Consider the following 63322-nt stretch of genomic DNA (forward strand, 5'->3'; position numbering starts at 1 on the left):
GAGCATTTTTCATGCAGGATCACATTTGTTATTGGCTCTTTGGCAATCCAGGACTGAGTATCAAAAAATATTGTGGTTTTCAGGGACTGTGTGTGTACAAAAAAACACACACTGGCATGGTTGCAGCTATAGTGGGGGATCTGAAAGACTCAGAATCGCAGAAAATCTGGCCAAAAGGGTCCTCTGGAGGTCATCCAGCCAAACTTCTCAGTCAGAGTGGGATTATCTCCACTGCTCCATCATCCATACCTTCATCTACCTGATCTCTGAACACTTCTAAAGGTGGAGATCCCACAGCCTCTCCCAGAGTACAGAACAGGCAACCTGATCCAGTGCTGCTCTATCCTCCATGTGAAAGAATTTTGCTCTTCAAAACAAAACCAGAATTTCCCAAGCCTCAATCTACTGCCCCATGTATGTAATAGCACAGTTGTATTTTTTGTAGGCAGCATTTGTAATAGTGGAGGCAATGGCCAAGGTATAGGGAAAAATAATCAAAACCACTTTGATAATTTAGTATTAAGGAAGTTTACATTTTTAATGTCAACATAAAAGAGATTTTTTTTTTTTGAGGGAGCTTGGGCTATTTCGTCTCTATAATACTTATCAAGCAAACAGTTAGAAAAATAACTTATGTTATAATTTTCTAATAAACTTCCAGTGCTTGTTAGTCTTCATCCAGTATCCATTTTACATTGATACAGATTTCTTGAAGGTGCAAAAATTGCAGTTATCTCATATCAAACTGAGTTTTTATCACTAAGGTTCTTCTGATAGTAAAGGGTTTTTCCATCACTGTCTTTAGAAACACTTTTGAGGTCTCCATCTGGAAAGATCAAGATGTTCTTCAGGAGTATATGAGTTATTGTTTTGTGTGTCTTGGATTTAATGAGATTTTGTATCTCATTACACAGGAAACAGAAGTTGGATGCAGCACACACATGAAAGCAGCACAAATGGTGTGTAATGTTATGCTCATAATTCAGAGAAAATGAAAAGCCATGCATGTTTTCTAGTTACCACATAAACAGCAGATTCAGTTGCTATTGGCCATGAACCAGTAGATTAATGGTCAACCAGAAGACATTGTTTGATGACATCCATAGTGTTTTGCTCCTTTGCTAGGCACTATTGTTAAAAGTGAAATGAAAAAAAAAAAACCGATCAGAAGCCCTTAGTGTACCCACACCTTTTAAAATGATGTTTGTGTCTCTTCAGCTGTCTCAAAGCCCAGGTTGCTTCTTCCCTCTTCACCATAAGGGTTCACCTCTCCATGATTTGATCCTGCTTCACCTCTGCTTTCTCTTGCTCTCCTGTAATGAAAATCCATTTTATATTAGAAGGTCCCTGTTCTGTTACAAGTCCTTCTGGATACCCAGAATCCCTGACTGTAAATAATACTGTGGTTAACTGAAAATATTTATATAAAAGAAATCGAGTTAGGTTTAAGAAGAACTGTAGCAAATCTGCTATGTTCTTAGTAAACCTGTTAGTGGAGGGACATAGAAAACCAACCAAGCTATACTTGTTAATGCAGTAATATTTAAGTAAAATGTCATTACTGTACAGCCTACAATCAGATTAAAGAAAACTGCAGGTGCATGTGAATGGTGAATGTGGGCAACTGCTGTTGGAGAAGGCACCATGTTCCTAGCGGGATATCCCCTCCTCCCTGGCAGAAGCCTGGCCACCCTGCAGCTCCCTGTGGCCAAAGCATTGGTTAAACTGATGGTGATGAGGAAATTGCTTTAAGCTGCCAGAGCTGTCCTGTACTGAGAGACAGGGAGATGAACCTTTAGCTATCACTGTTGATGGGAAAGGGATAACAGGGTTTAATTCCTTAACTTGCTTCAGGTAAACTGAAGCCTAATCTGTAAAAAATCCTGTTTATTCAATTATAGGGATATCTTCCAGTAGTCATGACCACAATATCAAAAATTTTACTCACTTTTTGCGATCTCTCTGCCCAATGATGATCAAGGCAATAACTCCAATGACAATCAGACTAATGACCACCCCAAACACAATTAACCAGATGGTTACTGGTGGTTCATAAGGGGCAGCCAGGGTTGGAAGTATTCCCACAAACTCCAGCGTACTATCATCGAGTCTGAAAGCCTCATTCATTCGTCCTCGAGACATCCTGAATGCAAGTTCAAAGAGTTTCACACATTTATTGAAAGGAAAGGAACAGTTTTCAGTTTTTTATAAATCTTCAGCATGGCAAGCTTCCCCTGAACATCTCAGTTAAAAGGCTGCAGAGGAAGTACTGCTAAACCCATTTTTCTTCTGGTATGTGAGTAACAGCCATAGAAACTTAAACCCTTAACCTATTGAACCTTAACTGACGTGTTCAGACACTGTATGGACTCTTAAACTCAGTCTTAACATAAATGAACCTGCTGATCTCCTTCTCTCTTTGTATTTTGCCCTTCATTCTCTTTACCATTTCTTGTCTATTGAAAAGTTTCTCATTTATACCACATAAAACCACAGCTTTGACATCTTACCTGTTTCCCTCCTACAATCTCACACAATTTTGATTAGTGTGTTTCTCATGGCCCTGAAACCCCTTTCCCTGGTGTATCATCTGTGCCTTGTTTTTCCTTAAACTTCCACATCTGCTACTGAGTGCTAACCCAAGTTACTTTCACAGCCATATTGTTCTCCCTTAGCTCACCAATGTATCTCACTGCTTCTTCAACCCCATCTCAGGTTGATGCTGCTTTTAGATTTGTGCCCTCTTCATTTCCCACTGCACATTACCCATGATCTTCTGCAGAGTTGCAGCTTTACTTATCATTTTTATAGCAATGACTTACAGTGGTGCCATACCATGCTATAAAAGAGCTGTTCATTGACCTGTAAATGGGAACTAGCTCCTGCTCTGACCTCCTCTATCTAATCAAATACATCTGGCTGTCTTTCTAGTACACCATTATTCTAAAGTCCTTGTTAACAATAATTCTTGCACTGACTTTTCAATAAGTGGAGGAAGAGCACACGTGTGCATGCACACATCATTACTGTATTCTGTATTTCAGGATATAAAATAGCTCCTGGTAAAGTTTGAGCAATTAGTTTGGCTGGCAAGGTCTGATGCAAATGAGATGTGTTTGGCAATGCCCTGGAGCATTTTACTTTGGCTGTTGCCCAAGATACCATCTGATAGATGGACTATTTTCTTTCTGTCATAATAGTTTTCATCCTAGTATCTCTCATCCCACTATTTTCATTTTAACTGCAGAATTTACTTTCTTGTCACTGCTTCTGCCTCAGCTGACTTAAGCACTGCTTTCCCTTCCAACCTCCCATCTGGTTGGTTGGTTAGTTGGTTGCTTGCTTTTTTTTTCCCAGAAAGCAAAATCTCACCTGATGGCGTTTTCCACGTCAGCTTTGGGCACAATATCACTGATATTACCTGGCATGCTGACAGCAATGTAGAAGGAGATCCTTCGTGTCTCTTCCCCAACATGAATGTCTGTAATACTGAAGGAGAAACAGAAGAAAAAGGTTCTTTTCATTGTTGAGATGATATTAACTTTAAATTCGAGCCAGTGAACAGTTGTGTTTGATTGACATTGCCAGAGGTTTAGTTTACACTGGGGGCACAGTGAAATCAGCTGGGAAGTGAAATCTATTTTTTTGCCAGAATCCCTTTTTCTATGTCCTAATTTGTAACTTGAGCTGGAGAGAGTCTCCCTCATACCTAAGTCTTGGTGTAATTTTCCATAGCACATAATCACTTGCAGAACAGAGAGTGTTTGGGGTTGATCTCATAAATGAGGTGATGTATGAAGTACAAAGTGGAAAAAAAATAGCTTTCTTCCTTATTTTTCTAGAGTAGATTCTAGATATTACATGACTGTTGTTCTATAAAGTAATAACTTATAGCTTTAATAGATAGCTTCTGAACATTATTGAAGATGTTTAATCAAAAGGGTTGTTTTTCTCACCAAAATCACTTTCAAGTGAAATATTTTATGTTTGTAACTGAACCTAGATAAGATTAGTAAGTCTGTATCAAATTCTAGTGCTTTATAATTAACATGTTTATCTTTCCTTAGCCCCAAACCTTTTGGATATTCAGTATGATACACATACATTGTGTAGAAATGTTTATTTCTAATCAGTCTGCCTTCCCTGATATTTCTATATATGTGCTTGGCACAAATTGCAAAGGTTCATCTCCATCACTGATAAGCTGCAGGAGACAAAGCCTTCTTTCCTAACTTTAGCACATTATTCCTAAACTTCAGGCTCTTGAGGGGAAAGATCTCACATACCCAAGCTGTCATCTCGCCTTTTACGAACAAAGTTTGACATTGTTTCTGTCACCTTACATTTGACAGGAGGCACAGTTAATCCCACCAGTTCATGCCATTAGCTGAGCAGAAGCAGTGCAGGCACAGCTGGCACAATTAGGCAAGCCACTCACTCGAAGGCAGCTTTCTGTTTCTTCACCTCTGCAAAGTATTTCCTCATGGCGTAGGCAACAGATGACTTGAACAAGAAGAGCTCACTTTCATCCCATTCATACTGCAGAGACAGCACAAGAGAAATTCCTCAGAGAGGGCAAGAAATCAGGGACATTAAGAAATCCTTCTACAAAGAAATAGGAACTGTAATGCTTGGCATGCACATCAGTATTATTTATTTATTTGTGCCATGATAGCACATCAGAAACCAACCCAAACCCTTTAGACCTGTTAATCTGGGCACTGTGCAGGAGAATCACCAAGGGGGCATCCCTGCTGCCAGACATCATGCTGTCTTTCTGCAATCTCTGGCACCTTTATATGGGACTGCTGAAGATGCTGCAGTCCCAGCACACCTCCCTGCCTTACAGGGAGAAAAGGCATCAGCAAGGTTATTCCTACTAAATATAGTACATTCTCTTTGAATTTTCAAGATTTCATGATTTAGATTCTTGTTTTAATCACATAGTTTTATTTGCAGAGCTATTCTGTTAAGGAGGAGAACCTTTGTGGCACAGTGAAAGTGGCTAATTTATTTGCTTGATGAGCTCAGATTTTTGTTTGTGGTTTGTTTTGTTAAAAAATTCTTTGCATCAGTGCATCTGCAGCAAGTACATATTTGGGGTTTCTCCCCCTGGAGAACAGATAGGTGATATAAAAAAAATAATATATTGCCTGTGTGCAGGCTTCTCCTGGCCTGCCTTATGAGTTCAAAGTTATTTGCAGTGGAAGACAAAAACAGCTTCTCTGGAGCAGGAACCAAGAGCTGTACAGGGGGCAAAAAACACCACAGGAGGTGATAAAGCAGCGTGGTCTGTTGTGAAATAGCATGTGTGCACAAAGGGAAAATCCCCAGCTGAACTCTGTGGCAATATCTTTTTATTCTACTCAGGCATAGATTTGATTGTGTTTATGGTACCTGGGCAGGAAGGCCCATAAATGCTGTAAGGTAGCATTGTTCAGGAAGGTATGGTAGAAGGCAGCTCTGTTTTAACAGGCCTTATAAAAACCTAGCTGCATTTTTCAGATGTGTCCACCTCCTGACATTTTAATGAGAGAGATGTTTAAATATCTGTGAGGAAGACAGGGATAGACAGGGAGAAACTGTTTAGCTGGGTCTGTTGCAATAGCACAAGGAGTAATGGTTTTGGACTAAAAGATGGTTGATTTACATTAGTTACTAGGAAGAAATTCTTTACAGTGGTGAGGCATTGATACAGGTTGCCCTGAGAGGTGGTGGAGACTCAGTTTCTAGAAACATTCAAGGTCAGGCTGGGTGAGGCTTACAGCAACTTGATCTGGCTGAAGATGTCCTTTCTCATTGCAGTTGGGTTGGGCTAGCTGATCTTTAAAGGTCCCTCACACCCTGAACAGTCCTGATTCTACTAATAAGGGATAGGAAAGGGCAGAAAGAGCACACTGATGTCAGTCCATTCAGGACCAGGTCCCGGGGAAGGCACAGGTACCCAAAGCCATAGCAATCAGAGCAGTCTCCAGGGAATTTGGAGGGCAGGGGCTGTGCCAGTCCTGGCTGTTTCCACCAGGAAAAGCTGAGGCTGAGTTCCCTTTGGGAGGCAAATGCCCCCAGCTTTCCCCTGCTGGCACAGCCCTGCACTGAAGCTCCTCTTCTTGTTACTGCTGCTGTCTCCAGCAGCTGGCACTGTTCACTATCACAGCTAAGAGGCTATTGTTGGGGTTTCTCAAATTTCTATTTATGCCCAACATCTTTAGGCTTGCAGGGCCAGTTTTTATTATTATTATTATTATTATTTTTACCAGGATCTAATTGAGCTTGATTCCTCTACTGATGCTTTCTGTACTTAGCATGTTAACTTTTTAATAATTTATTAATTTCTCTAACTTATACTTTGTCTTTTTCAGTCTAATGTATTCTAATTGCCACTGTGCCTCTCAATTGCCTTTATAAATACTCTTACTGGCTGTGTGGATGGGAAGTACCTGGCTGGCTTCTGATCTGAGTTTGAGTTGTGACTACCCACAGGGCTTCCCAGGCATCCCAGGCACCCACCCCACACTGTGCCTTACAGAAGCTGCTTTGCTTTCAGAGAGAAATGAACTCTGCCAGGCACCTCTGCTCTGTTACAGTGTGATCCCATATGTGATTTGAAAGACAGTGTAAGTGTGGCCTCTGATTCAAAAAGGAATTTTCATTGTCAAATACATCTAAATGCCTGCAGGCTGACAGCTCTCCATTTTCTGACACTGTCTTGTGTGACAGCCCTTTGCAATGTGATCACACATATGGCATTGACCTGGTAGAGAATTTTGAATTAATGTTTGGAGAGGGGTCTGGTTTTCAAGTGGCAGTCAGGGGCTGGCACTGCTGGAACAGTTTACTTTAAATGTGACAGTCCCCAAGGCATTCAGTGGGGATCTTGCAGCAGTTTCCCTTGTGCAGGCACTTCCACAAAGCCCCAGCTGAAGCAAAGCTGTGGATGTTTCAGCCTCATCAGCTGCACCGGTGATCCAGCAATGCTGCGGCTGCAGCTCTAATCTCATCAGCCTGAAAACAATTAGCAGGGTAATTGTGGCAGTGCACGCTCTGGTACAGCTGGCATTGAGCCCATCCCAGAGTCTGGATGCTTAATTTGCCAGAAATGGGGACTATTGAAACATCCCTGCTGGGGCTGAGTCACAGCCTGTGCGAGCTGCAGCTGCCCCAGCATAGCTGTACCTGAGCCCCAGAGCAGGAATCCTTCCCTGCCTGAGCCCCAGAGCAGGAATCTTTCCCTGCCTGCTCTCTCCAGAGCCAGCCAGCACAAACGCAAACCTGTTTGCTGGCATATTCAGACTGCTTTGTGCTGTTAGGTCAGGGCAAAGCAACTCAAAATACACCTTAAACAAACAATTGCCCACAGCTTCTGTGCCCTGTGAGCCGTGCAAAGCACCCAAAACACATTGCTCTGAGTAGCTGGGCTGAGATTCTGCCTGAGATTCCCCCTGCCATTCTCTGTACCATTACCTGCTGCTGCCATGCCAGCATTCAGCCGTGTCCCTGGGGGCTCAGCAAAAGCCACATTTGTGGGGAGGCAGAAAGCAACCAAACAGAAAAGGTTTCTTGCAAGTCGGTGATGTGAACTGGTTTTGAGAGGAAAATGTATGGCTTGCTCTTCAGAGCTTGGGAACCTACTGTCCATACAGTAATTCAAATTAAGTAATCTGTATGAGATTGTTTTACAGCTGCTCAATTGCACAACAAAAGACTATGATGGCTAAAGGCAGGCATAAAAATGATATTAAGCTAAACATTAACCATAATGACTAATAAACGTGTTGTAATATGGAACCTTTTTATGCTGTTGATATCAGTTTTGAATTGTATCTAACTCGACTAGGCAGTCTAGGAAGCAATAAAACTCCAGTGGGGCTTGCGTGTGAGAGAGTGATAGAAGCAAGAGCATCAATTCATGAAAAATGGGCCTGTGGTTTGTGTCCTTGCTGGTGCAATAGGCTCCAACGTGCAGGTCTAAATGGCCTGCCTGATGACATACTCATTCTTGGAAAATTACTAATGTCCTACAAGGTGAAAATGGCTATTAACAGGAATGAAGTGTCTGCGCTTAAACCTTCCACACTGCCTCCATGAGATTAGCATAAAGAGGAAGAGTTAGAATAAGGAGTGAATTTGCAGCCTGGGTTAAGCAGATGGGCTAAGCCAACGCTCTGTTTAAAATCGTAAAAGCCATCTTCGGCTTTGATGAGATTTTTCTCATTGCTGTAATACATTTTATTGGACCAGCTGGTATAATTGGGCAAAGCAGACAAGCTCTTGGGAATGAAAGCCCTTCGCCTCATCTGAAACAGAAGCAGCTGCACTGCACTGTCCCCTGCAATCTCAAGAACAAAGCCGTCTCTGCATCAAGGTTGGAGGGCAGGGAGGCAGCTGAGCATATCAGGGCCTGGAAATATTACTGTAAACAGCCAAACAGAAATCTATGGAGAAATGCTAACAGATGTGTTTTAGTTTGAAATCAAGAGCGTTTAAGGACAGAGAGTGGGATCCACCAGCCTGCTTTTAAATGTGAAGTTAGCTGCTCTAATGACTTCTGAAGGCAGCCACCATAGCCACACGATAATGCCAATTAGAAGAAATTAGGTAGAAGCTTTAAGTGGAGACATCAGCAAATCTGGGGAAAATATTTATGTACACAGGTTCCTCAATGTTAGCCCTCCAGGCCTGTTCTGGAGGAGGAGGAAAATCATTATTGGTATCTACACAGAATAACTCACCTAGCTGAGATGGCTTTCCTAAAATGGGTAGGCTCACTCAGAAATTCCTCCACTAATTTTAGAGTCAGCCTTGACCACAAACTTAGGCAAGACACCTTATATGTGATAACCCTCCAGCTGAGCTGATGCCACCCTTCAGACACAAAGATCAGCCATCCCCTGACTCATTTTCTGAGCCATTACCACAAGACCTGTGTTGCCCAAGCAATAAGGAGGGTGCCACAGCACAGACACACTCACCGCCTGGTCCCCCAGAGCTGACTTCAGGCTGATGCGCACTTTGATGGCATTGCTAGAATCTGGTTTAGAAAGAAACAAGGGCCATGTTAGAGCTGCTGCAACAGAAAGTCTGCTCCTGGGAAATGCTGAGGTAGCTAAAGCTTCCTTTCAGGTTCCTTTGCTCCCCTTGGAGAGCTTGGTGGGTTTGATTTTGTTTCCCTTCAGTCACCTGTACTGCAAACACACTCATCTGAGCTGTCAGTTCCCAAGTCTGGTTTTGTAGCAGATAGAAGGAAAATTCCTCTCTTCCATCACTGGGAATGAGCAGCTTAGATGCAGATGCTGGTGCCTGATAAGGTGAATCCCTCTATCAGACACTGGCACAGGGCTGTAAGAGTTACAATGCTTTCTAGTGTCAGCAATGATTACACAAATACAACCTGTCTGGCCCATCACTCAGTGTCACAATAAGCTGAAAAATGCATTTTCCTACAGTCTCCTCCTTTTCCTCCCTCAGAGCTCCCCTCTTTGACTGACACAAGTCAGCAAAACCATAGCAGTAATTTTTTTTTTTTTTGTACTGGTTTGCCCTACACCTAGCTCCCTGGACAAGTGGCTCCCAGCTCTGCAATACAGGCACACTGCTCTCAGGAAAGTGCCACACAAGACCAAGCTTCTGAATCTTTCTTTCTTCTGTAAAGCCATCCTACACTCCGAGTGCTGCCATCCTGAAAAAAAGACAGCTCAATTTCTAAGAGCTGGGTGGGGCTCTGACAAACACACATGCTGACTCCTTCAGCTCTGGCCATGAGGAAGCCAGTCGGTTTTCCTGTGAGTAAAACTTACAGCTCAGTGTTTATTTCCCATAACCCTGCTTTTTTAGGGAGAATAGCATCCAACAGCTACAGGAGAGAGGCACTTTGCTACCCCAGGGTTGTGAAGAATAACTTGTGTCCTTAAATCACCCACAAGCCATACATACATGGTGTCCAGTCTGTTTTCCAGCCAACGAATCTGCCAGAATTGTTTTTTTTCAGCCACTCATATAAAGGTTCAAAGTAGTGGAGCAAGGGAGATGCATTCATGTATTTCTCTCCTGTTGCACTTTCCAGTGCTTGAGTCCAGGGTTTGGATCTCCCTAGTTCCAGCAATTGTCTGTATATGTGGAATGAGAAGTAATATGTTATTGCCATGTTCCATCTAGATGAGAAAAACACTCTGTGATCAGTATAAAGGTGTTCTTCTTTGCTTCTGAATTCACTCCTTTCTCCCACTATCCCTATTAATAAAAATATTTTATTCCCACAAACAAGTAATTATTTGATGTTTAGAACCTTAAACATCAAATAAAATCTTTGATGTTTAGAACCTTAGTGTACATAAATTTAGTCAACTTGTCAAAATGAATTGAGCAGGTATAGGCTTAATTTCCAAGCTAGGATTATTCTTGATACAACCTCATTTTCTCCAGAAGCTTTGTTACACTCTGATTTATTACATGTGAGAAATCTGCTTTGTTACCTGAGTTTCTGCCCAGCTTCAGTGGAGTTGGTAATGTCACATTTGTGAAGAGGCCCAGTATGGTTGGCTGCCTTGCAAAGTGCCTCCTGGAACTGGAACTGATAGATGGTGCGGGTGTAATACCTACAGGAAGGGCAAGGAGAAGGGAGGCACAGGTTTTATTAGCTGTCTGTCAAGGAAACCTGCAAGCCTTTGGCCTTTGGAAAGCTCTGCTGCATCAGCTGTCACTCCTGCTTGGGAGACTGCACGGCAGGGACACAGGCCAGCTGATATTTACAGGCTAGGCTGACTCAAATCTAGCAAAATGACAAGATCAGGTGGACTAGAAGAGTCCCAAATCTGTCTGTTGCCACATAAATCAGAAGAGAGTAAAGCTTTTAAAGTCCAGCTATCTGCTCTGAGCCCTCTAAAATGAGGTGGCTGGGACACAGCGGACATCCAGGGCTGCATGTTCATGGCCCAAATGACATGGGGCACAGTGATCCCCCAGGAGGCAAACACCTCAATCAGAAGTGCTCCTGCTGGTTTGATGGCAGCATGAAACTTTCCTGTTCAGCAAGAAGGTCAGCAGCCTCCTCACTGCTCAGAGATTATTATGGAACAACCCCTGATGTGCAGAGAAACACTCCCATTGAAATCGGCAACCTTCAGTCTGGGCTTTAAACAAAATAAAACTGGATCCTGAGACTATCCAGCAGATGTTTTAGGTAGCTGGGGCTTGCTCTGTAGCCAAAACTTAAGTCATGAATGAAACTGCAGTACCTTATGAAGGAGTAATCATTGGCCACGTGAAACAGCGCGGCAGGGTCGCAGTAGGTCTCATCATGAGGGACTGGCTCCACAACACCAACTATGGCTCTCCTGGAGATGAAGGAATAACACAGGGCTTCTGTTATAGACAATAAGCAAAAGTAATCTGACTCAGCTCTCCTTCTCTTTTGTCTGATACAATGGACACCTCTCGCTTGCAGACAGAAGAATTTCATACAGTTCCCAGTAACCCCAAGCGAGTTCTGCGCCACAGCTGGGGACCACAGAGAGGAAGCTGTTTGGAAACTCATAATGCAAGGAAGGGATTTGCATGATGGCAGGGTGTGCAGGGATCAATTAGTGGTGTGAAATAATCTGCAAGACATGAGATTCACACAAACACCTCATGCCCTGGGCCATCCCAAGTCTAGAGACCTGTATTTCGTTCCTGGCAAGGGCATGCAGAGACTAGGCAGCCCAAAAGGTTGATGGCCTCCTGTGCCACCGTGCTGAAGATAAGATTTCTCTTTATTTTCCTCTCCTGAGACTGCGTTTCCTGAGAAACAAACCCATGCCTTGAGTTCTGGAAATGGTAATAAGCTTCCATGGAAATATTTTTATAAACCTGTATTTCAAGCAGAGAGTTTTGCAGTGCCACTGCAACAGATGTGATAAGCTTCCCTAAACAATTTGTCATTTTCTATTTCTCTGACATCTCTGCTACTTTTGAATACATTGAAGCTGATTGATTTTTACAGTGGGTCAGGAGGCTTGCATATATCAACTTTTATTATAGATTCTGTTTGCTGATGGAGGCTTGCTGTTCATGTTCGTGTTAGAGTTCAGGCTCCATTTTCAGCATCGGGCTTGTTTGGTTTCTTTGCATTTTTCTGCCCTCATATTAAAACCAACCTGGGAAATTACAAACTCCAGTCTGAATCCCATTTATTTTTAATCTTGTGTTCCAAGGTGCTGAAAATAGACTGATTGATGGGCACAATCTGAAAAGGCACCTCTGCCTGTTACTTGCCAAGGGAACTGTATTTTCTGTACCAAGAAAGGTGGTATCTTAGTACACAAGGAAGGAAAGATTCAGTCTGAAATCTTTCAGACAATTTGCCTCCAAAAGCTCTACACAGTGGGAAGGAAACACAAAGCAGAGAAGTGTGCTCAGATCCTTGGTGGATTGAGATCTGCATGCTTCTCTGGCTGGCAAGTTCAATGACCCTCACTTTCCACTTGTCCTTAAGGATGTGGGGAGCAAACCAGAGCACAGTGAGACCAATGAGACTTAGAGAAGGGCTGTACTTTAGCTGTGAAGATGTCTTGGGGAATGTGTCAGGGAGACAGCAGTGTTGATCTGGAACAGGCCATGCAAAGGCCATGGGCTGTCTTTTTAGGAAGCTGACATGAAATATTATGAGACATTGTCTGTACCACAGCTGGGTATTTCTGTCTAGCACTCTGTTGGTATTTACCGAAAAACCCAGAGACACAGATCCCTATGGGGGCACAAACACCTCAGTATGTTAACTAGGGTTAAGTTAGCAGGTTCATATGAAAAAAATCCCCTTTGTTTCTCAAACTTACTTCATCTCCCACCATCGTTTGGTCCATTCCTGCTTTGTAATCTCACCCCTAAACACCATCCACCTCCACTTCTCCAGCATGTAAGTAAAAGGCATTGTTCCAACAATGGTTAGTGCTTGTTTGAGCAGAAAGTTGATTTCAGTTTCTGAAGAGAGAAGCAGTTAAGGTAATGGTTATGGTAGCAATTACTATCTGATTGGATGGCTAAAGTTGTTTCCTTTAATAGCTAATGCATACATCTTGTTTGAATTACAGATTTTCACTAAAGAAAAAGTGGAAGGAAGAATACTACTAAAAAAAACATAAGATAATTTTACACTGTTTTGTCTCTTTCCCACAAACTCATAAATAACCTAGTCCTTTTAGATTTACATTTAGTTACCCATCACTGAGAACCTCTCCAGTCTCTGAGGAATTCTGAGCTGAAGACATCTCAAAATGTATAAAATGTGCATCTTCATCCATCTAAGGCAGTGCTCAGAAGCCAGATGAACTGCATTATAATGAGGGCCTACCTATGTTGTCACTCAATATTCACTTAAGTGGGAGATGTAAATCTCAAGGTTTCAGTTTCATTTGAACTGCTAAATACATATCTTAATAGAGATATGTATGGATTCATGCAACAGAGATTGAAAAAAGTTTTGGAGACTAATCTAAATGAACCAAGTAGATTTAAGGATGAGTTGTTCAGTACTGAAGGTGAAGCTAGCTGAAAGTAACGCGTAAGCATGACTTGACAGTGATTTGGGAAAAACAGTATTTCTGGTAAATTGGAGGAGTAAGATTTTTCAGAAGCCCGTCAGTTTATTCCTGAGTTTGCAGGCACAATCTTCTGCTACAAAATAAGGACAGGAAGTGCTTTCACATAAATGCATCATATTTATGCATTTATTTACCTTCATCATCCTGGAAAGTTGGCTCTAGGAGACCAAGAGATTTCAAGTGCAGAGGCGTGGCTGCAGAGAGGGACATAATTTCCCCGACGGCTTCGTGGAAGCCCTCGTTGGCGCCGTTCCTCAGCAGGTAGGGCTGCCCCGCGTAGGCCATGTCGTACTCAATGTGCCCCATCTCGTGGTGCGCCGTCAGCAAGTCATCCATGCTCACCTTGGTGCACATCTTGATCCTAGACACCAGAATAAAGGGCCTGTGCTGAGAGAGGGAGTGGCCCAGAGAAAGGCTGTCTGAGCCCTGTGTGCCGCAGCCACGAGGCAAAGCCCCTCCAGAGCTTGCAAATGGAAAACCTGGGCAGCTACATCCTGGTGTGCAGTGCAGATCCTCCTGCTACAGCAATACTTCATGGGGAACTCAGCTAAACACCTTCAGCCACCTTGAAATTGTCCAGGGAGTAAGAGAAAACTGCTGTTTTGTGAGAACAGCTGTTCCCTAAAACCTGGCAATAAACTCCCTGTGTGTGTGGGAGTGAGTAACCACCACCAGTCTCAGTGAGACAGTAATGTATAAAACCCTGTGTGTTGGTCACTCCTGCTACTTCATCCTCATGCAGGATTTACCATTTACTAAAGGAATGTCTTCCAAACAGGGTTTCTTTTCACCTTCCCCAGACTGCTGAGGTGGGACACTGATGTGTTTCACTAAGGCTCTGCTGTGCACCAGCTTCTTTCCCTGGGTAACTGTGCAGACTGCAAGAGGGGTCAGAATTTCTGTGAGAAGTATTCATTGTGTGGAAACTTGCTGTCCCACTTTTTTCCCAAGTATGGAAGAGACTGATGGATTTTTATGAAACTCAATAACTCTGCCAAAGATAGACAGTGGACTCTCAGGAGATTTTCCCTTGCTACCCAGGGACCCGCTGCCATTGCTGCAAAATGTGCAGTTGTCCATAAATCTCACTGGTATCCACCTGCATTTCAGCTTATCCCTTAAACCCTAGAACATAGCCATTATTTCTCTAATTCATAAAAATATTAGTCACTTCTCAGCTAAAATTTGAGAGTAGATCTTGAGTAGATCTATGAGTAAGTTTGAGTAGATCTTCACAGGAAAAATTATACAGAAAGGTTTACAGTCCCACAGGATCCCTGCTCTCTTGTCTTCTTTCCCCCTCTTTCCAGCAAGAAAAAAAAGTAAAGGAGAAATTATAACTTAAGACAGCATGGTGAACCTTCAGTGAAAATATCTTTGCTCTAGGAGGCAGTACAAGAAGGGGTCATTGCAATTCCAGTACCTGTAATCATTTTTGCCCAGGTCCCATGCTGTAGGATGGCAGACAACCTTCCTGCCATCGGTCGGCTCTGTGAGCATGGAGTTATTCCAGAAGCCCTCAGTCATGTTAAAAAGGCCAACAGAAGCAAAGAAGGCCTCAGCAGATTTGAATATTTTAATTGCATCCCATTTCTGAAAGAGACAATGCCACCATTAACCTCTGCTTCTGCATGTAGCCTGTTTCCCAATGCTCTGCTTGATGCAGGGCAGCTGACTTCACACATTCCCAGGAGCTTCACACCTGCCCCTGGCCTATTGAGAGTAAGTCAGGAGTGTCTGCCTTTGGCACTTCTGTGAATTCTGCTGGGAACTGGAATTAAGTGTTTTCCCTGCAAACAAAATAGGTTTTTCTGCACTCAGAGGTTCAGCAGATAGCACCTGATCCAGACCAAAGAAGCTCTCAATAAAAGATTAAGTAAGATAAAAAATGCATTCCGGTATGTCAGATCTGTGATCCAACCCTTCAGTCACTTCAGTCAACCTGGGGACAACACATTTGAGAAAGTGGAGCTACATTCCCAGCAGATGAGCATGAGAGACTTCAGCCAGAACCAGAAAACCTGGCAAATGTATCGATGGGAGTTGCTTATCAGATAGAAACTGCATGGTTATGTTCAGGATAATTTTGCCACTCAGCAGTTTTATTGTTCTACCCAGCAGGAGCTCTGCATTTACTGAAATGAGCTCTCACAGAGACCTGGGTGGCAAACAGCTCATTTGGATGAAAATCCTAAATGGGGCACACCCACCCACAAGGATGAGTCCACCCACTGCTCAAAGGCTTTGTAAATAATGCTTCCCTTCTTGCAGTGGTACTCCAACAGACACATATTTATGACTACAAGTGGGTCAGTAGTGTAAAACAGAGGTGAGATTAATGCAGACCTGTGCAAACTGCTAAGGAATCAAATTCAACTATTCCTTCTCTTACCAACATAACATTTCCATGGAGTGTTGCCTACAAGAGGAGAGTAGATTTCAGATTAATAATTGCATTTCAGAATTCAGATTCCATCTAGTTCCATCAAATTCCCTTTAGTTTAAAAAAGGAGTAAGGCTTTGGCAAGACTACAGGGAATTATCTTCACCCATGTTCTTGGTCTGGTAAAGGTGGTGTCACAGCTGTTAGCCCTACAGATCTCAAACACAGACCTTATGCTGCTATGCAGCTATCAGAAGATAACAGGCAGCATTGCAGTTTCTCTATCAGTATCCAAATAAACAAGACTGACAAAAATAAAACAAACTGTGATATACAAACTCTTTGATTATGGTAATGACTGGCAAAGGTCATATTTGATACCAGCCCACTCCAGGAGTCCTGAAATATTTATAGGTACAAAATATATCTCTTAATGGATAAGAGTCTCTGAGGAAAATAGACTTGGAGACAAGATTAAGGGGGTCAAAGAGGGTGGAGGAAAACAGAGAACAGCCAAGGGTACAGTGAAAAATGCATAAATGCTTAAAAGTTAAAAGCAAAAAAGCAATGCAAAAAGCAACACTTTGTTGGCAGTGTGTCTGCCTGAGGGCAGCCATGGATTTCTAGAGAGCAGCTGATATGTGGTACATAATTTTTATACCTTCTAGATTTGTTACATAATGCATGTTGCATGAAGGCATGTCTTACCTTTTCAACCATGGCAGAAGTTACATCAATGTTTGGTTTGGCTGGATAGGGAACAGTCAAGGCATACAGACTTGTCCAGAATCTACCCCACATATCACCTTCAGAAAAAGAGAGAAACAAAGAAATTCTTTAAATGATTTATTATGTATTGCTCAAAGGTGCCAGACAGGTCTATAAATTGTGCAGTATCAAAAATAGGGACTCCTATTTATCTAAGCAGGCCTGATCCAGATGTGAAAGTGAGCAGTTCTGGAAGGTCGTGCATAGGATAAACTCAGATCAAGGATCCTTTTATTACCCAATATCAGCAATTCTTGGATAATATGGTTTCAGGACTGATGACATTCCTAAAGGTGTATGAAAACTGAACATCTATTTTTTTGGTCCACATGATTGTTGTGCCACGTTCAGGCACACAACACTTATGGCAGCTTAATGCTGCATGATTTGAAACCAAGTTATGAAATGTCAGATCTTAGAGTAAAATCTGAAAGGAAAAACAAGTCTCTCTGAAACTCTCATTTCTAAAGAAGAGAAGTGCTGCAGAGGGGAGGGAAATGTCCCAGCCAAGTGCTAGAGTTTGGTGCTATGTGAGCTTTGCCAAGGATGAGAATACCTGCCCTCCCTTCCTGCCACTGCTGCTAAGTACTTGTGTCATCTCTGCTAGGAATTTATCCATTTCTCCTCTACCCTTCTTTTATCTGTAGCCTTTTTGTTAATATCTTGATTAAACAGATTGTTCTCCACCCATGTGCCCTGTAGGTGACAGTCCTGTGTATAAAGTCAGAGTTTCATGCCATGGATGTGCTGACATACCCAGCAAGTGAGCAGGGAGTCCTCCTGTGGAGCTGATGAGCTGGGGGCCGTACACTTGCCCCAGCTTGTGTCTCACATAGGCATGCAGCTGCTCGTACAGAGGTTTTATCTGGAGGCAGAGGAGGAAAAGGAAACCATTTTTATTTTGCACTTTGCTCTATTCCGCTCATTGCTCTTAAACAGAGAGCCTTGAAGCTCCCTCTGACAAAAAGCCCCTGGCAGGTAACTGCACCCAAACCTGCAGCTTAGCTTTGCCCCCTGCCTCAGAGCTCAGGCACTGAATCCAGATTCCAGCCACAGAAGTCCTGCTCAGGTATGAGGGAGGGAGCATTGCTAACTTTCGAGCTGGAGTATCAAGGATGCCATTCACCCCATGGAGCTGCAGAGCTCCCTCTTTCCCTGCCTTTGGGGACCAAGCTGGTCCTTGAACAGACACAGAGGTAGAAAAGTCATGTGTGTCTCCTCACATCTGTTTCTGTTAAACCCACGTAGACTGAGATCAGCCAGTTTAAAGCAGGTTCCATCTTCATTCATAACATCAGCACATGAGCCCATCATTTCAAAACACGACCCTGCGACCCAGATGAGAGCTCTTCCTGCCTCTACCTGCTCAAATGTCTTCTCCACATCTTCAATCAGCTGGTCACGGCTGTATTTGTAATTTTCTGGAGACTTTGCTTCATAATTTGCTCTCCAGTAGTCTCCATAGTCAGAATAACCTGTAAAGCATGGATGCATCACATGAGGACACCACAAGTGGCACTGCTTAGGTCTGCAGGAGAAGTGTAGCTCCCTGTGGATCCCATGCAGACCTGCAGCCTTCCTCCAGAGCAAAACAGCAAAATTCTAGATAGTTTGGGTTTAGCAGAGAGGAAAAAGCCTCCCTGAGGGTCTCCCTCATGAACATGCAGGTGTGGGAGACTTCCAAGAAATTCAGAAATTGATGTCATGGTTATCTGCTAGTTAGGGTCATTCAGTCCAGAGATGGAGGTCAAAGGAAATCAGGAATCCTGACTGGAGCTCCTGGGCTATGAGGGACAGCAGCCTCTGCTCAGGCTAGATGCTAACAGGTTCTCACAGAAGGCATAAACTGGTGGACATGGAATATGGGCCCCCTCTTCCAGAAACTAAACCACCAGGACAGATGCAGACACCAGCAGTGAAATTCAGCTCCCAGTTCCACTGCATCTTCCAGTCCACCCAGCTCCACCAATCCTGGAGTAAAAATGGCTCCTAACTGAAGACTTTTCCTTAGTGGTACAGAGGAAGGCCATTGTGACCATTTCTTAATGTTTGGCTTTTTTCCCTGTCTCACTATTTGTGCCATATTTTCCTACCCAGCTCCAGCCTGACAGATTTTGCAAAACAAGGAGGATGGGAAAGCAGGTGATGCAGCTGCAGTCTGGCCAAGAGACAGATGATGTGGCTACTTCAGAAGCTACCTTAGAAGACCCCAAAAGAAAATTGGAAGGCAGCTGCTACTGTTCATTGAAAAGAGTTCCATATGATTTGTGTGGAGATCTCAGACTGGAAGCACAGTTCCCTTAATACAAAATCCTTTTTGAACACCCAGCTGCACCTGCTGTCCCGGGCCTACCAAATCTGATCATTCCAGCTAGGGAATAATGCTTACAAATGTACCAATGACTGTGGCTGCTGCAAGAAGGTCAAGGCCCATATGAAAGAGATGTTGCCAAAACTCAGCAACACTCAGAAGCTGTTTAAATGGAGTGTGCTCGTCCATAAATCACAAATGGTGCAGTTCTGGGTGCTATGTAATGAGGGGCAATGATGTATTATGGCCTTTGGGAAAAGTGCCAACCAGGAAGGGTGCCAGCTTGCCCAAAAAGGTGCCTCTTGTTCCAGGCTGGGAAGAAACCTCTGAACTGGCCAATGGCAGTTGTCTGCATTGCCTCTTACTTTGAGACATGCACACCAAGAGAAAATTATGTGCAAATCATGTATGTGTTCTGAATTCCTGGGAAAATTGGGTAAGACTGCAGTGTATTTACTAGGTTCTGGAAGACAGAAGGGAAAAAAACAAACAAAAAGAAAACAAAAATTGACTTACCATTAAGCCTTGCAACCTCATTTTCAAGTTCAACATACTCTTCATATAATGGTCTCATCATTCTGCCAACATCAGCTCTCCAGCCTTCCCAGGCCCACAGTCTCTCATTATAATCAGTGCTGTCAGCCATAATAGCATCCAGACCTGTCACAACAAAAAAGTAGGTGCTAGGCTTAGAAAAAGCAGAATTTTTCTTTCATAACAGGCAAACAAACCAAAGTGAAATAAATTCATGAACAGAGAAGAAAACACTTTGTACTAGATATACTGAAAGATCCCATTATTTCACTGCATCCTTTCCTAATTTAAGGTTTCCCCCTTGTCTTTAAGAAGCAGGGAGCACCTCCATAGTCTCCTAGACTCATAGTCTCTCAAATGCTCTCTCCACATTAGCTTCCCTTAAGTTGGTAGAATTCTCAGGACTGGCCTCAATGCAGCATTAAGTCCTACATGACTGAAGGCAGGGAATAAAAGTAGCTTTTCTATAATATAGGCAAACCCCAGGTGACAGGCAGGCTGCCAAACAAGCTGAGCAGCCCTCCCTAATTTTATTTTTTTTTGCTACAATCAGGAGACAGTATGTCTCGTGGGCAGAAGGTCCAGTGGAGGTGCCTGAACTGCAAGGTGCAATTAAATTATAACTAAGCTTCAGATAGCAGGAAGTATCTGTTGAAATTACAGTCTGTTCTTTTGCAGTCAGGATCCACTCTTTGGCTTTCCCTTTCTGCACCCTCAGGTGAAGAACACAGTAGGGGCAGTGGCTGGTGTCATACCTGGCTCCAGCACCAAGCACTCCGATGGATTGTTGATTTTACAGACGGTCCCGGTGCTGTAGATGGTACTCATTGTATTTAGCACAGTGCTCAGCTGCAAGTTAGATGCAAGACAGCCTGTTAGAAACCCACTCTGTGCAAAATAACAGCCAATTATGCTAATTCCTTAAAAGCTAGAATCAACACTTTACCCACCAGCTTAACATTTAAGCATATGTTTGAGCTCAGGAGAGATTAATGAAAGAATTTGCCTAAATACATTACTGAACCAGATCTAGCTGGAAAAGACAGATAATCTCCCAAATATATAACCTACAGGTTCCTAATATCCAGTCAGACAGAGCTCTGGATTCAGTGAGCACTGACTGTCACGAGAGAGCTGTCCATACAGAGCAGCAATAAAGAAATTAAGTTTATCAATGTGCTTCCCTAAGCATGAACACACATAAACTTTGCAGGGAGGTTGTGGCTTTGAGTGGCAGCACAAAGGGCCCCTTTGGCAGGTGCTGCCAGGCTGACTGTTGCCTGTGGGTTTTCCCATCACACTGACTGCATGGATCTGCTTGAACTCCATCACAGAGAAGCCATGGCTCACGTCTTGGGCCAGCTGAAGGCCAAAATGCGCCTGAAATCATTCAGCTGTATCTCAGAACCTATGCTACGTGGCTTTGTTTTAAATATTTTTTAATGTTTCCACATCTTCATGCCTCAAGGATAATATGTACCATTTTTATCTTTCCCTTTAGGACAAGTTCTCACTTAGAGCTTTAAATCAGAACTCTGAAGAGCTATCAGTGGGAAGGGTAATTAGCGAGTACCTCTAACTTCACCTCTGCCAGCATTAAAATCAATCAGTGCCCAGGCAAATTTTTGTCTCAGTGAAGAATACTTGGATATTCCTATAGAACCCCATCAGGATGTATAAAAAAAGTCACTTTTCAAACATGAATCAACAACTTCAGCCCCAGAGGCTATTATCTAGGAAATTCTAAACGTCTAAACAGGGAGGGTACTGAAGAACATATGTCCTCAACAGAGACATTACCATTGCACTGTTGTGATCCAAAATAGATATTTGTTTGTATGAACAGCCAGCATTCCCACCAACACAGTCTGTTTTTCAGAAATGCATCTTATTTGATCAAACAAGAGATCCAGCCAATCTGCTGCTTCCCTTGCATGGCAATTAGCACTGCTGACCTTAGCAGAAAAATCTCAGGATTCTCCTGTAATTAGGACTGTAGGATCCTGGGCTGTAGGTACCCATGACTCAGTGCTATGTTTAAATTTGATCTTCAGCAAAGGGAATGTAATTTAACTCTCAAGTGTTTGGTTATAAATCCCTTTTGAGTCTGCAGAGCCGCTCGCTCCAATTTCACATGTAGTCGTTATCCATATATACCTCTCATATATCCATATATTTGCCTCTTAGGTGTACTTGTCAGTGCTAATGTCAAATCTCATTATGGTTCTTGCCAAATCTTGCTGGCCTTCAGCAGGCTGCTGTGGAACCCTCCCCATTTTCAGGCATCCCAGGGTTCCCAATGCAATGAAACATTCCTTCTTTTCCCCAGTGTAATAATGTGCTATGTTCAGAGAAAGAAAGATTTCCTCCACCTCCACCTTTTTGGCTCAATGAATGGCCTTGTACCCATCTCTTTCTGCTCATTGCCCTAGGTCTGCACTTCACCAAGCATTTACCCCATGTCCTTTCTTGGTTTTATGGTTAATCCAGCTATAAGTGCAAGGACTGCTCTGAGGCGTGTTTGAAATTTATTCCGTGGCAAAACTGCTGACAGAAATGGCAACCAGCTTCCCAGGCCAGACTACCCACAGTCCAGTATTGCTGTGAACACCTAGAACTGGTACACTTCCACACCATACCCTGCATCACCCCAAAACAAGCAGGGTGGTGACAGCACCATGCCCTGGTTTGAGGGTGCTTTGAAAGACAGCTGAACTCACCCCCAGAAATTATGAACTAGGTTCAGCAACTTACTCTGTTATACTTTTCTGCTGACAGTACAGAAGATCCTCTTTCCTGGAGAATCTGGATCTGGAGTTTGGTGAGGTCATCCTTGATGCTGTCTGCTGGGAATTTGCTGGCATTCCTGGAGGCTTCCTCGTAAAACACGGACCACCTGGCACCCGCCTCGCTCTGCAAGGGGTTCACACAACCTGAATTAACCCCTCCAAGGCACTGGAGTGGCCTGATGCACTCAGTGGACAAAAATATCACTTCTGGGAAAAACTTCATTTGTGAAGAACACCCATGGACTGCGGGCTGTCCATTTCACCGCCCGGGGAAATGGCGAGAGAGCTTTTTGGCTTTGTTTTAGTCACACATCCAGATAACCATTTTTCTTTGGGAACAGCAAAAAGCATGACTGTCTACTCACATCTAGGTTGTTATAATTGATCCAGCATCACTTTGCTGTGTCTCCTGCTATTCTAAATCACATTTTCTTCCCTTAGTGCTTTTCTTCACTCACCTGTGAAGAAATAAGCCAGGGCACAAAGAGATCTGTGACCCTGATGTCAATCCCCATTTCTGCTGCAGTAGCAGGAACACTCAGCTGCCAAGATAGTGATGCTGAGTCTGTTTTTAAGGCAAATATCACTTTCTTCTGAAATGCTGGCAAATAAAAGATTATGCTTGGGCAAAGGAGGCTCTAAACTAGTGCCCAGATTGGGTGTGCAAAATCTCAACATTTTGCATGAGATTGTTTTTAACACTTCTGCAATTACAAACCATAATATTGAAACCCCCAAATTTCAGTTCACAAAGTAGTAGCATTAGAAGACAATTCAGAGTGGGGACTGTCTTATTCTCCTTTTTCTAATGTGTTTGTACACAGTTTAACACATCAGCAGCTATTCCAAATGGCAGCAAGAACAGTACTAATTAACCCGGGTCCTTGGGAGAGTTTATTTAATTGTGCTTATGCCAGAGCTTCCCAGGTTGTGGGTAGGACACCTGCAATACCCATCTCTCCCTGCTGAGGTATCAGGGAACTCCAATGTCATATTGTGCCTGAGGAGCTCTTTCAGGCACCCTTCCCCCCTGGCAGACACACCAGTAAGGCCAACACTCTCTGTAGGGCTGTGCACGAGTTGTTCAGCCCCATGTGTGACAGGGGCACAGCACCCACTGCTCCAGGCTCCAGCACAGAGGGGTGGTGGCAGGTGTAACCCATGGTAATCCCATCCCCACATCTCCTCCATCCTAGCTGCAGGAGGGCAGCCCTCACTGGGAGGCTTTCCAAACTCTCCCCTTCATGGGACACTCCTGACACTCCTCAGCAGCTTGCAGAGCCCAGTGGGCAAGAGCCTGATAAGCACCCAGAGAAGAGCATTGCTGTGCCAGCGTGTTCCTGAGCTCCTGGCCCCGAGCAGGAACAGAGAGGTGCCTCAGGAGGGGCAGGGCTGAAGAGGACTGGCTACAAAAGCCAGGGGAAAGCAGTTATCTTGCTGTCTGATATTTCCACAATTAGAGGAATTGCTTGATAAGTCAGAGGAATAGTTGTAGGGTTTGTGACACAATTTACAAGGAAAATGGATGTGAGGGAGCCAGAAGGGACAGTATTCATTAACTCTCCTCCAGCAGAATGGGAGGAGGGGAATCTGTGGGTTTATTACCAGCGCTGCTGAAGAGATCAAGAGAGAGAAAAAGTTCTCTCTGAACACTAGACTAATTGGTTTTATTGCTGGTATCTCCTCATGTATTTTATCATCATCTCATTAATGCTGAAAATAGTATGTAGGGCTTTCATTTTATGTGTTTGGAAACACTACAGTTAAAGTGTCTGGTGCCTTGGAAAAAATTCCAGATTGACAATGATTAGTCATTAGGATTTCTTCCAGCAACCAGTCTCCTCGCTTTAATTAAGAAATATGATAATGAAAACATGTTTTAATTAAGTTATATGACCACAAAGTGAAAGACCAGCCATTAGGCAAAAATAGATGTAGGATGTTCAGCTTCATTTTTGTGCTCTGAATTGTTTTCTCTGAGGCTTGAGTTAACTTTAAAAATGTGACTCTTCAAAACAAAGAAAAATTCAAGGTGGTTTTGTTCATTTTGAAAGGCTTTGAGCTTATAAGATACTGAGCTGGGGCATGGCAATATCAGCAAGTAGCCAGACCACGGCATCCTGCTCTTGACAAGTTCATGCCCAGAGACCCCCCCAGGGCTAGGGCAGACAGAGGCTGGTGTTGAGAAGCAAGAACTGTGTTGGAAAACAGCATAAATAAAAGTCCTATGGTCCTTCCTAGGACAGAAATGGACTTTCAAACCAACATACAAGACCATTGTAATAGAAACTCCACTGCTGGCATTTGCTAGTCTGTGATCTCACTTCATTTTTCCCGGTCTGATACCTCCAGGCAGTCTACCAACAGCCCTGACTATGAGGAGTGATGGGGGCAGGGGGAAATGTCCACCACTGAGTAACTGGAGTGGGCCTATAAATCCAGCAGCAAACATTTAACAGAATGCCTGCATCCAGGAAATATTTGCATATTCACTGAGAAGTAAAACAAGTGCCCGTGTCAGTAAAAAGCCCAGTGTTTGTCTGGTCTTAGGGAAAGTTGGAGACCTGAGCTCATGTGAGTGCAGGGTTCAAATCCTGTTTCCTTGCACCACAGACAGCACCAACCCCAGGCCCTTGGAGAGGATCTTTACCCTCAGGATATGCCCTCTCCAAGAGGAAAGGGAAATGCTTTGCTCTTGGAGAGGGAACCCCCACAGAGAAGCACTGCACCAGGAGGCACTGGTGGTGTTGGACTCAGCAGAAGAAAGCATCTCTCTCCATCCAACACGGATTTTCAGGATGAACATGCAGTGCTCCCTTCCCTTTTCCCTCCACTCACTGGAGTGACCTGAAGTGATGGCTAGGGACAGCCCAGCTCCTGGACATCCCTCTGCAGTGCAGGCACTCCAGGTACTAACCCAAGGCTGTAGGTGCCGGTGGTGGCCCAGGCACATCCAGTGAGCATTGCTAAATTAAAGCAAGCCCCAAAATGAAGCACAGCTAGCAGAGAAGTAACACTCCAGTTTCAGACAAGCTTGGTGGAACCAAAACAAACCAGAATGTGTCAGATTCCTAAGAGAACAGTAAGGATGCAGGATGGAGCACTCACCATTTTATTGGCGTTCTCCTCAGTGATGTTGGTGTTGTAGTTCCATGAGGCAATGGAGTTCTCATAGCTGATATCTTCTGCCCTCCTGTTAAACTCGTCTAAAAACTTTTGGGCTTGTTGTGTGACATCCTGAGGGGTCACAACAGCGCTCAGGCCACAGAGAAGCCAGAAGTTGACCAACATATTCGTGTTCAGGATGAGAACCTCTCAATGAAGTAGGTTTCCTCAGGCAAGCTTCTCTGTTGGCCTCTGCCTCATCAGCCTTCAAGCATGGCCACCGTGAAGAAGAAAGGCTGAATCCAATTTGCTGGACCTTTTATAGGTTTTATTCATTATAGGAGAGAAAGGAAAAAGTTTTTTATAAAAAGCCAAATAAACAAAAGTCAATGATTAACTTTGGAAAAACATAATTACTCCTGCCATTTTATGGCCTTCTTATAAAAGGCTTTTACTTTTGGTTAATGTTTACAAATGTGCTGTCAATGATACAGCTGGTCACTTTATCTATAGCCTACCCATGTCTCTGGTAGCTCAGAATCTGTCAATCCTTTAACAGGCTGGTGACATGCTGTAAAAATATTTAGAAACTTCACTGGAACACCAAGCCAAGAACCTTAACTCCCAGGCAGAAAGAAACCCCAGTTAGTCTGAGATAGGGTACCAGGCTGGGTGTTTAGGGACATGTTTTTAAAAGCTTTGCAAAGCCCAGGTGATTTGGGAAACAGACTTCATTTTCAAAGCAATCGGGGCATATAAAACCTGAATTTTAAATGTGTTCACTGAGCCATCAAAAAGCAGCAAGAGACTTTGTGGGATCACAGCATCTTGTGTAGAGACCTAATCTGAGCTATAAATCAACTGGATTTACGTACTAAGGTGACTAAGGCTACTGAAATGACTCCATCTTAAAATTTAAATACCTTTGCTAATCTAGCTAGGAACCCAGCAGTTACTGCAAATCAATGGGAAAATCAATGCATGAATTAGCTCTGGAAATGCAGCTTGGGTTGAGTGTTATCGATCAGACAGTGCCTCAGTATTTTTTAAATTAGCCTATTTCTGCTCAGGATCACTTGGATGGTTTTGTTTTGGGCCTTGTCAGGGCTTGTTTTGAGATGCAACTCTGAAGCCACATCCACAGGCTTGGTTTCTGTTCCCAGCAGAGTTTCTCTGAAACCACCACGAGCCTGCCTCCATGGGAGCAGCAGGGATTGGCCCTTCATTGCCAAACCCTGGAGAGGAGGTCCTGCCCTCAGGAGCCCTTGGGAACCCAGCACAGCCTCAGCAGGGCCAGCAGCCACAAGCATCTGGCAAGCACAGTCTGAAACCAGGGACTCTGAGGAAACAGCCAGCTTCAGTATCTGGTGGTGGCCATGTCCTGTGGACCAGGGGGGACTGATCTCTCTCGTCCATGTGCAATCCTCTAACAATCGTTTTTTTGAGTGAAAGTTAGCAACATTCACTCAACTCTTCCCCAGAGGTCACGTTCCCTAAATTTCATGTTGGCCTTCTTGGGGTCATCCAGACTTGCCAAGTTTTGTGCTTCCTTAGTGATGGTGTCCATATCTGCAAACAACTGAAACTGTATCAGTGACCAGGAATCCAATCAGTGGGACGCTTCACGTGCAGTGCCTCTCTGATACACAGCTTCTTTCTGGTGACATCAGCCAATACCAACTCATATTCCAGTTGAGACCTCTCTGGTAGTGCTCCTTGCTCAGCCGTTCCCTTTTTTGTCTCTGTACATCTGGCTCTAGGGCAGCACCAGTTACTGCATTGTCAATTTGTCTGGGCTGAAGCACATCACACTGATTTCAGTCTATTTTTCAAAATTTTATGAGCATTTGGAATTGTAATCCTTTGAAGCACTCCCCTGGCAGTGCTTGGCAATGCCCAAACCCCTGGTTTTTTGACAGATATTCTCCTCTCACATCCAGATGATACAGCCTACAGTAAGGCCCAGGAGAGGTATTAAAATGCCCCTATTCTCGATTGAGAGCCACAAAGCCTGTTTTCTAAGTAAGTATGTGCCTTTTGTGATTCTTGTCTTGCTCATCGCTTCTCAATTTGCCAGTGAGACTGTCACATGGTGGAATGATGAAAGGTTTTTGTGCTGTTGTTTCAGCTGTTGCCTTTCAGAGCAGAGAATTATGCCTATTATTACCTTGATTTCTTCTTCTTCAGTAGAGAAGAGGAACTGTGTTGACCCTTCACTTCAACTCTCCTATTTTCTCTTCTGTGCTGGCAAGTTAATTGCACAATCACTGAACTGGGTATTTTTAGGGTACTGAAACAGGGCTGGCTGATTCAAAACTGCCTTTTTACATGCAGGTGTTATTTTTCCCCCTTTACAGAGCTCTGCCTGTCCAGAGGCAGCCCTGGTAGCTGTCACCTCCCTGCTATGGCGCAGGAGTCACCTCTGCTCCTCACTCCCACCTGCTGCAGCCACCTGTCCGTGCACAGCCTGGAGCCCCAAGGGATACATGCACGACCCAGGAGCCCCCAGACAACAGGATACTTCTAGGGGATGCCAGTGGGGCAGAGCTGTGTAGGGCTTGCCTCTGCACCTGCTTTTAAATGTGTGTGCAAGAATTGTAGTAGTTGGAAATGGAGCAGGCAGAGTCACGCTGAATTATGCTGCAAATTCTCAGCCCTATTTCTAAGTTCTTTTTTACTGCATACCTAAATGCAAACCTTGTTATCATATATGAGGAATAATACAATAATTACACTCCACCTTTCTTGCCATGTCCTTTGCACAAGAGAAAAAATAAGCTGTGAGATGAATTAGCACAAAGCTGCATTTTGAAAAACTGTGTTGGAACAGTGAGGAGTCACTGAGCTTCAAGCACATCAAACCTTCATGGATGGATTTGCTCCCATTGAGAAGACATATGGGAGACACTAGATTGTAGAATCATAGAATCCTAGAATATCCTGTGTTCGAAAGGATTCACAAGGATCATCAAAGTTCAGCTCCTGGCCCTGCACAGGACAGCTCCAAGGCTCACATCATGTGCCTGAGAGTGTTATCTGAGTCCTTCTTGAGCTCTGACAGGGCTGATACTGTGATTATCTCCCTAGAGAGCCTGTTCCAGTGCCCAACCACCCTCTGGGCTGATAGAGACTTGATTGTGTCAGCCTTACAAACACAGCAGGCTTTCTGCAGGGTGGCCAGGCTCTTAGCTGGGAGTGATTTATACAGCCAGAGATGGTGATGGCCATCCATGCTTGGATGAGGAGCATTTCTTGTGGTGGACCTTCATTTCTTTTGGTGTGGAAAGCTGATGAGAGCATGAGGACAGTTGTACCACAGTAAAAAGGAAACAGTAAATAGCTGAGAAAGGGAAGTACCTGGAGCCTTTTCAGGAAATTCAAACCTCCAAGGGCAGCAAGGCAGCAGCCGTGGGTTTGGGTGATAAGAGGAGCATCTGGAGGTTTAAACTGTGTCTCAGTGAAATCCACTGCTGTGTGTGATGGCAGCCAGCCTGCTTGGCAGGAGCAAAGGGCTGTGTCAGTTTGCCACTGCCACAGCACAAAGGCTGCCTGTAACCTGACATGCTGACACAGGCTCCTTCTCCTCCCGGGGCCAGTTCTCCCCTCCACCCCTCCCGTCTGCAGCGGGAGCTGTGGCTCCCAGCTCCTACCTGGTACTCCCAGTCCTGTCCCCAGGGTACGAGCTGTCTGACATCTGCTGAAAGAGCTGCCCACCGAGGTTCATCTGCACTCTGGCTCTGTTAGAGCAGTTTTCTGCCTCACCACTCATGCTTTTGGCTGAGCTGTGCTATGAAACTAGGACTGCAATAACAGAGAATTGCAGTTAGGACATGCCTCAATAAAAACCCTCTGTGTTGTGTATTGGGCACCACACACCCTTAAAATAGCTTTAAATACCATTATCAGGGCAATTTTCCCATCCAGGAGCACTGTTTATGCTCTCTGTTACACTTTATCGTTCTGCCTAGCACATAAAAGACAGACAGAAGGTTACTCAGTGACAACTTTGAGAAGAAGGACTCTGAAAGGCTGCGGCTGCCGGGATTGCCTGTCCTGGAGCATCCCCAGGGTGACCGAGCTGCCGTGGCAGGGCCACCTCACCGCTGCGCAAGGCTGCGGCCGCCCTGCTCTGCTCCTCCTCTGCCCTCTGCCAAGGAGCAGCTCGCTTCAGTGGAACACCCGGCAAATCCTTGCTCTGAGGACTCCCCTAAATTGGCTTTGTGGAGGCAGCGAACAGCCCATGGGTGGCTTCAGCCCCTCCGCACATGTCCCTGCAGCAGCGCCTGGCAAGGAGCCGTGCTGCCTCGGCTGCACCTGGGCATCGCCGGGGGCAATCCCCATCCTCTCCTCCTCCTCGTGCTTCGAACGGGGGGCTGGGCAAATAGTCCTTTTAATCCCCTGAGCAGCCTTCTTCCCACATGACTAACTCTTCTGCATGCGTGCCATCCGCCTTCTCTCAGATGAAAGTGCTGGCACTGGGATGCTGGCTCCCTGCTCCCTGACTCCCTGACTCCCTGACTCCCTGACTCCCCAGCTCCCTGACTCCCCAGCTCCCTGACTCTTCGGCTCCCTGACTCCCTGGCTCCCTGGCTCCCTGCTCCCTGACTCCCTGACTCCCTGACTCCCTGACTCCCCAGCTCCCTGACTCCCCAGCTCCCTGACTCTTCGGCTCCCTGACTCCCTGGCTCCCTGGCTCTCTGCTCCCTGGCTCTTCAGCTGTGGGCTTCAGTCCATGCCACAGGAGCTTTGCCCACACTGGACACATCCCTGTCTGCATCCTCGTGTCCACTCTCTCAGGGGGACCGGAGCTGTGTGACAGGGAGGGGGGCATCTCTCCTCCTCTGCAGGCACACACCCCCTGTCCAGCTCCATCCGGGCCACCAAGGGCAGTACCAGCACGAAGCCTCAGCTCGAGCATCAGCGGTTTGGGCTTAGCTGGCTCATCCTCTGCGGAACGAGAAAGGGCAAATGAGTTTAATTCCCTTTTGCCCAGCAGCAATGGAGGTAAAGGCAGCAAGTGCAGAGCACAGAGACTGCCCACCTGCTGCACCACACTCAGGACCTCTGTCTGTGAGGGGAGGAAGCGAGGGGAGGCTGCTGCCTGGAGAGCACCCACCTGGTTCGACTGCCAGCCTGGAGCACAGGGGGCTTTGTACTCCACTGGTCTGAGCCTAGGACCAATGCCTTGGACAACTAATCCACACCTCTCCATAACCTCCTGTCCCATTTGCTCCCTGCTTTTCTTTTTCAGACCTAAAAAAGCTGTCACCTGCACACAGCTCCATTGCACTCCGAGGCTGCCACAGGCTGATGGCTGTTTCCCAAGTCAAAGAGTGCTCAGCATTGCCATGGACAGTGCCCCGTGCACAGGGCCCAGCCTCAGATCTGAGGACATCAGGAGCTGGGTAAAGATGCTGTCAATTCCCTGAAGCGTCAGGACACCAAAGTGTGTTTGCAAAGTTTAGGAGAAAACTTAGAAGCTGAATGATTTTTAGGAGGATGAGTGTACAAACTGGCAGGTTAAATCAGGATATCATAAAGTGTTACTTTGAAGGTTACAGTAAAAATCAAAACCATACACTATAAAGGCAAAGGAGAGGCAACCACTCAGGTGCACAATATTCTGCATCCCTTACACCTTGCCTTCTACATATAAAACACCTTGCCCCAACAATGAAGGGAAAGGTATTGATCCTCTGAAACATGGCTTTGCATCCAGGTAACATGTTTCTCACTTCAGTTCTACTAAGCAAGTGGTCCCAGTTCATTTTACAGTGACCATGTGCTCACACATCAGCACCTGCAGTTGTTTAGATACAATATCATCAAGAATGTTAGTCCAAAGTATAAAACGCCTGATGGTCCACAACTGATAAAAGCTACACACTGTCATTTGTAGTAATTATAATTCAAATTGTAGGAGAAAAGCAAAGGTGATAGAGAAATAATGCAAAAACACTTGCAGTCTTTCCAAAATTAAATGCTTTCCATTTAGTTATTGCTGTAGATAGCAAGATGTTTTGACATCTTCAAATTGCCACCTCTAAGGGAAAGGGAAACATGGTAGGAAGGAAGAGGACAGACTAACAAAATCAAATTTTACTTTTTGATCTTAGATCAAATTCAGTTCCTACTGAACCTGCTTACTTTACTCAGAACAAAGCTGGATCTGGACTATAAGGGCAACATTACTCTGGACTGATGCAAACATCAATGCAGACACAAAACATCCAGTTAAAACACAAGGCTTTCGTGTGAAGTGCATCCACAGTGCTTAATGTATTCACAAAACTGAACGTACTGATGTGTTTGTGCTGGCAAGAGTGAAGCACTCATCACTGTCAATGTACTTTAGTTTAATGTGGTTTGAAAAATAGCAAGTTCAGTCCATCAAATTAGGCATATCTAACTGCAAATTGTTCATTAGCAATTGTCTGTTTGCATAGGAAGGTGTGGTGTCACTCCATTGCACACCTCCCTTCTTTCATGCCACATTAAAAAGAAACAAAAACCAGGAGAGGCCAAAATGAGCTGCTCATAGAAAGCTGAGCACAGATTGTTCATTGCTAATGGATTGTGGACAGCTGGTCAATGCATTTTCTATTAAAACCTAGTGTATTTAAAGCAGCTTATTTCATGAGTCACAGGTTACTGCACTGGTGAACTGACCAAATTTCTGAGGGCATCTGAGCCATATTTTAAGAGTTTCTAGAATCACAGACTCCCACTTTTCACTGAGTTGTTTCACGTCTTTGTTGCACTTCCTCCCTGACCTCAAAAGTAATTTTCTTTGTTTTCCCAAATGTAGGAGTTTACAGATGAAATACTCTTTCTGTCAAGGTGTGATAATTCTCCTTGGTAGGTCAAAACTGGCACCCAGTTCTTGAAAGAAGTTATCTAACCAAAAGCTCTTGTGCTAATACTGTGATTTGTAATGATTTGGGAATTCTTTCATACTCACAGTGATGAAGGAACAGGGCTTGAGACTGCCCTGAGACTTCTTGAGCCCATTTCACCCATCTCTTTTGTGAATAACAGCAGAAACAGTGGACTGACTTTCCTCAAAATGTAGAATAAAGGTTCTACTTAATGAAGGCTCAGCCAGGAAAGGGTTGTCCATGAAGATCAGTATGACAGAAGCAAATGTTGTACCTGGACAAACAGGAACATGTAGTGTGCATGAGGCCCCTGAGCTCATCCCTGCAGGCTCTTCAGCACTGGCTGAGCCCCAGTGGAATACTGGGTCTCCAGTTGTGAGTACCAGGCTGCTAGGTGGGCTGGTAGAGATGTTTAGGGCTGAGTATCACAGACAGACTCTTTATACTAATGTCCTTCAGCACTCCAAATGTCTGGCTAATGACTGACAGTGTAAACAACTTACTCCTGCATGATTTGTGCTCATTCTGGTGTAGGCATCAATGCTCTCTCCCAAGTAAGCTGAACAGAACTGTGAAAGTCCTTTCTGAAATGTCAGCTTGCTGGGGATGTGGAGCTAGTGATAAACGTTGCAGATTTTCTTCAAACAGAACTTCTCTGGGTTTATTGCTTCATTTAATTGAATTTTCATTTTTCCTCTCTTTTCTTAAATACAGCTCTTGAAAATGAAACAATTCAGTCTTGGGCACACCACATACCTTTTTTCAAGATTCATTGGCACAGTACAAAAGTAACTGAATTCAGAACCAACTCATTGTTTTGGGAAGCAGTTCACCACATAGTCTATATTGCTTGTTACTCACTTTCCTGTTTATTATCATGGGTTGGATGCAGGTGGTTTAGAGAAAAAAAAAGTGGAAGTTACATAAAACACGTGGGCCAGATCCTCAAGGGATATAAACTGTTGTACCATTTACAGGAGGACAGGTTGTACCAAATCAAAGTGTCCTTTGTTTTCTAATAAGATCCTACTGCACAGACTAGAAAATGGATTTATTTATTCTGTAGCACTGTGACCTTGATTAACCTCATCTGGAGTATCCATTTCAGTGAAAGAGCTAAAACCTACGCTGACTTCAAAATGTTGCTAAATGTAGTATATGGCTGCTCATGTATCATTTGCTTCTCTCAAGCCATTTTCTGTCAGCAGAAAGGCAAGCTAGATGTATGCTCTGGGTGATTCCCATATCATCATTAGCAAAAAATTAAGCCAAACTGCTGTAAAAGGTGAGCTGTCAGGAAGACACTGATTAAATACTTACCACCACAGTCAGCCCACATTGCATAATGTCATGTTTAGAGGATTTCAATCTGTTTTCAAATTGTTGGCCAGTGCCATGGGCTCAACTGAACCTTCACTCAGACCTTGAGAAGTATACTCAGATAAGCTTGGCCCTTTTTCATCTCAAGAGAATTTTATTTCAGTATCATATAGTACAATACAGGAAAACAGCAATTCTTAATCTGTAGCTTGCTCTTGCACTACTAAGCTGTTCTCACCAAAATCTTTCACAGGTCCTTGCAGAGGTGCTGCAGACACAAAAATCCATTGTGGTCACACTGAGGTGTAGCTATCTGTCATGCAAAGAATGGAAAAGTGTGAATGTTTAGAAACGATGGGATCTGAATTACCTAAATAAAACTTTGCATGAGAGACCTTGGAGCAACAACTGAAGAAGTAATAATAACACTGTACTCTATATTTCCCCTCCAACATTGGCAAGCTTCATCTTCAACATTCCTGTGAGAAATACATCCACATGTAATTTTGAAGCACTGAGATATTATCACTAATAACCAACTTTATTAATCCTTTCCAGAATGGAGCAGCACACACTGGGATACAGAGATGAGGCAGTCCTTGTCCAGAGGGATCCAGCAGCAGGACATCAAAGACAACTGAGACAAATGAGACCACATTATGCAAATGATTAGTGGGTTCCATGGTTTTATTTTATATTTGGCCTTCCTCTCTCCTGGCTTCCCTAACCTTGGGCTTCCCTTGCTCAGCTTTCCCCTTTCACCCTGCTGCTTTCCCTTCTCCTTCCCATTCCTCCCTTTCTGATGACACTGGTCCTAAGAGCCAGTACTGAGACAAGTCAAAGGTGCTCAATACAGCCAAAAGGCTGAAGGATTTCTACCCTGGGAAACAAGAAATCTTTGTACCCTTCAGAACACTGGATGGTAATTTACAAGCATCTTTTACTTTGTTTAAGCCTGTTCCTATTGGTGAGGAGTCTGATGAAATAATCCTAATAAGTAAAGATGTTTTCTAACAATGCCTCTAGACATGACACTGGAAACAGGATGGTTAATGGCCAAATCCTGCCTCCAGTGATGTGCGCAGATACTTAGTGACTGCAGATATTGTATTTTGCTTCAACACATTTCCTTTATCTTTTTACAGTTACCCACACACAAAACTCCCCTTTTCTGTTGACCAGTGCTTCTGAAGACAGCCAGAATTTTATCACTTACCCAGATCAGGTGTACCAAACTCAGCAGCTGGTGTGTCACCCCTTGAATCCTTTCAAATGTTGTCCACCTATCACGTGAACATGTAAGTTCATCTGACCCCAGGCTGGCTATGTTGGAAATCTACTCTAGTTTTATTATTAAAAACTGTAAGCAAGACATTTCCAGAAAGCTGTGAAAGACTATTCACAAGGGCATGTAGCGACATGACAAGGGGGAATGGCTTCAAACTGAAAGAGGGCAGGTTTAGATTAGATATTTGGAAAAAATCCTTCACTATGAGGTTGTTGAGGCATTGGAAGAGGTTGCCCAGAGAATGGATGCCCCATCCCTGAAAGTGTTCAAGGCTGGACTGGATGGGGCTCTGAGTAACTTGGTCTAGTGGAAGGTGTCCCTGCCCATGGCAGGGGGATTGGAACAAGATGGTCTTAAGATCCCTTCCAAGACTGGCCTGTGATTCTATGATTTAATGAGAGCTGGGCCACAAAACACTGACTGCACCTGTGGAAAATCTGGCCTGTGTTGCAACTTTTAATTTCAACAAATTTCAGAGTTTTGCAAATTTAATTTCCAGCTCACATAATCTGTAACCGTGACAGTTAAGTGAAAAACACTTCTAGTACCAGTTTTTTGCTGGCCCCAGAGCTATAAATGATCCAGGTATTTTGACCTGGTCTTACAGAGGCTGTGAAAGCTTTTTTGTTTCTCGATAAATGAAAACTTTTATGCACTGATGACTGTTCCATCTAAAGGCATACTACATAGCAGCAAACAGAAGTAACTTTACAGAGAAACTTTTGCATATGGCTTGAAAAAAAACCCATCAAGAATTGACAACAACAGATGATCTCTTCAGTGACATTTAGGAATAATGCAGTTTCACATTTATGTCAGGAAAAAACAAACAATGAACATATTTAAATAATCATTAAAAATTAGATGCCTGGCACAAGGCAGGTTCCAACCCTGTTCTGCCACACATCTTCTGGAAATCTTTTCTGGATATTATCTGAGGCCTTCTTATTTGCATTGCTCAAGAAAAAGAACTGTAATGGAGGTTCACCCAAGCAAAAGGTTCTCTCAATGGAAATCATGTGAAAGGACATTTTTCTTGTCTTCATGTTTGACATTCAGGAGTAGTGATGAGAAAAGGCAGGCACAGGAGTCTTTCAGAAAACCACCAGAGAGCAGTGGCAGCATTTCATAGGGATGTGAACCGGTCATCATCTGCTGCAAAGACTCCATTAATGTGGCCTGCTTTTAAATCCAGTGCTTCACAAGGAATCCCATTTTCTAGTGTCACTTCAACTTTCTCTTCTAAATTTTCTCTCTCTGTTGGCTCTTTATTCTTTCTAAAAATAAGAAAGAAAAGATCATCTTATTCTCCTGACCTGCAGCACTCCACCATGATTCCACAGAAAGAAAACTGCATATTTAGTTAGAAGTTTGTCATAGGTTATGCTCCCAAAGGCACAATCTGGTGTACTTCCTTTTTGTAGTAAATAAAGCAAATGCCTGTATCTAAATGCAATAGCTGGGGAACCCACAGGTTGGAAGCCCCAGTTTAGCAGTTTGAGCTCAGAACTGGAGAACAGAAAACCTTAAGTAGATGTGTTTCAAGTACGTTTTAAATATTATTTCACCTTCTTATTCTGCAACATGACTAGAAGGTGCAAAAGAAAAGCTGGAGCAAAACAAAATTTGAAACATGGGGAAGGTCTACGCTAAGAATGTAGTCTGACCCTGCAATATATGTCATAGATCACATCCCATGATCTGTACAAAATAAAACATACATTTTAGAAACAGATCAGTCTTAGACTAACTATAGCCTCCAAATGTGGAGACATCCATGACATCCATGATTACCTTCCTCACAACATTCATGGTTGCTTTCTTAGGTAATCTCAATGCTGCAAATCTACTTTTTTTTTCTTCAAGCTTCATTAGCAGCCACCTTCCTACCCAGTATGTTATACTGTTGTTTTCTAGATCAAACAATTGCATGGCTTTCGCTTTTCCAGACTCCAGCCGTCCCAAAAACCTATTATAGCGGTTGAATAAAATTATTTACATTTAAAAAATCCTAAAAAATATTATCTAAAATACAATCATTAGAAGATGTAATAAACAAATATCAGGTCATAATGTTCCTTTAATTCCAGATTTATTCTGACCTTGGGAACAATTAGTTCATAGTTGAAAAACCTGCTGTACTTTATGGCCTGCAGCATCAGCAGTTTCAGAGGACAAGAAACTCAAAGGTCAGGTGCACTGCTTCTTCCTATCTCACAACGTGCACTGTAACAATCTGACTCAGGACAACTGTAAAAATCTGACTCAGAGTAACTGCTAATGACAGAGATACCAACAATAGTAAAATTTTATAGGCCTTTGGGAGATTCTTCACATTAAAGACTTGTTAAAATAAACTTGGGGTGTACTAGCGGAAACCTCTGACCTCTGGCTGCTCTCACGCTGATAAAAAGGAGTGTTCTTTAACACAAAACTGTGGGGACAAAACATAAAAGTTACTAAGAAGGAGGTTCAAAAGAAATGAGAGGAGTAGAAGGTGTGTGAAACTCATTCCCTAGGAATTCAGAGAAGCTAAAAATTTCCATGAATCCAAGGGGTGGCTCAATGCTCTAAGTTAAGGGAAGTTAAGGGAAGAGAAAGTTAAGGGAAGAGAAAACATACAAGAAGACCAAATCAAGCTCAGGAAGGCCAACAGCTGCAAATTAATTCCTGAAAGAAATAATATAGGAAAAGACCTTGTGCTGACTCTGTTTTCACACTTCCAAAGGCAATTTTTAATGGCCCTGCTGCAGATGGGATTTTGGAGGATAATGGGAGACTCTGGGCAAGTTCAGGATGGACTGCAGAGGATGATCCTGCCCTGGGCATGTGGCAAATCTATTGCTGTAGGGGTAGGTGTCCTATTGCTGCAAGGATAGGAGAATGAACACAAGGCTGGGAGACAGCGTGTCTGACCCAGCTCACTGTAGGCACTGAATTCAGCAAATCCCTCAGTTCAATAAATGATGCATGAGTCTAACTCAATACTGAAACTCCTTTGTAAGCCAACTCCCCTTCCCTGACACCCTGAGCATGGACAACCTGGAGCACGTGCTTTTGGTCTTATCTGAACTGAGGTATTTACACAGTATTATAAAGGCCTTTAAAGACAAAATGCCAGATTTATGAGAAGCCAACACCATCCTAGGGGTCAGATTTCCATCACAGCTTACTAGGCAACAGAGTTCCCATTACGTAAGCTCTGGACTTGCTTCTAAGAAAACTAATTATTGAACATGCTGAAGCCTTTGAAAACCTGGTCACTTACTTCACTGTCTGACAAAGAGATCAGTGGTTTTGAAATCCTTTTCTCTGATTTTTTTTTTCCCAAGAAGTCAAATAACCTAGACCATCCCTTTTACCTCTCCAGTCTTTGCAACAGCAGATAGAAGAAATATATTCTTGGTTTACCCTCTCTCTTATTTCCCCACCCCTGCCTGCAGTTGTTATTGATGTGAAAGGAGGGTTACAGTTCAGTCACAGATGGACCTGCTCTGAGGAAAGGTTTTATCTAATGGTAGAGTAGAGAAACAGAGGGGGAAGTGAAAAAAGCATAGTAACTAAAAGGACAAGAGCATGAGACAGAGAGGGTGCCAAGTGAGCACAGGCAGGCAGCAACAACAGGCAGTGTGATGATAAGACCATGCAGTTTGCACCACATTGAGGGGAACTGCTCAAGCTCAGCTGAGTTATTTTGAAAATACAGGGGGAAATCATGTCTTTCAGCATGATATGAAGCACAAGCGATTATTTTAGTTAGAAAAATCCCAGCTATTTATCCTAGTTTATTTTATTACACTTATGTGAAATGTTCAAAGACCCCCTTAAAGAAACTTAAAGACCACTCTAAAGAAACACAGAGCCATGATACCACAGAGAGCAGGTATGGGCTTCAGGTAGCAACATCATTCAGTTTTACAGAAGAAGTTGCCTATGTTTAGGGCATGAAATAATTCAGTCCATACAACATGGTTGTGATAGGGCTTTAACTATCCACAGACTCCAAATATCTTCCCAGACTCTTTCCCCAGCAGTATCTTTTATCTATTGTTTGCTGAATTTTGTGGGGTTCTTTAGAAAACAGAAAAGCCTTTTGGAAATTCATGTAACTCCTCTGATTGCAAAATATAACTGAAGGGAGTCTGACTACACTACTAAAGGTTCTCTGTGAAAAGCACTTAAACTCCACAAGTGTTGTTCTTCTGAGGTCTTTTAACACTCTTCAAGGTAATAAAAAGGCAGGAAGGAGAAGTCTCTGAAACACACCACTTTTCATATATTAATTCCTTTTCCTGATATATTGGGGGATACAATCCATTATACAGTCAATGATTTTGATATTATCTGGTTATCAGCAGGAATTTACCCTTTTTCAGTTCTTCTGCTGTTCCTGTAGGAATCTATTGCTGAAGTCATAATTTTGTAGCCTAAACTACAAAACTAAACCTAAACTCTGTAGCAGTCAAAAGCATGGCAGAAGCTGAACTTCTATGGCAGAATCTCAACTCAGCTGAGAAATTTCTATTCCTTATGCTCAACTCAGAGCCAGCAGAGATGTCAGGATCAAAACTCCACCTGATCTCTGTGTTGCTTCCACATACTCACACCAGGGAAGCATGAATACCCTTCTCTTTTTCACCAGGGCCACCAGGACAGAAATAGAGAAGAAAAGAGAGTATTTCTCTCTTACCCTGCCACCACAAAAACTCCTAAGCTCATGGGGAGATCTGCCCATGGACCTGTGAAGGGCTGAGTATTTTGAGCTCATCAAGTCATGGATGGTAAGTGAAGCCCTGCTCTGTTCCAGTGAGCAGGCCCTCTACAGCCATTCTTTAATAATCACTCTGTGCTCTACTGAGTCTTCTCAAGGTGCAGCAGTACAGGTTTTTTAGCTCTACCAGCTTTTGACACTACTGCCCTGGAAGGGACACAGTCACTGCCAGCCTTCTCCCTCCTGGTAGCTATGGGGGTGGTCTGTGAGAGGAGACTCACCCCTGGCACAATAAACCTTCCCAAGAATGACATCAATTGTCTGTTTAAAGCTCATCTCTTATTAGGTCTTTTTAAAGCTCATCTCATATTCTTACACTCTCCATTTCCTCATTACTTCCCAAAATTACTACTGCCTTACAGTTAAAAATTTTAAGTCTTTTCCTCAGAAAAGGAGAGATGGGTTATCTTTACCTAGCTAGGGAAGGATGCACAACATTAATCTGTCTGAGGCTGCTCTGAAACACAAAACCAGCTCAGCTGACCTAGCTAATCAGTATTCCATTAAAACAGAAGAAAGGCTAGGCTGCTTACTTCTTGTGTTTCTGAATCCCTGAAACAATGAGGAAAACAATCCCAGCCACAATGAGACAAAGAACAACACCAAATACTATAAGCCAGACAGGTGTAGGGGGGTCAACAGGAGGTGATAAGGTTGAGGTTATCTTCAGGAACTGCAGCGTTTTGTCACTCAGGAGGAAGGCATTGTTGATTCTGTTCCGGTTCATCCTTCAGGGAAAAAAAAAAATGAATAAAAAATCAGAACTCTTTATAAAGGTATTTTACAAGTTAAAAAGATCGTAAAAAATAAAAGGATTTTTCATGAATGTGTTTCAAGTTAGGCAGGGCTGAATATCATCCAGCATGATGAAGAAAAGGATGTTGTCCACCTTTAGGGGATCAGCCTCTTTCTCAGGCAACAGGACAAGAGGATATACCCTCAAACTGCACAAGGGGAGGATCAGGTTGGACAACAGAAGAATTTTCTTCACTGCAAGAGTGGTTAAGCATTGGAAAAGGCTGCCCAGGGAGTGGTGGTCATCATCTCTGGAGGTGTTCAAGACACAACAGTTCATGGCACTTAGTGCCATGGTCTGCTTGACACAGTGGTGGTTTGGTCAGAGATTGAACTTGATGACCTTGGAGGTCTTGTCCGACCTAAATGACTCTGTGATTCTATGATTTTATGATTCTGTGATTCTATGATGTTGGCAAGATTACACAGACCTTGACTATAACAGAGACCTCAGTAACCCACAGACACCCGCTCACTTAGAACATTTTGAACACCAGACTTTTGTATGCATTTATCTGAAAAACTGGGAAATATAGATGAGACCTGAAGTATGATATTATTATTTATTTCTGGTTTGAACCATGTCCTGAAGACATAGTAGGTTGTAAGCTGTAAGGCTGGTTCTGTTGCCTTGCTCATGCAGCATTCAGGTTTAGCACAGGAATGGCAGATCTACCCTTCAATGCTTGCAGGATTTACTTACAGCTGCCCCCTAGTCCTTCAAACTGAACCATCCTGCATGTTATGGGCTGGTACATCTGCTCCTGCTGCTGCAGATTTTCTTAGATACCTGAGGCACAGGACACAACCTGGTCTGGAAGAATCCACACCTATTGCCAACATGTCCTCACCCTGTAGGATGAAGCTAAAGAGTTTTGTACTTTCTACATTTTTTCCATTTTCATATGAGAAACTGTAAGGCTGAGAAATATGCTTTTTCACAGAAGCAGTACAACTGCTATCCTTAGTGGATATCTTCACCAATTTTCAATGCCTGTAAGTGTTTCACTGCCAGTTAGATATTTCTGGATCTAAATCTAAGCAGGTTTCAGAGGCTTTAGAAGTATCTTTCATTAGCTTTTTCAAAATTGTAAAAAATTTTAAGAAATGGATTACATATATTGGTCTTGAGAGATTCTTTTTGATAGCAGTCGTATGAATTAATACAGCTCTTTCTTGTATCTAATTCAATTCATTTACCACAAAGCAATATTTCCTAAGAAAAGATGTATGGGAAATACAGGTAAAATTTAACAAACTTCTCTTCTTGGAAATCATAATGTTTGGCTGTCCCTTAATCAGGAAGTTCGTAGCCTTAATGGAAAGTCAGCATTCCTGGACAGGACTGAAAGCCAGGGCATGTTTTAAGACTCATAATGCCGTAAGCTGTCTGCCATTTAGAAAAGATTTCCTTACTGATATGAAAGGATCATTGTGAACAGATGAAATAAGCATTGTTTACCCTCATCTAGTGGCTTGAGCTTCAGAATTATGTGCTGAAACACACGGAGTCAACTACAAGTGCATTTCATGTTTGTATATGCATAACTATATGCTGTGTATGTTTATGCAAAATCTTGAGTATCTGACATGGTTTACCTTCCTCTTTATTCTCACTTCATAGGAATCTCATACAACAAAATTGTAGTCCATGACTAGACTTATGTGCTACCCTAGCATGAAGAATTATAATAAAGGTTTTACATGGAAGTCTCAATCAGAAGCAACTGAACAAAAAGCACTTTAGTTTTATAGACTATATAATTTCTTGTTTTTAAATTAGGTAGGAATTAAAACTTTTCATAAATAGCATATTCTTTATCAGGTGACAGACAACAGTTAAAAACCAAACAATAACACCATCCAATTTCTGCGCCAAACAGGGTACATAAAAGACTTAAATAAATCAGCTTATGCTACTGAATGTATCAAAGAATAACAGAAATGCAAAACCCCCGCATTCCAGCACTCTTACAGAGAGCTTCAGTGAATAAATAATCTGCTTCCTCCACTAATGCTATGAAGCTATTGTTTGGTGTCTCTGTAGGAAACAGTTTAATCTGCTCATAAGCTTAAATTAATCTTTCCAAAAGAACGCATACTCATTCATCAGGAATTAGGCATTACACCTCCACAGCGATAACACAAATTTTCAAGACAGAACAGAATGCCTGAAAACAAAGAGATCCATTTTCCACTCCATGCTTGAGAAATATATGTGTGTTATGCTGCTTGAGGGACTCATCCCTATAAACCCCTGGTGCAGCTTTTTTTGGACCATTGAAGTCAGATTATCCCATTTTTTCTTTTTTCCTTGTCAGCTCCACATTCTTCCTTTTACTTGCTCCAGAATGTGATAGCAGAAGGCAAAGTGATTTGCAGTGCACTGTACTTTGTACAAGCAATGCTCAGCTGGGATATTGACTGGCATTCTAGAAGGAGCTAGTATGAAAACAATGTGAGCACAAGATTACTTAAGCCAGGTTGGGACACAGCCAGCTCTGCTCATGAAGAGTTCACACGAGCTCTTCTCATGTGAAAACTGACTTCTAAATTAAGTCAGATGAACTGTTAGTGAGAAGCACTGAAAGGGAGCCTATGGTCATTAGCCCAGGCATAGATGTGCATGTAGCATGCAGTAAAAGCTAAATTATATTAATCCCACCCAGAAAGTGTGCCCTTCCATTACCTGTCTCACTGGGAAATGTGATGAGAGCTGGATGAGAGCAGTGTGCCACACACTGGACAGCACATCACAGGTAGGGCTCTGGAAAGGGACTAGATTTCTTCACAGTCTCCAGCATCAATAGAGACTCCTTCCAAAGTTATAATTCCAAGGCTCGCATTCCTTGCATTCTGTGGGACTGTTAAACATCCTCTAGTCTCACATTCATTAAAGAGTACTGCACCCTCAGTGGTTTAGCAACTTGGATTATTTCATCCTTAAAGAGGCAGAGAGCTCATTCATAAAAGGCCCAGAGAGAGAAAACATCCTCAGTAGACAAGGAAGAAAACATTGCAAGAGCAGTGACTGTACCTGATGGCTGCCTCTACCTCACTTCCAGGAACAGTTGTCACATTTTTGGAAGAATCTGTGACCACAAACCAAAAGGACACCCGGTCTGTCACATTGCAGAGCAGCACATTGGAAATTCTGCAGACAGTTAAAACAAAAATCATCTTTAAAGAAGCATAGAAGGAATTATTGCAATATTTTAGATTTTCTTAAAATATTGCTCTCAACTAAGGGGGGAAAATTTCTTATTTTTAAAAAAGCTAACAGTTAATACTCAAGAAAGAAATACCACTCACACATTTCCCATTTCCCATATAATTTTAAAGAAATCAAGTTTATGAAGACCAAATGAGTCTTCAAACAAATTTCTAAATCTACAACAGACTTTCATGGTCTTGGACATACAATTAGCACAATCAAATGGAAAAATACATATTTAAATAACAATCATCATTGGCTATGACAAAGGCCATATAATGGAGCAAGTGCATTGGTGAACTAAGAATTTTGGTTTTGACAGCAAATAGCACAGGAAGCAGTCATTGAGAATTGCCCACGTGATTGTTAAGTGAGTGCAGTTCTTTTACAAGATACATTTGTTGGAGAGATCAGTGGAACTGATGTTATAGTTTTTGACATCTTTGTTCACAGAGCCAGGCACAGAGTGCATGGAAAAAGCTAAATTTATTCCTTTTTCCTGGCACCGGCCTCTTTCTTTTAGCTTATACTGTATCAAATATTTATATTGTCTATTTTAAAGGAAGATTGTTCAGTTTCATGTGAAGTTAAATGTGGAGGGGCACAGGCAGGCAGCTTCTCATGGCATACTAAGAAAATAACCTGCAAAATGCATTTTAAACGCGATTTTCTTTGCAGATTTCTACTGGTAAATGGTGGAAATATCAGAAAACCCTCCTGGAATGACACAATCACGAATATTTAAGCAAAGGAAGTGAAAGCCGACCCGTTCCAGGACCGGGACAGGGCCCGGGCGTGCCCCGCGCTCTGCTCCGCAGCGCCGCCTGCCGGCCGCGGGCAGCACCGCCCGGGCCCGCGGGAGGCGGGACTGGGACTGGGGGGGCTGGGGGCAGCTGGGGGCAGTCCTCCAGTCCGGGACTGGGGGAGCTGGGGGCAGTCCTCCCAATTCCCTTAATCACCCCAATCCCCTGGGGGGACTGGGGTGATTGAGGGAATTGGGAGGACTGGGGGGATTGGGGAGATTGGTAACACTGGGGGGACTGGGCAGACTGGGGGTATTGGGGGGACTGGGGGGATTGGGGGAATTGGCGGCACTGGGAGGACTGGGGGCACTGGGGGGATTGGGGGCACTGGGGGGACTGGGGGGACTGGGGGTACTGGGGAGACTGGGGGAATTGGGGGTGAGAGGGACGGGTGGGAGAGAGAATGCCCATGCCTGGGCATTCTCCATCAGCCAGGGATCTGCCTGTAAGGCAGATCACAGTGCCTCATTATGGGTATTTTGTAGAAATGTTTTACTTCCCAATGAAAACTTTTTTGAGTCATTTTTTGGGTGCCCCAGGTAGTGAAATAGATAATTTTACAGAGGTCTGTCTATCATCCATCCTTCTATCTATCTATCTATCTATCTATCTATCTATCTATCTATCTATCTATCTATCTATCTCATGAATCATAGAAGAGCTTTGGCTAAAAAAGGACCTTAGAGATTTATTCCAACCCTCATGCCATGGGCAGTGAGCTTTCCACTAGACCAAGCTGCTCAGAGCTCCATCCAGCCTGGCTTTGCATACTGCCATGGATGGGGCATCCACAGCTTCTCTGGGCAACCTGTGCCAGTGAGTCACCAACAGTAAAGAATTTCTCACTAATATCTAATCTAAACCTATTCTTCGCCTTTGAAGACATTCCCACTTGTCCTGTCATATGCCTTTGTCAAAAGTCTCTTTCCATCCTTCTCATAGGCTCCCTTCAGGTACTGGAAGGTGCTATAAGGTCATCCCAGAAATCTCTCTTTCCCAGGCTAAGCAAACTAAATTGTCTCATCTTTTCCCAGAGAGGTGCTCCAGTCCTCCAATCTCAGAACCACAGAATAGTCTGAGTTGGAAGGGACCCACCAGGATCATTAAGTCCAACTTAATGGGAGTCCAGCTTATGGGAGCGATCCACACAGGGATCAAAGTCACAACCTTGGCATTATTAGCACCATGCTCCAACTGAGCCGATTTCATTTTGGCTCTTTGGAGCTCGCTCCAACAGTTCCATGTCCTTCCTGTGCTGGGGGCCCTAGAGCTGGATGCAGCATTCCATGTGGTGTCTCACCAGAGCAGAGCAGAACAGAGGGGCAGAATCCCCTCACTTGCCCTGCTGGCCACAGTTCTTTGGATGCAGCCCAGGATGCAGTTGGTTTTCTAGGCTATAGGCACCCATTCCAGAGAGATATGCAGTAAAATGGAAAGCAGTGATTTTGCAGAGCCAAAATGACCACTTTTACCTCTCTAGAACAGCATCAATTTTACAGAGAATTTTTATGGATAAAAGAGGAAAGCCATCCTCTGGAATTTGAAAAGATGTTCACATCAGCTGCTGGCAATAGTCAGAAGATGAAAGCAGATTTATGCTTTGCAAAACAAAAAGAAAGCACAAAATTTACAGGAGAGGGGGAAAATGCCTACATTTGGCTGGTGGCTGACAAACTCTTGCTGACTTCACAGAATATTTAAAATTGTAACCGCAGAGGAAGTTTTCTATCTCGGTGTTTATAACAGTAGGACCCAAAACTCCATGTTTCCAAAGTTCCTAAAGCTGCAGCTTCTGCGGTGCAATCAAAAACCAGGCCAGGTGGAAAATCTGAGTTGGTGTTGCACTGCAGATGTTCTTGAAATGGGATAAGAAAGATTGATCCCCTAAGAGAAAGATAAAGGCAGACAAGGACTGGCAGAACACCCAGACTGTCATACCTTCATTCAAAGACTCTTCAAGCTAGGGTCTTCCCTAAAGTGCCACGGTTTTTAGCATGAGACAAGGCATTCAGTCACCACAGGGGTAGCATCTCTCTGTAGAACAAACAGCACTGAAACAAGGGGCAGCAAGGATTGCACTAAGATATGTGAATTTGGCTTCTTTTCTTTTCCCGGTTGTTACTAAAATCCTTCTCAATTACAAGCATCCAAACTCAGGTTTCGCCGCCATCACTTTTTCATCAGGGGAATACAAATGCCATAAACCCTTCCAGGCCCCAAAGAGAATAATCCCACTCATGAGAAGTTCAAATGGGATGAGTAAACACCAAAACAGACTGGTTCAACAAGCACCCATGTGGCAATTTCTGTGCAGTGGGGCACTTTTTTTTCTCCTATGCCATTTGCTTGCAGGTTTGATTCACAACACAGAGAACCATTGCAACTACGCCATGACACTGTATAGATCTGAGAAACCTGGCTTCTCCAGGCTACTACAAATACACTACTAATTAAGTGTATTTGTAAATATGTATGTGGACATTTTTTTCCTTCCTTAGCAGTTGATAAACTTTTGACGTGGGTTATAGGAGACTGTTATCATCAAATTGACAAAATCCTGGTTTGGCCTTATGGCACCATGGCAAAAGTCCAAAATTGCATTTCCTATACCACACCAGTGAGTAGAGTGCAGGAAACCCTGGCAACTCCTCGGCCTGAAACACCATATTTGCTCCTTATGGAGATTTAAATGATTGCTTAGGGGTAAGAAAGAGCTGTCAGAGAGCCAAAGGGAGCTGAGTGCCCACAATGGCTGCTAGCTCATGGAAGAACCACAGTCCTCAATTCCCAGGTGCCTATCTCCAGCTCTCCCAAAAGCATAATGCCTCTTCCAACACTGGGCTCTACAGCTGCATCTGCAAAGGAACATTATTTTCCTCCCAGCAGCCATGGTATTACTTTGATTTACCAGCTTTACTCCAGACTCTTTTTTTTTTTTTTGTTCTAAATGGTCACAATATTTTTAGTATCAAAAAATAGCCTGTCTTAGGAAGATGGATAATGTCAATGAATTTTTTTTCTGCTCACTTTGTAAAGAAAATTTCATCTTTTTTTAACTATAAATGGGAGAAAGATGTACCAAAAGCAGATTATGTTATTTGAATGAAAACAAATGTGTTGACATTCTTTCTGCTCTAAAGATTAACTATTCTCAGGCCCAAAAGAGATGCATATTATTTCAAATGAGTCACAGATTAAAGAAATCAGGGTTACTAACACAGGCTGCAACAATAATTTTTTAACACTGAGAGATCAAAGGTTGGCTTATGTAGTTCATGACTATATGAATTGAGAATAAATTGAAAGGCCATATATAAAGCAGGAAATAATGGGGTATTAATTCTGCATTGAAAAAGAAATATTTATTTGTAACTCTATTAATAGTTACTGAGTAATGTGATTGATTGTATCTTTCTTCTGCTTTGTGCAAACTTGAAAATTTGATGGGCTTTTCAAACATTAAACACTGCTCCATGATTTATTAAATTTCAGTTTGGAAATTAACTTTAGAGAGCTTGAGATGTAACGTGCAATCCTCCCCATTCTGTGCTGGGTCATTCAGTGGTTACACAAGGGCAGCAACAGCATCAGCTGCTGTAGCACATTGAAATGCTTGTCATCACAAGCCTGGCTTTTATCCACCTTCAGAAACCTAACAAGAGGTGACTTCAAATATCAAAAATTATGGGGCAGACTGCAGCAATGGTTATCCTGATCTACCAGACAAATTATTCTGGGGCTTGATACAGTTTGCTGAAGTTAATGGCATTTGCGTCTCATGTGGAAGTTAGCTGTGGTTGTGAGTTACTTCAAGGCTGCAGGTGTGTTAGAAATTAATGGCATTTTAAAGCAGAGGTTTGTCACATCCAAACTATGGCCATGTGCATAATTTATACACTGCCAGCACCAGTATTTAGTAACATAAAATAATAGTGATCTTTTTCATAGGTTTTATTTTGAAAAAAAACCTTCAATTAACCAGATGCAGAATTACCTTAAGTTTAGATGCTACCAGAATGCAGTCACAAGCAATTTGTTTGTCCTTATATGACAGAATAATTGGTCATTGGTCTTTTAAATCTCCTGAAGAAAATCTGTTGACATTTTCCTGCAAAAGCTCATGTAGTGAAATGCAATTTATTTGCCAGCAGTGCAATTTAATTTATTTGCTACAAGCTCCTGCTTGTGCCTCCCTCTTCACCACAGTGAAGTCTCCTCACCAGCTCTGCCAGGGTGCTGTTCCTGTGCACAGCATGCTGCTGTTCCCTCTGGGATGCTGGCTGCTCCCATACCCCCATGCCTGCTGCAGAGGGAACAGAACAGGACTGCACTCCTTCCTTCCAGCTGCCAGACCCCAAGGGTGGGGAAAGCAGTGTGTTATTTCCAGGAAATCTAACAGGATGGAGGCTTTCACAGCCTTCCTGCTCCCATGTAACAGGCAGGTTATTTGAGGTGTATTGGGAGGTTCATCTAGCCTCTCCATCACTAAACAGGGACTCTGAGGTCCCTTGGGATTTGAGAGAGATCTTTGCATAGGAGACTCTTCAGCCTTCTGCCTAGGAAGTTATGTCAGATCTCAGAGCAGCACAGCTCCCCTTCAGGTGACATGCTGTCTATAATGACCCCCAAGGCGTCTCTAAGTCCTACATGAGTTATCAGTTATACCTCCAATATACGCCTCATGAGGGGTGTACCCAAGTTAAACCCCATGAGAAAGTCAGATACCATCCTAAAAAGAGGTAAAGATCCCCACAGCTGGCTGATTCCAAATATTATACTGACTTCTCTGACCAACTTAATAGCAGGGAATTATTGATGTATGCAACAGCACCTCCAAACTGGAGTAACACTGGCATCATCATATTTGTCCCTAGGAAAAAAATCTTTAGATAGAAAACTGAATTAATGAGTATAAATTCTATGATTGCCCAGAGTGGGTACAGATAACTGCCATTAAAACTTCTACTCCTTCCATACTGGCTTGATTTTTTTTCCCATTCCTGCAGCAACTTTACTTTAATCTGCAGAAAACCACAGTGCTTGAAGAGGAAAAAGATCATTTGCTTCTGACACAGGTTTTTGCTGCGTGAAAGCAGCATGACTTTGAAGGAAGAGAATAATTTAAAAAAGGACCCAGGACTAAAATAAGTAAACAAAAGTGAATCTTTATGGAGTAGATGCTGAATGAAAAGTCTGCTGCCTTGAAAACCTACATAATCATCTGTAATTAGCTGGTATCTTGAACTAATTTTTTTAAGTGCCATTTTAATTGGGTTGAGTAGCACACTTGGCTGTTTTTGTTAAGCTTGATGCAACAGCTCTTTTGCTCAAAGGAGACCACCTCTGAGGAATGAAAATGAAACAGCAGGAGTCGAACACTCCTGTCACATGGAGGGGGAAATCCCGTTTTATTTAAGAGAAAGGCAGCAGCCCCAATAATCATCATGTGACTAAAGATAACTAATATATTTTCAAATGTGGAATATGCTTCATCTGATGCAATGACAGCCTGAAGCAGTTTTATTTTTAAGTATATTGAAAACCTTATCATTGTTAGACTACCAGAACTGTCAATCTTTCATTTCAAATTGAAAAACAATAAAAAAAGTAATAGGCCTATGGAAATGCACTTACAAGGTTTTTCTGTGAAGAAAGATAAGAGCATCCTGAAAATACAGCTTGCTAAGTGTTCTGTCTAATCTGGTATCTAATTTCATAGTGTAGAAAGGATCAGAAGCAGGCAAAGAACACTCAATACCTCAGGGTAGATTTAATCCCAAAACCAATTAAAGGCTGATTTCTATCTGCACTACAACATCTGAGACTTCGTGATGGTAGGTAGCTCAGCTGCTGTGATATCAGGGATAGGAATGCAGAGCACAGCACTGGCATAGCTATCCACCTCCCAGGGCTCTGAGTCAGCTCAACTTCAGCACACTGCTGAAGCTGAGCTCTAAGGAAGGATGCACCAGAGCTGCTTACTCAAAGATGTGTGCTGCCTTTCCTGACCTCCCAGGGTGTCCCTTCACCTCCTCCAGAAGGTGCCAGAACTGCCTGGTGCATTCTGCTGAAAGTGAACTGGCCCCATCCCACTGAGATCCACAGGGACACTGGTTCAAAGATTGAACACTGTTGAAGATGGAGACAGTGTGATGTTGAATATGTATCTGGGTGTCAGAAGTACAGTGGAACAGCCTCCTTTTAGAATCGCTATATAATGATTTCTACAGCTGAGTACAACAGAGGACAGGTCACTACATGAAGCATTGTTAATATGTATAAGGCAAATCCAAGCAGATGCTTACTGAGTTGCGCTCTTGCTGGAATATCTTCTCATTGCAAAAGCCACCATTGCTTTGAAGAGGTACTCTTCATTAGCATCCCAGGCATACTGTAAAGGGAGATGAAAAATAATTAGTTTCAGCACCAGTGCTGGAAGTACAAGAGGGAAAAGAGTCGCTGAACTTGAAATGCTGTATTGATCAAGAAAATGATTAAATTCTCTGGTTGTGCTAAGAAAATAAATGCCCATTATTTAGTGAGGACAAAGGACTTTTTTAATGGAAAAAAAAAGTGTAATAGAAACTGTAATATAAATAATATAAACTGGAAAGAATTTTTCAAAAAATTAAATTAACTGAATATTTCTGAAAGCTGACCAAACTGGAGATGTAAAGTTTATTATACCAAAGACTAGACATATTATTAGAATTCTCCCCACACAGCTGCACTCATAGCCTTGCCTTTTTTGCTGGAGAAACTCAGTTAAAGTAGAAGGTTTAAATCCACCCTCTAAGACTATTTAGCTCTGGCTGAAAATAATAATAAAAACCCATTGTTTAAGGTGGTCTCTGGGAGTTGGACATTAGGACACCAGGAAATAAACTGAGATTGCAGCCTTATTGGTGCACACTGTCCTGATTACCAGAAGACTCAAATATATTAAAAATTACTATACTGCATGTGAGATAAAAGAGAGAAAATAGCATCCTTACTACCTCAATAAGAATGTTGGCTCCAAAAACTGTTCTTTGTTGTCTTGATGAAAAATCATACTTTCATAATTTAAGTTTTCTGAGACAGCTTTACTGGGTTCCCTTGGGCTTTCACTCACATATGCAATTCTAATGACCTGTAAGAACTGCATCTATTACATTCTTATAACAGGAGCCATGACTGAAGCATACTGATTGAATTTCTTCCCCTTTCAGCAGATTACAAAGATTATTATTTTCTTGGAATTATATTAAGGGAGGTTAGAAACAGCTTTCTTCAGTCAGTCAGAACACAAATCTAATCTTTAACTTTCAGCATTAAAAAAATCTGCTCTGTAACCATCCAAGCCTGTAACCCAGTGGTGTGGACACTTAGCTTTGTTGTCAACTTGGACCTACTTTTTCATGGTTCTTTATAACACACTCAAAAAACAGCAATGTACACCAAAAAGCAGTAGATAGCATTGAAAATTCCAAATCCTAATTCTGGTTTTTAAATTCTGATTTTGGGTGTATGGAGATGCAACCTCTCCACAAAAAAAAAAAAAAAATCCAACTTTTCAGGTATCTGCAGCCCTATGTTGTACTGGCAGCCTGGAATACTGAACAGGGAAGGATGGAGTAATTTAAAGGGCAGAAAGTGATCTTATTTATCATCCCTAGATGAATGTTGAGTGAGAGATGAGATAGGACAGGGACATCAAAGCTGAGGCAGCAGACAACTTGAGCAGCACCAAAGTGAAGTTGCACTGCTGAGAACCTGGGTTCTGACTCACCACTCTTGCCTTGTGAATGAAGGGGGTTGTGAGTATACTGTGACAATGCTTGCCACCCTGGGAAGTAAAATTGAAAAAAAAAAATAACAGAAGAAACTCCTTGGAAAAAAGTTATAAAAGTATGTTTTTTGATCTCACTGCACTGATGAAAATGTGAGAGTAATGAGAGCAACTAGTACTGAAAGAGATAGAGTGTGTAGTAAAGGAATTAATACAGATTGGAGCCATAGAACCATTTATCATCATTTTAAAGATATCTGTATTTAAACCATGAAGCACAATTTGCATTACTAAAAGGGAAGATCTATTTTTTCTCTGTGTGGCACTATTGACTGAATCCCTACATGCCATCTGCAGTCTTTGAGAACAGGTCCAAAAGGACAGAAAAGATGTAATTTGTTAGCCAGTGAATTAAACCAGCTGTAGAGATAATTTAATCAGTTGTCTTGAAAATAGATAATGATGAAGCACACTCTATTTCATGCTAACATGGACACAAATACAATGCAGCACTACGAAATGCATGTACTCAGTATGTTTATGTTTAGTGCAATGCATATATACATGCACAATTTGTCACAGCTCTCATAAATAATGCAGTAGCTTCGCACTTCTTTAAGTCAGAGTAACAAAAAGGGTATCTCAAATCAGGGAAGGTAATTTTTAGTGAGGAATTCCAGGCCCAGTTGAAAGAGCAGGCACTCTAAGAGTAGGAAAAGAGTAGGGAAAAGAGAATAAACAGAAGACTGTGAGAAAGATGGGGAGGAGACTGGCAGAGAATGCTCAGCAGAAATGAAGGGTCTGCCTGAGTCAGGAGAAGATATTGCAGACAGCCTCCTTGGCAGAAGGGAGAGAAGCCCCAAGAAAATGGAGACTAAATAGGAAGTAGAGGAAATGGACATGGTTGTGGGCTTCAGGTGAACAAGAACATCAGTACATGACTGCATACAGGAATATACAAGGGGGAGGCAACATAATGAGGAGGAGAAGTAAGGCAAGAACAACTTTAAGCTAACAAACTGTATGAACTCAGGAGAGCAGGCATGAATTTCCAGAAAATGTTTTCTAATCAGCAGCTTTCTCTGATCAGAGGTGCCAAAAAACCTTGAATCATTTGGATTGGAAGGGATTCTGAAAGTCATCTAGTTCCAACCACCCTGCCATGGGCAGGGACACCTTCCACTAGACCTGATTCATTGTACTACAGGACTTTATCAGCTTCATCTTTATCCTCCAAATGCAAAGGCCTGGAGAACAGCTGATGACTGATGATGTCCCTGTGCACTGCAGCTATTGATGCACACCTGCTACTACTCTAGAGGAAACATTAAATATCATTTGCAACCATATTTAAAGATAATTTGGAACCACATGCTGTAAACATAACTGTTATGAATGAAACACTACATTATGGTATCAGAACTTTTAAATTTACAATCTTCATTGGGCTACAAAGGAACCAACACAAAGATGTAACACAACATCAAGATGTTGGCTCAGTTGCACTTGCCATCCTTTATGCATTAAGAAGGAGCAGAATTGGACACAGCTAACTGTGAAAGGCAGTCTTAAATGCCTTTTACTGAATGAAGATGATGACATAATGCATGAAAAATGATGAGTGTAGGTTGCTCATGGGGTGAAATGCTGTAATAGTGCTGCAAAAGACAAAATTAAAGATATGAGAATATAATATTACAAGATTCCTCTGAGCAAACTGACCAGATTTCAGCATTGACCTGGCTTTGAGCAGGTGAGGACTAGAGACCATCCAAGATCTCTTCCCTCCTGAATGGTTCTGTGTCACTGACATGTTTTATGAAAAATCCTTTCCTTGGGATTTTTTCTCCTGAGAAGCTGAGAGGCCTCAGGAACAAAATGTAAACAATAATTATCTGATGCTGTGGAATGCAACAGGTGGATTTGTGATTGGTCTCATTTGTTTGTTTCTAATTAAGGGGCAATCATAGTCCAGCTGTCCAGGCCCTCTCAGTCAGAGACAAGCCTTTGTTATTCATTCCTTTTCTATTCTTAGCAAGCCTTGTGATGAAATCCTTTCTTCTATTCTTTTAGTATAGTTTTTAATATAATATATATCATAAAATAATAAACCAAGCCTTCTGAACATGGAGTCAACTTGTCTCTTCCCTCATCCTGGGACCCCTGCAATCACTATCACAGTTCTGTGCTTACATTTACAGCCATTCAGACTGCAGGGTGGCTACAGACACACAAACACACTTCTGGATCCCATCTGGTGGCAAAACAGAAGGTGTATGTCAGCCTTCGTCCTCTTCATCCTCTACCCTGGAAGCAGCCTGAATACATGAGCCTGAAGGGAAGTGCACTGTCTACTTCATCTGGCTGCAGCCCCTGAGGAGCCAACTCTTTGACTCTTATGGTGAAAATGAGTGATGACACCAAGTTACACAGACTTTTCAGTGCCCATCACTTCTTCTCACTCTCTAGTTGCCTCTGTCCCTTTTGAATTAACTCTCTACTCTCTGGCTCCATGAACAGAAAGCAACTAGTGACTAGCAGCTATTCCAGAAGCCACTCATAAAGTCAAAACCATCCTCAGAGAGACTGATAAATCACCTTCCATTTAGGCCTAAAGGCACCAGGTTTCCTCCCACAGATCAGCAAACAACACATCTGTCAAGTACACCCATTATTTGCAAATAAAATGATAACAGCTGAATACCTACTGCTTCAGAGCTGGTCTTTCCAGCTCCATTGTGATAAGAACTAAATAAATACACCAAATGGAACTCCCTGCCTCAGAGTAGAGCTCACCTGGTGAACAAATCAAAAAATGGTATCCTGCTTTCATCAGTCTCATACACAGGGGATGGCATGCGCTACACCATGAGAAAAGCTGCACCAACATATTTCCTATGCCCCTGAATGTGCACTGGAGTTATCCTGCCACTCCTAGAGAAAAATTCCCACAGTATCTCGGCTTTCTGTTATCATGGAGCTTGAAGTGATCTGGAAGTGAACCAAGCTGACCATGTCCTGCTGTGACACAATGACAGTATTACACTTCTCTTTGATAAAATAAACAACACAAAGTAAAGTGCCCCAAATTCTTTAATGAAATTAATTTCAGTTTCATAGTAGTTTCAGTTTTCAATTTCAGTCATTCACAGAGAAGACTGCAATGGCTATGGAAAAGAACTACTACCACCTGTGTACTCAGTAAATTGTTTATTATTTGTGGATGATTTTCTATGGCATCATACCACTTTCACCAAGCTTTTGGTCTAAAATGCTTTTCTTGACTGTCCCATTCTTTGAGCTTTCACACACTTTGTTCTAACTGCAAAAAACCAATAGACTCCTCAGTTATGTCTTTTTCCCAAGCAATATAAAGTGTCTTCAAGGGTAATGATTTGTCTCATACCCTTTTTGAATGACAAACAAAAAAAAATTATAAATGATCAAACAACATCCCCTTATTTTACTACAGCTGGAAAATGAAAAGGCACTAAAAAAGGGCAGTACCAGGAACGGCAATTTTTGTTCTTTGTTACTATGTCAAACCAAGATTAAATCAAAATATTAGCACTTATCATCAAGAGGAGCTTTAATAATTATTTTGACATATCTTCAGCCATAGTATTACTCTATTTTTAATAATTAAAAACAAACAAACCAAAACTGGCTTCCACCACTGTTTAATTAAAGTCTCCCACCCAAGATAATTGACTTCACTGTGAATTTTGAGATATTTACTTTAGCAGGTATCTTGAATATTTCTTTGTACTTTGTCTGGGTTATAAAATTACCACTGAAATTTCAGTCCCTGCTAATGTTAGTTTAAATTACCTAAGCCTTCAGGGTAATTTTAGAATAGCTTCTCCAGTCATAGGGAGTTTCTCATATCATCAGTCTTTTAAAACATGTAACCTACTGCTTTTTGTTTCCCAGGGCTCATAACATGATCAGACATCAGAATTACAGCGGACATGACTGTCCAGGATATTTCATACCTAATTTTCTGCCAAGCCCTGTTAACATGCTGCAGATTTGCTCTAAGTATTCAAAACTACTAACAAAGTACTGGCTCTGACATAATAAATAGTGTCTTAGATCAGAAAGGACCACTCAGTCATCTAATGTCCCAATCTCTTCCGTAGCTCTCATTGCTCACACCAGTATTTCTACATTAAGCCCAAAGATCTGAACTAAGCCAAAGCATTTCATGAGACAAGCCTGTGCACCACAGGCAGAGAAGAAAGGCCACTATCTGAAGCCCTCCATAAGAAGGGAATTGATGAGACATGCTTGAATGACCTCTACAGTTAATGCTTGTCTGAGAGCCTGACATAAAGTCCCATTTTATAAAGACCTAAAAATCTTTTCCTGCTTCTCTTCCTAGACATGCTTGACTTTACAATTAGCACTCCTGAGCAGAAGTACTTTTCCCAAAATACAGACTTATATTTATGCAGCACTTCTCATGCATAAAGCGTAACATCACTACTGCTTTTCCAGGAAAAAAAAAATCTTTGATCAGAAAATTATCTTTATGAACAAACAAGCTTTATATTTCTCCTAAAGAATGACATTTTAAGGAGTGGGCTAGTCAAATGTCAAGAAATGGATCATGACTTGAGCAAACTATTACAATTAACATTGCAGAATAAATTGCTTGTGTTGCATTCACAAATTGTATAGTATACATTACTTCTATTTTGTCAGATATTGAGTTAGGAAGAATATATGAAGATATTTTACTTACTGCATTATCTCCCAAAGCTGTTTTGATACTAATCCGTACTTTGAAAGCATTCTGTGCATCTGACAAAAGAGAAAAAAGCAAACATATATTGCTAGTCACTCAAAACAGGATTGTAAACCATTTGCTTCCCTGATTATTTCACAAATGTCAGTTTCTAAATGTGACTTAAGAAATCACACATTTAGGAGAATGGAAGTTACTTGCATGAAAAAAAAGCCCAACAGAATCTCAATGAGGTTTACAATGACCTCTTGAAGTGCGACTACCTTCCACACTTAATTTGCAAACTCACAAAAAAATAAGTGAATGCTCAGCATTTCAATCTTCAAACTGAAGACAACCAGTTAAATAAAAATCTTAGAAGCTGGAAACTTTGTAGTCTAAACTGATAGCTACTTTACCTAAAGAAAGATGGGAATCAGCTCCAAATCTTACCTGGTTTGCAGAGCTCAGCATGAGCAATGGCAACTACAGAAAGTATAAGCAGCAAAGCCCGTAACATCCCGTCAGCATGGAAAGGTTGAGGCAAAAAGAAGTGAGTCTCCCCTGTAAAGCACTCTTAAACTTTGTGTGACCCAGGATTAAAGCATCAGGAGCACAAGTGAGCGACAAAGGTTTAATAATTAACCCCCGTTATTTTAGCTAAAAACAGGCACTAGAAACAACTGTCATCTGTTAGCTATTTACTACCTTTTTCTGTAATGAAAAAAAAAACAAAACAAAAAAACTGCAAGTATGTATTTTTCCTTCTTCCTTTTTTAAAAATACAACCTTTTACAGAGTGTTCCAGGCCAATCTTTTTTTTCTCACAGGCGTTGTGTCAGACACACAAAGTGTCTGTGGCATGTCACACCAGAGCAGCTGGCAACTGCTACCCACAGCAGGCGAATCTGAAGCTTGGCTGCCACTAGATCCCAAAGGAAGCTGCCACCTGCCTTCCATAGGAAACTGTCTGGCCCCACTGAGGGTCCTTGAGGATAAAGGAAGACTGGGCACCAAAAGAAATGTGTGATGAATATAGAATACCTGGACCCAAAAAACAGGGCTCAGGCATTGCCCCTCACTTGCCCTTGAATGCACAGCCCTTGGGAAGGGCCAGCCTGATGGGCACGATGCCATGTCCCCCCAGCCCCATTCCTGTGTTCTTGCTCAAGCCTAGCAGAGCAAATGCCTTGCTCTACACAAAAAAAACCTTACATCTGAGGCATTGCTTGAAAAGAACTGTCATATGTAGGGAGAAATACTTTTTTCCTCTCAGAGGCTTATTATGGTAGCAAGTAGAATAAGCAGAGGTGCAATAAAGGACTTAGTAGGAAGCATGTTGAAAAGGAATGTATTTTTGTTTTGTAGACATGACCCACTGTGTATATGTGTACACACATGTATAGAAATATTTTATTGCACTCTGCACTATTAATCAAATGTTTACCAAGACAAATAAATAAATGTGGAGGAGAAAGAATTCAGAAACTGAAATTTATTGCAGGTATTTGAACAGTGTCTGCAATCTAGGCAGCAAGACAGGATTACTTTATTTCATTATGTTGCTGTATTCCCCCTGTAGCCACTCATTAATGGTTAATTTCTATCTTGAAGATCATTTCAGAATTACTTTCAGTTGGTCCTTTAGCACCAAGAAGTGTCTCGAGACTGCAAACCCGAAGAGCTTCACATGAATGACAAAGAGTAAGAAAATCTGACTTAACTCTGGACTGAATTTATGAAAAACAACAACCAATATTTACCTCATTAGATACTCAGACTTTCGGGTAACAGGGAACTTACTGTTTCAGTAATTGAAACTGTTTTTAAAGGCCACTGTTAAAGGATTTGATAGCCCAACTTTAAGAGTCATTCACCAAACCTGACTCCCAGGCACTCCTTTCCTCTCACTAGGCAACCCAGCCTGGGTACAAAACTATTGGATACATTATCTGCTCAGATGTTCAATCTATGCCTATGAAAACAAAAAAGTGATGCATTCATTTCTAATGACAGCTTAAATTACCATGCTGTGTATATGCACATCAAAAGGAGCACGCTGAAAAATGTAGATATATGAAGGACTATCAGGTATCTGTAGCATTTGTAACTTTAAAAAATCTTAAAAGAATGTGAATGCAGTCAGTTTCATGGCAAACTCATGTGCGTTGCTTCAAGAGCGAACAAATGAACTTTTTTCTACCTTTGGGGAAAACACTGAAGAACTTGGGAAGAGAGAAGAAAAGCCAAGCACTCTTTCCCTGATGCCAGAAGTCAAATGGAACTGAGTGTGATACACAGCATCACCACTTCTCCCTGCTGTAAAACACCACAAATGAGTTCTTCCCCTCAGAACTGCATGGGGCCAGTGTCAAAGTACAGCAAAGGGACATGACACCCAGCAGGAACAAACTCAGAGGACATGACTGGATTCCCTGATCAGAGCTGCTGAATTCCAGCCAGGATGGTTGATTTTTCTCAATTTGTCTTGCTGGCAAGAAGCAAGACAAATTATTTTTTCCAGCAGAGAGGGGAGGAGGCCAGGAGAAGAAGCAGTGTGATAAACACCCCAGCTCAGAGCTCACAGGGAGAGCATCATGCAGTTGATTTAAACATGCGCAGAAACGTGGATGTGGTGCCAAATGCATGCAGCTGAATGCCCATGTGCATATCCAATTGTACATGCACAGAGTGCATATTAGCAACCAATTGCTACACATCCATAAATCTTTTCCCAAAGCCAGCACATTTTTTAAATAAGCCAGGTGGACATGCAAGAATACACCAGGTGTTAGCAGGAAGATAACTTTGCTTCAGATTAAAGATATTTTTAAATACTGTCTTAAAAAGCACTGAAACTTTTCAGTTTACAAATGGAGTATATCTGTATAATCTAAAAAGACATTCTGCCACTTTGTATCTTTGTAATAAATCTACATGCATGGATAACTTTCTGTCCAGCCTCTCTGCTTCCATTTTGGCCAGATACAGCACTGTTTAAGCATGTCTGCATTTGTTTGCCACTGATTAATCAGTCAGGCATCAGTTTGCTTGAATAAATTACAATCTTCAGGCACATATGCAATGCATGTTTTTAACTGACTAGTTTGTGAGGTGTTAGATTTCCAATTAGTTCCTCTTTTATAGTATCTTTGCTTTTCCTAACTACTGTGGAGCTACAGGTCATAGCCATGAAGAATTTGATGCACGATCTGCATTCCAGAAATATCATTGAACTAGTGCAAAGAATTATTTCCTTATTGTACCAAATGAATTTGTCTGCCTGTTGAAAATAAGAGTATCTCTGTAATTTTTTTTCAGTATTTTTGATCTACAGAAGTTCACATATAACCTGTATGTACATATTTAAAAATACATCAAAATTTGGACTACCAAACAAATCAGGAGAAATTTGCTGAAAAGTCAAGAAAGCATACGACTTGGTAAAACAAACAAACAAATCCCCTCAATCTTCTCCATGTGATTAGCAATGTACTTTTTCTGCTTCTTTCACTGTCTTTGAAATGGAAAATCCCAGGGAAGTAAAATATTGATAGCTATTGTATAAGTTAATTAACAACTATGGCTAAACTTAACCTCAGTTTTCAAATTTGACAAATTAACAGTTTTAAACTCTAAGGAAGTTAATCTTTAGTCTCAAAGAGTTGTGTCCAATTCTTCCGAGGAAAGAGTCAACGTGTGACTGTCAGTTTTAGTCACTCATGGAAATGTACCTGGTGAACTGCAGACCCGAACTGCAGTTGTGCACAGTGCTGTGCAGATCCCTGGGTGCAGTGGAAATGACAAACACTCCATTGCCCTTTCCAGAAGACATGGGGGAACAGGGTCTTGAATGAGAACTGCCACCACAGTCATCACTGTAACAGTGCAGAAGTGACTTGTCACCAACTTGTCACCAAGTTTTATCAGTGCTCACAGAAGCAGACAGAGTGTGAGAAATCATTTAGCTCTCCAGACAGTAGTGCAGGTGGGGGAAGGATGCATTCGCCAGCATTCCCATATATCACCTTGGAAAGGGCACTTTGCAGAGGAAAGCATGAAGGACAGCCCAAAGTGGGGCTGGCACTGAGAGTGAGCAAACAGAGACTTCCAGCATGGAGGGAGAGGGAGGATGGTGCTGCTGCCACCACTTCATCTTCACGTTTATTATACAAACACACCGAGAAGTGTCAATGAAAACTGACCCATCCCAAACCCACACTTCCTGGCTGTCTCCTACTTAGCATATATCTTCTGGGTCTGACAAATCTGAGCTAGGGATTTGACTGCCATTTGACTGCCCTTCATATTCTCTTATTTCCATTTGCATCATCCAGGAAAAAAACCAAAACAAACAGATGTACAATTCCACAAGGAAAGGTGTCACTCTCCTCCTGGAGCATACAGCAAATATTATAGTGAGGACAATGTTACATAATTTGTATGCTTATCAAATGTATCTTTCTTTTTTCCACAGAGGGCTGGGGCATACAACAAAGAGAGTGAACCCTTCTTATCTGCTTATGTTACTCTACAGGCAGAAAATACAAGAAATGCAAACCAGAAGAGACACAGGGAAAGGAAGTTCAAATGTGTGCCACAGAGAGTCACTGCACTTTACCACAGAGCTGCTCTACTGAGCATGCACAGCTCTGTGCATACATCTGGAAAGACACACAGAGATTTACAGTTCTTAGGTGGGACATGCACGGTAGTTACTACTTGCATGGTATGTAACTACAAGTTGTAAGATACAAGTTTCTCTGTTCTGGGCTTCCCACACAGTACAATCTGTGCATCCAGTATTGACCTTCTCATGAGAGGGTTCATGTGGTACTGGACCATGAAGGAGTATTTTTCTTTAGAAAATATGGAAGAGTGAGTTCCAAAACCTGAAGGTTGCCACAAAAATAAACGATGCTTGTGAAAGCCTGGGGTCTACAATTCCAGTGTAAGGAATAACAGCTACTGACTGGAATGCAGTATTACTTTGGATATGTGAATGGCTCTTGCCTGGAATTTCCATATCTTTTTCTTTCTGACACTCTATCAATTAAATTGTATGGAAGTCTGCACCTGGACTTGAAAACCAAGTTGCTATATGTGTATAAACTAATAAAAATAAACAAAACAGAGAAAAATGCAACTGTTGTATCCTTGTTTTGAAAAGAATGACAGCTTTTTCCAGAATCATTCTGGATATCTGTAATAGCTGTTATGTTTTGTGCTTTCTTAAAATGAGATCCTGCTTTTAATTGCTGAAATACATAAGCTTAAGATGGTGCCTTCCCCAAGAACATTGGAAAAATGCCATGATGAAATGTAGCATACCAAAAGAAAGAAATTACAGAATTTCTCAATTTAGACTCATAAATAGCTTAAAGGAAGATTAATATTACAGCATTTCCTCTGTTGATTAGAGGATGAAAGCTATAGTTATAATTTCTTAATGAAATAAGATTATGAAACACATTTGGTTGCTTTTTTCAAAACTTTCATGGGTGCCAATAGTTCATCAGTTGTTAAATGCCCAATACTGCCATCTTCTGTATCCAAAGAACAGCAAATTATGTGTTACTTTACATGTGTGTTCCACACAAGGAGCAGTGGAAGTACTACTGATGACAACTCCTTAAGAGAGTCTAGGATCTGGCACATGGTTACATACCAGCAGAGAGGTCATGGTCTGAATATTCATTGGCAAGTGGCAAATGTAACTGCTGACTACAGCAGTCACATGCTTGCTTTGAATAACTTCACTGAGCTTCAGAGTGAGAAAGAGGATACTCATTATGCTGTTAATGAACAGCACAGTCAATTAGTCAGATTTTGACAGAGCCTGCTGAGGTGTGCTTCACCGTCAGCAGCTCCGGCTGTTTCTGAAGGTACTACCTCCAGGATGTAAGAAATAAGCTCCTACGTTGTGGTTTAGGAGAATAATTTAGACCTTAATCAACAATGTACTTTATTAATAGCTATGCAAAACATGCCCAAATGAAAGCTACAAGCACACTGCCTCTGAAGGCTGCAATCTATCACTCCTGTCACAGAGGAATTGATTACTGACAACTTGCATATTTCCCCCTGTCACACCCATGAGGGTCTGTGTGGAATAGTTTCCTGCCATGAAATGCATTTATAATCAGGTCAGGTACAATACCTCAGAGATGATGATGGGAATACATCAGCAGTGTGAGCTAAATTGATCAATGCACTGGAACTGTGACTTCCCTCAGCTCTGAGTGGCTGTGGGGCAAGGCAGCCATGCTCACAGCAGCCAAGGGACACA

General features: G+C 42.3%; 2 protein-coding genes across 2 annotated transcripts; both read right to left on the bottom strand.

Annotated features, from left to right (window-relative positions):
- Positions 1-975: 975 nt before the first annotated feature.
- ACE2 (angiotensin converting enzyme 2) lies at positions 976-25650 on the bottom strand. Its single transcript, XM_009089674.4, has 18 exons — positions 25468-25650; positions 22325-22483; positions 20326-20419; positions 19553-19696; positions 18088-18200; positions 17482-17590; positions 16666-16763; positions 14998-15167; positions 13709-13935; positions 12810-12954; positions 11232-11330; positions 10470-10592; positions 9931-10103; positions 8970-9028; positions 4439-4539; positions 3373-3489; positions 1949-2143; positions 976-1313 (listed from the first exon to the last, which is right to left on the bottom strand). Exons 1-18 carry the CDS (start codon positions 25648-25650, stop codon positions 1193-1195), a joined length of 2430 nt encoding a protein of 809 aa, XP_009087922.1. The 3' UTR covers positions 976-1192.
- Positions 25651-34182: 8532 nt separating this feature from the next.
- Positions 34183-57599, bottom strand: CLTRN (collectrin, amino acid transport regulator). The gene is made up of 6 exons (XM_009089675.4): positions 57487-57599; positions 57052-57110; positions 50839-50924; positions 43554-43670; positions 40255-40449; positions 34183-36227 (listed from the first exon to the last, which is right to left on the bottom strand). Exons 1-6 carry the CDS (start codon positions 57551-57553, stop codon positions 36077-36079), a joined length of 675 nt encoding a protein of 224 aa, XP_009087923.1. The 5' UTR covers positions 57554-57599; the 3' UTR covers positions 34183-36076.
- Positions 57600-63322: the final 5723 nt, after the last annotated feature.

This window comes from Serinus canaria, chromosome 1 (genome assembly GCF_022539315.1).
Source record: "Serinus canaria isolate serCan28SL12 chromosome 1, serCan2020, whole genome shotgun sequence".
Taxonomy (NCBI): Eukaryota; Metazoa; Chordata; class Aves; order Passeriformes; family Fringillidae; genus Serinus; species Serinus canaria.

Coding starts and splice junctions, on each gene's coding strand:
- CLTRN (XM_009089675.4), bottom strand. CDS start 57,553: ATGTTACGGGCTTTGCTGCTTATACTTTCTGTAGTTGCCATTGCTCAT. Junction 50,925..57,051: donor CAGCTTTGGGAGATAATGCA/GTAAGTAAAATA, acceptor CTCCCTTTACAG/TATGCCTGGGATGCTAATGA. Junction 40,450..43,553: donor GAGGTAGAGGCAGCCATCAG/GTACAGTCACTG, acceptor TTTTCCCTGAAG/GATGAACCGGAACAGAATCA.
- ACE2 (XM_009089674.4), bottom strand. CDS start 25,650: ATGTTGGTCAACTTCTGGCTTCTCTGTGGCCTGAGCGCTGTTGTGACC. Junction 16,764..17,481: donor ACTCCCTGCTCACTTGCTGG/GTATGTCAGCAC, acceptor CTTTTTCTGAAG/GTGATATGTGGGGTAGATTC. Junction 10,593..11,231: donor AATGATTACTCCTTCATAAG/GTACTGCAGTTT, acceptor CCCTTCCTGTAG/GTATTACACCCGCACCATCT.